Below are 72,089 nucleotides of genomic sequence, written 5' to 3'. Positions count from 1 at the left end.
GAAGGGTACAAATGTTACTACAACAGCAGTTTTAAGCTTTTTCTTTAACATAAAAATAATCACTATTATTTAATTATCTTCATTATCTTGTTATCTTAAAACAATAAATTTCATAATTTAAACTACATATTCTATAATAATATCACTAATAAATGAATAAAAACACTTTTCTAAATATTTTTCTATTACTTTCAAACACTATATGCATCTTAAGCTTATTGAACAATGAAACAGTATAGAAATCTTTTGTTTTATTCTGCAGATAGCACCAGGCCACAAAAAAAAATGTGCATTGTTTTTTTCTCGCTCTGATGATACTAACCTGTCTCAACTGTCTGTCAATATTCTATTTATAAAGTTGGCTTCTTTTAGTCTAAGCATGTTGAGAGAGTGTAAGCAAAATTCGTTTGCAACACCTGGCCTAGGATATTTAGCTCATGAGAAATCTTGTCCCCAAATTATAATAATTCAGAGTTTCATCTCATGGCCATGGTGTAAAAAGAAAGCCACCTGAGAGTGTTTTCATGGCAGTAGGTATACTAACTAAGAAAAAGTTTAGTGATTACATAAATATATGTAATTTTCCAGTGAGTGGTGTCATTTCTGTTTGCAAGTCCAATTCAGCAAAAGATTATTTGAAAAGTAAATTGTTGCCAAGAGCCCTTGTGTTCCAGATCTGCTTTACATAGGCTAGTTTTTAAAGTAATAGCTAAAATAACATCACTATCCTGTAGAAATCAGCTGGCTAAATTACCTAAAAAAAGGTTAAGAATTTAATCCATATAATATTGGTGTTGTTTCCTACTTTCAAATATAAAATTAAATATTTTGTTTCTCAGAAATCAAGTCCCAAGTTGTTTTTTATAAAATTTCAATGTTTCCCTAATGGTGGTGCATATAGTTATTTGTCAAAAGAGAAGATAATTTGAAGTTTTTGTACCATATTTTTAACAGCTTTGAACTTCTTTTAACATTTCTGTTAGTGCAGATATGCTAGAGACAAATTCTCTTAGTTTTTATTGTCAGAAAATGATTTTATTTGACTATATTCTTGAGGGATATTTTTGCTGAATATAGAACACTGGTGGGATAGTTGTTTTTATTCTATTTCAATGTTTTCAATATGTTTTTCATTGTTTTCTAGCAACCATTGTTTCCAAAGAGTATTCAGTAGTCATTTTAATCATTGTTCTGAATGAGATGTGCCTTTTATTTTTCCCTGACTGCTTTAAATTTTTCTATTTATATTTGGATTTTAGCCAAATGTGTCCAGGTGTCATTGTCTTTGTAATAATCCTGCTTGGTGTTTTCTGAACAAACACACCTCAAATAACAATTGAGTTCTGTTTCTGTTAGCCATTTGAAGACTACCCCATACACGCCCCACATGCATGGTTCAGGGGTTAGTTTATATACAGAATTTAGGGCTTCCTTTCTCTGGCTCTCTCCTTTCATAGATACTGTCCCTTATTTTCTATCATTTGTGAGTGCCATAAAAAATGTCCTATAGATCTTCAGAACATCAAGGTGATGGGTTTTCTTTCTATCAGAGATTTAACTGTCCAGCATGTTAAATTGCTCCGTTTAAAAAACTGGGGGGCTTCCCTGGTGGCGCAGTGGTTGAGAGTCCGCCTGCCAATGCAGGGGACACGGGTTCGTGCCCCGGTCTGGGAGGATCCCACATGCCGCGGAGCGGCTGGGCCCGTGAGCCATGGCCGCTGAGCCTGCGCGTCCGGAGCCTGTGCTCCGCAATGGGAGAGGCCACAACAGTGAGAGGCCCGCGTACCGCAAAAAAAAAAAAAAAAAAAAAAAAAAAAAAAAAAAAAAAAAAAAACTGGGGCCTGTTCTCAGGCTAGACACCATGAAAATGAGAAACTCACTCAGTACCTGTTCTCCTAAGTGTCATCTGCTGCTCACTTTTTCACTTTGTTCACTCTCCAATGCTTTCTGGTTGTTCCTCACACTGTCCAGATTTTATAGTTATTTTCCCTGGAAGGTTTAGTTCGATGGGACCAAAGTGGAGCTATCATGACTCCTGTTTAAATAGGGAAACAAAACTAAATATTTGGTGAGATGATTATTCATGCTTCTTACAGTAGCATAGCAAATACATATTAAAATATTTTCACCCCTCTGATTAATATTCGGGAAGTTTATCTTGTGGTGAGTGTGCATATGCTGGGAAGATTTGAAGGTGAGGAGAGGGAGAAAAGAGAACTAGAGTAGAAAAATGAGAGATTTGAGGGGAAGAAAGATATGATGTTATGTTATATCATTAAGATCTCTATCTATGCATGTGTTACATATTAAAATATGTATATATAATATATATAAAATATTACATCATTAAGAAAATCTAAGGTATCTAGCTTTAAATAAAACTATCATAAAAGTGATTTGGCTGAATAAAGGGATGGACTTATAGTTATTAATATGAAATACTCATAATGTATGCATGATTACCAAGTAGCACTCTAAAGATTACATATGTAATTTGTTATAAACCCTTAGTTAAAAACACTAAACAATACAGACTACATAAGGAATTAGAGTTGTTCAGACAAATGTCAATAATTCAGAAAGTAAAAAAGAAAAAAATAGAAAAATTTAATTTCCTTAACAGAAAAGTATAATCTATTCAAAATCTATATGACCCATTAGACTACATGAGTACCTAGACCTTGGTCCTAGACAATAAGTTGCAATTTACTTTATGGTTGTCTTTCCTGTCTCATTATTTGTGTTCTGCATACTTATGATTCAGTGCTGCAAGTAACTAGCTGGAAAGCCAAATGCCTATTCTACTCTATCACCAGTCCTTAAAAGCTGGGAGCAAGACTTTTGATTCTAGAGAAAGTGTCAATTCAAGGCAGACATCAGATGCAAACACATTTAGTAAAATTATGCTAGCATCTGTCATAAACTAAATTTGCCCATCATTTTCATATAAAGTAATCTAACACCTAGAGCAAAACCCTGTGTATGTTTAAATAATAAAAAAAAGTAAAACAAAATTCTAGTAGATAGAATTGCTCATTTTAAGCATCACACTTAAAATACATGTGTTTTCAGATAATAAGCTCAAATTAGTGCCCCTTCATCTAAATATGTGAAATAAAAAGCCATGTTGTAACTTGCTTATTTTAATTGTCTTTGTGCCACCAGCTGTGGTATTTTCTAATGGCTGTATCTGCCCCACTGAGTTCGTGATAGATGTGTGTCTGTTAGAATGAAAGCTAGAGAAAGAGCCAGAGAGGTAGTGAGAGAAAGAGGATGGAGTCATGTGCAGAGATAGCTGGGGGTGGTGCTTGCCCTTCTGTGAGCAGTGAACCTCTACCAACGTCTGTATTAAATTAAGTTTTTCAGGTTTTGACCATACCCTGAAATACAAGATTTCATGGCCCTGAGTTCCTGAAAGAGTTCAAATGTTGATTTCTGAGTGAAAATAAAAGTAAAACAAGGAAGGAATTACCCCAATACTGCCAATATTTTTACTTCTAGTGATTCAATTATTGCACCAAATATTCTGGTAATTAGCTATAATATTTATTATGATCCATTTAGAATAAAAGACAATGTCAAGAAGGGAACCAAGGTTAGGACTTGTGGACAAAGATGAAAACCTTGGTAAGAAAGTTGTCCTGTGATAGTTTTTTCTAATTCTCAAGCAATTATTTTTTACTCAGAACTTAGAAAATGACTGAAAACATCAAATTGTACATAGCAACCTACTAATAAAATCACATTGGCATTATAATAATATTTATTTGACATATCTTGGACATTGATAATAAAATAAAAGGAATGCATTTTAACACAACCCTACTATATTTGAAATGTTTACAGTTGAGATCATTCTGATCCATTCTGTATCTTTTAGCTTTTGCCCAATCAAGACAAGCAAAAATTAGTAAAACCACTTTGTTCTATAATATTCCAATATTACATTGAATTACAATGTTTCATTTTGCTTCAAGTATTTGCGCCACAAATTTTAAAATGACAGTGCATAAATAGCTGATGTTTTATATGATCAAATTTTGCTTTCCTATCTGAAACTTAGCTTGCTGTAATTTAAATCTTATGAATGGTCAGTATATCGGGTGTTAGAGCATTTTAGTACCATGTATATATCAATGACATTAAAATGTATAATTCTAGCACTATTTTCCCTCTCACATATAATTGCCTACTCAACATAGCTAGTTGAATTGTAATAACAGTCCCAACTTAATATGTCCAAAATCAAACTCTTATTTCACCTATAAAACATACTCCTCCCATAGTCATCCCTACTTCATTAAGTATCAAAGTTCACACATAATATCTTAGCAAATCATTCAGATTATTTCTCTAAAATGTGTCTAATGTGTGTTGAGTTTTCACCATCTTCATTGTTACTATCCTGATCCAAGCAACCATCATAATTTACCTGGACTTTTTCCATTCTAACTGATCTCCATGCTTCCTTTTACCCCTCTGCAGCAGCCAGAATGCTTCTTTTAACCATACATTGGATTATGTCATTCCTCTACTCTGTACCCCAATAGGCTTTTGACTTTATTGGATTTAACTTCAAACTTCTAACGATGTCCTACAGGACTTCTGTGATCGACGTCCTGTTACTTCCATGACCTCAACTCCTAGCACTCTTCTTCCTTGCTCTCAACCTGAGTAATTGATCTATCTCCTTGTTGTTCCTTGAACACACTAAACAATTGTTTACCCTCCATCCTCGAGTCATTGCAGATGCTGTTTTCTCTGAGCAGTACCTTCATTGGTTAGCATATAAATATATATATACTTCTTCATACCTTCCATCATTCCCTATATCTCTGACGTTCCTTTATTTTACTGTATAGAATTCACCATCACTTAATGAATTATAGATCTGCATATCGTATGCCTCTGCCCATTAGAACATAAGGTCCCAGAGAGGAGAGACCTTTTTTTTTTAAGTGTTTTATTCTAAGTGCTTGGAAAAGTGAGAAATACCACAAACTATGTGCTCAATAAATGATAACCTGAAAATGAATCTTTCTTATCAACATAAGAACATATTATGTATCTTCCAACTTTAAAAGTATCTATTTAACCTGATAATTCCTCTAATTACTACCTCATTTATCTTTACAAGTTGAAAATAAAATTTTTAAAATATTGGTTATATTCTCTGTTTCTATTTTCTAATATCCCATACTCTTCAGTCAGTGATAAGACTTTATCATACTGACATATAACCATTGTTTGACACCCTTGATTATGCACTCTTTTTTTTTTTTTTTCACTTTTTCTCTAGGACAGAACTACCTCTGAATTTGCTGCCTACCATACTGGCCAGTTCTCAGTCTCTTGCTGTTTGTTTCTTCTCTCTTGATATGTAAATACTGAAGTAAACTAGTGGGGTTTTTTTCATCCTTTCCATTCCCTCTCTCTCTCCTCTTTATCTCTCTCTCTATATATATGTGTGTGTGTGTGTGTGTGTGTGTATATATGTATATGTATATGTATATATACCTCTTCTTAAGTCATACCATCCTATCTCTCTTTAGAAATTATTTTACTAAAACTCTAAAATTTAAATCCTAACTTCTCTTTTGAACTGCCGGCTTACATATTTAACTGCCTACACTTCATCTCAACTTGTATGTCTAAGCATTAAATGGTTATTACATTTAAGTTTTAATTTTTTTCCCAAATGTGATATATAACAAGCAATTCCAATCTCATTAATGAGTATTATTGCCCTTTCAGCTACTCAGTTCATAACTTTAGTGCTATTGTTATCATGTTAAATATATCCCAAACCTAACCAATTCTTTTTTTTAAAAATAAATTTATTTATTTATTTTTGGATGTGTTGGTTCTTTGTTGCTGCATGCGGGCTTTCTCTAGTTGTGAAGAGTGGGGGCTACTTTTTGTTGCAGTGTGCGGGCTTCTCATTGCAGTGGCTTCCCTTGTTGTGGAGCATGGGCTTTAAGTGTGCAGGCTTCAGTAGTTGCAGCACACGGGCTCAGTAGTTGTGGTTCACGGGCTCTAGAGCACAGGCTCAGTAGTTGTGGCTCACAGGCTTAGTTGCTCCGTGGCATGTGGGATCTTCCAGGACCAGGGCTCGAACCCATGTCCCCTGCATTGGCAAGTAGATTCTTAACCACTGCACCACCAGGGAAGTCTCTAACCACTTCTTAACTCCACCACTAATACCAAACTAGCCAAGCCACCGTCATCTCTAATTTGTTCTAGATCATTAGCACACTACCTGAACTTTCTGTTTCTTCTCTTGCCCTCTACTAGGTAAATCTCCACGTAGTCCCAGAAGAATTCTTTTAAAGCAGAAATAAGATCATGTGACCTGTGACACCCGAGCTCTTAAACATTTCAATGACTCTGACTTAGCATCCTATCAGTTTCCAACGCGTTCAATGTATTTCTGCCCCACTGACCTTCTTTTCCTTCCTTGTGCATGGAAAGCATGTTTCCTATTTAGGATACAAGTTTTGCTTTTCCTGTTCACCCATTCTGTACTAATCCATATTTCCTTAGACTTCCCATGGCATACTCTTTCACTTCCTTTGTGCATCTGCTCATTTTTACAGAAGTCCATCCTCTTCGAATGATTTAATATGTGTTTCTTTCCCTCTCTAACCATTACTCTTGCTGCACAGATACTTATATACTTAGTAATTTCTTTTTTATTTCTGTAACTGGAATATCAGCCTCAGGACCACATAAGTTTGTGTAGCACACAGTAAACTCTCAATAACTATTTGTTAAATGAGTAAAAGAATGAAAAGGTGGATGATTCAAAAGCTACAACCTTGGCCAAAAACAAAGAACAAATGGTTAAATTACTTTCAAAACATCACATATCTCCTAGAAAATAGCGCACCCACTTTTAATATGATATATGTATTCCTTCCCAATAGTACGTATTTCTGTGTCTCTACATATACATGACTTCATGACTTCAGAAGCCATGCCAGAATAGTTGTGGTGGTGGGAAGTGAGAGAAAGAAATAGTACTAGACTATAATCAAATATGTTTTCCCCTTATTCTAACAAGAACCTTTCTTTTTAAAATATCTTATCCTCAAGTTTCTAATTAAAGACTATTTTTCTTACAGATCACTACTATTCTTAATTAAATATGAATTATACCAGCTAGATGAACAAACCATATTTTAATTAAGAAGATGTGACAAAGAGTGATAAGGTATAATACAGATCTAGAAAAAATTAATCTGTATATTAGAAAATTTCTTCTCTACAGATAATATAAAGGGAGTGTTTGAAAGATGACACAATTCATTATGGTTTATTGAGTATAGTTTGCAGAGAATGTAAGGAGCAAAGTAGTACATTAAGCTGTAAGTCAGAAAATAGTGACTAGTTCAAACTGAGTCACTAATTAGTTTTGTGACCTGTAGCAAGTCACTTAACATCTCTGGATCTCAGTTATCTTATCTATAATATAAAAGTGTTAGATTCAATTATCTCTAAAATCCAGTCTATGTCTGAGATTATATAAGAATTTGAAAAAAAATTCTCTGGGGACTCAAAGTGATAAATGCTATCCCTATCTATTAATAGGAAATATATGAATTTATCAAATTGGTTCAGTTAACTCTAGACCTTAGTCAAGCTAAAAGTTTGAATAAATTGATTTGAAAAGTCTGAACAAATTGAATAGACATACTGACTAAAAACCAATTAGTCTATGTGAGTTTCAGTACAATTTTGTTATATGATGCAGTGATAATATAATAATAATAAAAGAAAATCCAAATTTTATCCCTACTAAACAACTTCTTTATGAAATAGTTAAGAAGTTAATTTCTGGGCTAAATTGTCCTTGAATATAAAATATATGGATGATATTCCTATAACATTATTTCCTCTATCTGGTATTAAATAATATTATATAATCTTGAAAATGTGAATAGAGAATTACTTTTCTGTATTGTCCTCCAGTAACAGCCTCAACCCCACTCTTTCAAAATCTCCTACTTTCTCTCATCATATCCCCTTCCTAACAGAATAAACGTCTTATTCATTTTACTTTTATTGTCATTCTGAGGATATTTTTGTTGTATCAAGCTACTAAAATGTATCTGAATGATAAAGAAAAGTAAATGATAAAGCAGAAATTTAAGAAAGGAAAAATATTAGTACTGATAAAATTATTACTAAAAAAAAAGTAAATAAGGGGTTTTGGTTCTGCAGATTATCTGCTAGAACTAGATGATCTTTTATGGTAGCTACAGGTGACTACTGAGCTCCAGAAATGTGACTAGTCCAAACTGTGTGATGTAAATGTACAATGTTCACTGGATATCAAGACTTAGCCACCCCCACCAAATTATAAATATATCACTAATATTTAATATTGAATAAATATTAAAATGATAATATTTTAGATATTGGGTTAAAATAAAATATATTATTAAATTTAATTTACTTTTCTAATGCAGTTAGTAGAAAATCTAAATTAAAATGTGATTCACATTGTATTTCTATTGGAAAGCACTGACATAGAATGTTAAATCCTAGTATGTTCTTAGTACAGTCATTTGAATAGTTAGAGATAGTACTAAAGGTCATCAAAAAACTTAGTAAATTTTGTTTTCAACCAAAATATTTATCAGTAACCTGTTATGACACTTAATGCATAGGTTAACATAAAAAGATTTAAAATAATACACTGTCATATACTTCTTGCTATACATGTGTCACAAGTCTAGTATTTTCACTGTGTAGAATGGATTAACCCAACTGAGAACGACTGTCTTTAAAATATTCCTATATATTGGGTTTTTAATTTTTAAAGTTTCAGAAAATGCTTTAATGCACCCTTCCATGTAGGTTTCTGCCACATAGAATTTTAGTAAGTTATGGTACTCTAAAATAAGACACTATAATATATAGAATATTATATTACTTGCATAAAATAATCCAAAACAATAAAAAGAAGCAATTGCTAAAAATAAAATACATCCTATTCCTCCAAATTATGAGCACTGATGAAAATAAAATGTTTAACTTTGTAATTCCATTCAGTACCTTTCATTATTCACAGACTTATCAGATATCCTTTAATAGTTTAAAGTTATCATAAAGTGTGACTTTTTATTAGGTATATTTTAGACTTCATTATTTTATGAAAAAACATACTTTCATCATATATATGTATCCATTCTATTTCTTCATGAAAACTAACAAGATGTTTGAAAAAATATATCTTCAAATATCAAAATATTTTTGAAGAGATGTGTGACAACAAAAATGACTTTTTCCAACAATGAGTAGAGATGCTGAATGTTTCTCTGAAGAAAACAGATATTTGATCACAATCAAATGGATGTTTTAAAAGTGGAGCAATTGGGGTTTTGGATATTTACATAGATTCTTTTTTAGTTGACAAGCATGATGCTTGTTCAGGTTTACTTCTAAGTTGACATAAGTTTGCACAGTACCGCTAAGAGAAATCATTTTTGAAAAAAAAAAGAAAAGAAAAGAAAAGAAAACTAGAATGAAAGCACAGTCACTATGGAAGTTTCCTGAGTTTTGTTTTACAATTAATTGAATTCTTGAGAGCTATCACCCACCTATGAATTTATAAAAATTGTTACTCTGAAGTTTAATTCTTTATTCCATTACACTGATGGTTTCACCATCTGCAGATGGGTATTAATAACCTTACCTAGTGTTTCATTGAATTTCTGTGCGTGTTAAATGAGATAATGCCTATAAAGTACTTAGCATAATCTCCAGCACACATTTTAGCTTTCACAGTTTCAGCTTGCAACCTAACTCTTACAGTACAAAATACAAGTGTCTCTCATTTTATGAAGGCATTGATAGGCTAACTTTATTTTTAGAAAATATCGCATATCTACTTTTATGCATAGTTTGGTTTCATTGGAGTAACTATAGAGAAGTCATCCTAAAATCATTTATATATTCATGACTTGATTGTTATAGTAAGGCATATGAACAGTTGGTTTAATTTAGCATCTCATTCCAATATATCTTGAAAAGAAAGAATCTTTAGAATATAAAATAGAAGATTATGGATAGATGAATAAATCTGAATATTTGGTGAGGGGGATGTGCTTGACTCTCTTTTCTTGACATACTATCTGCCACTGCTTGCTGAATGGGAGATGACTCTCTAATTTACTGGGGAGCTCTAATATAAAAATTTTCAAAAAAATTGTATGTCCCTGGAGAAACAAGCTTTCTGAACACCATAAAGATGAAGTAATCTCACCCCTCAGAAAACCAAACCCTGCATTTTTCATTTCAAGCTGTTCACTGGTACAGCTGAGATTAAAAGCTTTTGACTCACAGGGAATGCTTCATCTTACTCAAGTAATTATTTGTTATCCACTGTGGGTGTTATACAATGTACATTAGAATATACATTTTGGCTGCTCAGACTTAGTTTTCTTTCAATTATAATTTTACCTGTATTCTAGTGAGCTGAGTTTTCAATTAGGTAATGTACTGTTATTTATTTATGTGCAAATTTTTCTTGGTATTTGTCTGCTTATTTGATAATTTTTTTTTCTTTTTAATAGATAGGGAAAGATAGCATTTATCACTTTGAGACCCCAGATAATTTTTTTTATCATAGTGTTTCAGACATGAAATGGACTTAATATACAATTGAATCCAACATTTTCATAGTATAGATGAGAAAACTAAGATCTGGAGAGGTTAACTGAATTGCCACAGGTCACAAAGTAATTAGTGGCTAAGTTTGATCCAGTTATTATTTTCTGACCTACATCATAAGTACAAAGTCCTATTAGTTTTGCTTCAATATATTTTTCAAATGGTTCTCCTCTTCATTGTCAATACTACTGCCACATATGAGACCATAATGTTCTCATATAAAGGTTTAATCAATTTCATCTCAAGAGGTTTTCCCACCTTCATTTGTGCTGTTTCACAGCTGTTGAATATATTGAGGATATAATCCTTTCTCCTTCTTATTCCCCAAATTATAATCTTAGATTAGGCAAAAGCTTTTATTAAACAGGACCAAAGCCAGAAACAATATATGAAAGTTAATATGTCTAGTTATATATTATTTTTAAATCCACTAAGGAAATCTTTGCCATAACAAAAGCAAAAGATGAATGACATAATGGGAAAAAATGAATGCAGCACAGGTAGTATGTGACTAATATCCTTCATTTACAAATAATTCAGTGAAAGAAATAAGAGGTGGTAGGAAAAAATGAGAAAAATATATTAAATAGATATCAAAGTGATGGGGATGTGAATGAAAGTCAATCCTTGTATTCTCTCCTTATCATATAAAGTTTATCTTGTTGGGTTCAGCTAATGTTTATAAAACCCAGTTTACATTTCAGTAAAATGAGTCTCAGAGAGGTTGAGTTGTTCAAAGTCAGCATGTTCCAGTTAGTTCATGCATGATCATCCAGGCCAGGCCAGGGTTCTTAGACATCTTTAGGTTAGAAGTGGTCAGTGAGCCTTAGATATTTTAGAGATGTTGGTGATATATATATATATATATTTTATGATACTAATCCTTGAAATTCATTGTCCCAAAGTGCATTATTGGAGAGGGAGGTGAAATTGGGTGGAGGAGGCACATCAATTTCTGGAAACCTCTAGGACTGCTTTTCCCTGTATTCTTGTTTCAAAGCATATGACAAAAAATTTTGCCCCTCTTTATAACCAGAAGCCACAGAAAGACTGATGATAGGTAGATATAGATTTTTTAATATGAAACAATTTATACATTTGGTGGGGAAATTCTCCTGGCTGGGATATATTGAATTGCTTTACTATATCTTATGATTCTTTTTGATATCAAAATATCTCTTCAAATTTTGAGAAACTAGTTCCTATGCTTTGGAAATTTCTAGCAGTCAGGAATTTAATGATTTATTGAAGTCTGCCATTATGGAATCATTATATACTGTGTGTTTTCTCACAACGATTTAAGTTAATGTTTCCAGATGACAACCATCAAAAAAAAAAAAACATAAATAAGCAAGTACATAAAAATTTGTCAAGAAGATTATTTGTTTTGGTATTGTACTCAGTCTTAATGCTGTCATAAGTGTTAACAGGTGACACTAACTTAATTTATATTATTTTAAAAAATTTTTTTGGAATTGAGGTTATTAATCCATACAACCAAGTGATTGCACTTCGTTTCCTACTAAATTTCATTCCCTTTCACATGGGCACAAAAACATTTGTAACATCTATTTTAGCTCAGAATCTGATAACAAATATCAGTTCTACTCTCTAATTACAGGGGCTTCATTCAGTGTTCATTACCCATATTCTGAATGCACTCATAAAATTAGTTTGGTGTATATGAAAAGAAAACAACTTCATTAAGAAAAATAAGAATTTAACTCTGAAGACAAATAGAAACATTTTTTTTTTACAATAATAATTATTTTGAGTAAACAAAATAACCAATACAAATTTTCTGACTTTTTGATGGATGGAGAGCTATAATTCTCTCAATGACATTCTTCAATAATTTATTTTAGCATTTTGTTCTTTGATTCTTCAAATAACCATTTCTCATTTAAAAAAAAGAATTTCTAAAAGGATGTAAATCATCCTTTTTTTTTTTTTGGCGTCACGTGGGCCTTTCTCTGTTGTGGCCTCTCACGTTGCGGAGCACAGACTCCGGATGGGCAGGCTCAGCGGCCATGGCTCACAGGCCAGCCGCTCCGCGGCACGTGGGATCTTCCCGGACTGGGGCACGAACCCGTGTCCCCTGCATCGGCAGGTGGCCTCTTAACAACTGTGCCACCAGGGAAGCCCAAATGATTCTTTGATATATACTTGATTTTTTTTTACAAAAAGAATTGAAAATTTTTGGACTATATTTCCTCTAAAATTATACATATTACCTTAAAAATTATTTCTAATCAATCCTAATTTCATTATATATAATAAAGCTAAAAACTTTAGAAACTTTTTCTAAAATTAAGTATCTTTAAGTAAGGCTTACAACTATTTTAGTCTTTAAAAGAAAAGTTCTTAGCTATTAAGCTATTATATCATATCTACTAGAGACCTGTAATTTATTCTAAAATTCCAACTAATAATCCAAAATGAAGAGAAAAATCAAAGTGTGATTTATTTTCTCTACATCATATATTTTAAAATTTAAACACATAATGAAGTAGCAGTTTCATTTTATCAAATAAAATGCACTTTCATTTTCATTACTAGATAGACCAGCCGCTAACTTAGTATTACCACTGGCTCAGGCACGCAGAGGAAGTTTAATTTTCTCTTTGTATTCTGGTTGACTTCTTCCCCTCCTCCTGGCACACCTGGAGTATTATAATCTTATAAATGCAAGATTGCATTACATTCCCTCTTCTGTAACTCTTTCTTAATCAAAGCAAGTACAATAGAAAGAGAGTAACTGTTTCCCACGGTAACGTCCCTCCAACAGTTTATCAGCTCACTGTGGTATCATACCTTCCAGTAATCTCAATGCAAGATATCTTTACAAATGGGCCCTGTATATTCTTTACACCATGAAAGTCATTAGCGAGGATAATTAACTGAGACTGTGGTGATGAATAGAGCTGCATTACTGATCAGTGTAATAAAGAACAGAAGCCACTAATTACAGATATAGAGCCTTGGAGCTACCGAGAAATGTAATTTAACATTGCTGCCCAGATTCCACACAGACTAATATAAGTGCACAATTAAAACAATAAGGTCTTCCCACAGATAATGCTTTTGGGATCATTCCAGGTGTAAGAAAATGTGCCCACCTGCATGAAGTGGCTTGTGATCTAGTAAGTACAATGCCTTAAGAAAAACTTCTAAAAAATTAAACATACCTAAATATTTTGCTAGGTACTCTCATCATAATCTTGGTCTTCTATCACATACTTTAGTAATTTCTTTGAATTTTCAAAAGGTTAAAAATAATTTCACCTTTATGTGAGTATACAAACAGCATAAATATAATAAATCTTTGCATCCATAGAGTTAGTTAGAATTGTCTGTTCCTTAGATGCAAAGAAGGCATTTTTCAACTGCACAGAAAGTAGTAAGTTGTAGAGCAGTGTTTACCAAAATTACTTGATGATAAGAATTATATGAGGCCCTTGTTAAAATTCAGATTATTGGAAAGTACCCTGGACAACGAGAATAGGATCTCGAAGGGGAAGGCTTAGGATAGTGATTTCAATGAGAGCTCTGGATGATTTTTATCATTGGGCAACTTTGGTGCAGTAGAAAGAAATTGGTTTGGGGACTTTAATACTGGTTCTTTGAATCCTGAATCTACCTTTTCATAGATGTGTACCCTAGTGAGAGCCATTTCTTCTCTCTTATTATCAGTACATATATTAGAAATGTATATAACTTGCCTATTAATGTGTTTGTACATTGTACACATGCAGCAAATATCAGTTCCCTCACACTTTCTTCTTACCTTTAAGGGTTCTTTTTATTTGGTAAATATATATATAGTCTCACTAAGAGTAAGGAAGCTATATATGTATGTTTCAAATCTATTATAAAGAAGAGGAAGTAAACTCAGGAAAACAGCCTTCTATTGGTCTTCCTGGCTTTTGTGTATGACAGCACAAAATGTACATATCTGCCTGGACAGTGCCCTTCTGTCATGTTTAGAATTTGGTAGCTGGTATATCCTCTAGTTTTAAGTCAAGAGAATTTTAACATAAAGCAAAGGTTTACATCCATTTATATAAAATCATTTGTGATAACATTCTACTGCTAGCAAAAAATTTTAATAACATCAAGTAACATATATAAATTTTTAAAAATTATCATTAAAAAGTTATCATACATAATATCAGCAACTATCCAAGTACTTAGAAACAACTTCTCATTATTATTACTTTCATGGAATGGAAGAAAAATGTTTTGGAGTCTAGTACCATAATTTGGAGGCAGACTCAAAGAGATAATAATTTAAAAATGTTTATCACTGAGCTATTTTGCTATGATTATCTTTTTGATTCTAATAAGATTATAACTGATATGGTAGCCTCTCAAAATTGTGTCAATAAGAAGGCTTGCTGGAAGAGTTTCCTCTCAGAAAGGGAAAATGCAGTCTTTTTCTCCGAAAGTATAATCCTTATCCTTGACTGGTAATTATACACCTGTTTACTTGACAGATATTTCTTGATGACACACATATAGGCCAATTGGAAAATAGAAAAATTATTTCTACACAGAAGAGGTCATAAGGATCTTCAGTTCTACAAGTTATGCACATACATTTTTACAAAATGGCTCAATGATTGACAAAGAAAGGTACAACTGTGAATTCAGAGGAAGGCTAGATTACATACAGCTTGGATGACCAGCTAGGCACTATAACATTTCATAATTTATTTAATGGTGTAAGTCAGTTCATAGCTAACTGAGCTAATAATTAATAACAATTGGGCTAAATAAGAGCCAATAATACCAAAAAAAGTGTTTCCTAGCTTTTGTTTTATATTTATGTAATTTCCTGATATATATATCCACTGGTCAAATTAAGTCATCTGCAAAATAAAGTTAAATAAAAAATTAAAAACAATATTTTGAGTTACTCGTTAGCTCTTTTGTTTTTACTATTTTGCAATTTCAACACCAAACCATTTAAATTTATTTGTATTTTGACAATAATAATTTCATATATACATGGAGTTGCTTTTCACTATTCATCATACTGTCTACCTTTTATCAAACTGGCTAGTTTAAACTCTCATGCAAAAAATATCTTCTTACCATAGACTTTACTATCCACATTGTTTTTAATCTCACTCCTCGTAAAGATGCATTAACTCAATGACAATGTCAGGCTAAGCTTTGCAATAAATTAATGAACAAAACAGCCCATGGAGTTTACTTCTTAATGGAGAGACATAATAAACAACAACAACAACAAAATATTACCTTAGAAAGTAATAAGAGTGATAGAAATGATAGAGCCACATAAAGCAGATGATGGCTGAGGGAGAGTAGAGTATTAATTAAAATAATCATGATAGGCCTCCATAGGATTGTCATACTTGAGGAAATTGTGGAAGAGGTGAGGGACAGAATAATCCAAGAGAGACAAGGACTAGCGCAAAGACCCTAAGGTAAGAGCATGTACAATGTATATTCAAAGGTGATATTTAATATCAAATAAGTTACTAATAGAGATAAAACCTCTAAGTCATGATGCATGCAAGGTATGGTTACTGGGGTTCTGCATTGAATTTATTACTTCAGTGCTTTAGGCTTCTAGTCAATCCATAGATGTTCATATCTCTTTTCAATTAACTCTATTAATCCTCTTCTACTCTGGAAAGGAATCCACAATTTTCAGCCATAGAAAAGCTATTCTGTCATGAACTCTTTTTGAAGATGGAAGACAAACAGAGAAACATGACAGAATAGTCAAGGCGTATCCTGAATGTTTGAAGCAACAAAAGTAACAGAGTTGGAAAACACAAGTTCCAATTTAACAGTAATGATATCCTTTACCCAGAGACATTGATATTCCCCATATCATTCTTTTTATGTAAATCCTAAAAATATAAATAAACAGCAAACAAAATGCAAATTTTATAATTATCTTGCCTCCCTCTCAGACTCAATGATTAGCACGGGTTCAATTTTTAAAGAGATGAAAAGAACAGAAAGAATACTAAAAGATTGGGGGTTGTAAATAATAGCAAAACTAGGTACCTGAGGCAAAATCATTGAATTAGACATAAAGCAAAGCTTTGAGTTTCCAAGAAGTCTGTAAATGGAAAGTTTTAGGCTCTATCATTCTCACAATAGAATAATAAGAGCATTTTCTGCTATTAGCTTCAGCTTTTTTCTAAAAGTACCACTTTATAGATCTTATTATGCTCTCACAGATAATTTCTATGTCTAGTAAAACAGAGAACATTACAGAGGGATGACAATATTTTATTGCTCTTCAAAGGCTAAGAAAAATATTTTTTTAAGTTCAATATTATAAATCAGTGACTGGCATAGAGTAAATATTCAATAAATGTCAGCACCTTCTCAACGCCTTAATTTCCTTCACTTGTTCTCATTTTATATGTGCAACTAATTATACAGTTATTTAGAGATTTCTAATGAGGCTTTCCCTTGTGCATTAAAAAATGGGTTGAAATAACATTTGATAGAAATATATTCCGTAAGTGGTTCGATGTTACTGTCAATAGTGTACTGCTTCTGCCCCTAGAAACAGAGATGCAACACCTCGCAGAGGCTCACTTATTACCATATCTAATTAGTTTGTTTACCTTAATTAAACTTTTGGCAGGTTTTATTCGAAACCTCACATTTTAACTACACGATAAGAAATTTATAGGTACTTATAGGAACATTGAAAAGCGTAGCTTGAGAAGAATATGAAGCCACTAAGATAAAGACACCCGTTAAGGAGTAAGGAGATTAAGAAGTCTTAAAGCTAAAGGGTCTAGTCAAGGCTTCAATAGTTCACCATCAGCACCCCACCCTCCTCTACCAAGTAGTCCTTCACCCTGTCTGTGATAGGAAAAAAAATGTTTAAATCAGTTATTTCAAGCAGTCATGAATTGTAGAGAAAGCACTGGAGTTTCAGTTATATGCCAAAAGATAAAACATCTTTTTAAATGCCCTTTCTTACTCACTAATTGCTTTATGTGTTTACTATTTAAAATGCCTACAATATAAAAAAAGTTTAGTAAAGAAGAAAGCAAATCATGAGAAAGGAAATAATATACTCAGGGTTAAGATTAGCAGTCAGAAATGCCCACTGTAAAGCCCTGTGTAGATGTAGAGATGTACTAAAATGTTGACTCTAAAATTCCTGGTGGTCAAAGCAATCAGCATAAAATTCAGAGATATAGGCTCTATAAGATTAGAAAGGCAGGGACAGAGGGGAGCCGGTGTTCAAAAGAGATATACCTTCTACTGATAACAGAGGCCTAATAGAAATGTCTCCTTCGGGATACTGTAAAGAGGAAGCTGTTCCATATATTGACTGATGTCCTCAATAACATTCACACAAAAGGAAAGCTAACAAGTTTCTTATGATTGTTTCTTTTAACATCCAGAACAAAAGCTGGTGGTAAATGCTTATGTGCAATTCAGAAAGCAATTCTATCAGGGGCTAAGACATTGCTATCCAAGTATATAGTTCCTTGGTCGTCTCAAGCCCAGGTTTAGTCCCTTGGGATCTAAGAGAGAATAACCTTTTTAGGTGTAGAGAGTGCATTCATCATGATGGGAAGAATGTCTTTATTTCACTCTTTCAAAAGTTACAGGATTAAAAAAAAATTTTAAGGTAATTCCCCAAATTAAGCTCCAATAGAAGTAATATCATACTTCTGTAAAGTATATCAAACAGTATGATGGTTTAATGGTCAGTGTTCCAAAAAGGGAATCACCATGGGAAATTGCTGTTTTGAATTTTTTCTTCCTGAGGCCAAAGCAGTAGTAGCATTTTTATCTGGCCATATTCTCTATCAAGGTTCACTTTGAAAACTCCAAAGGCCACATTTGAAAAAAGAAAATATCTCTCATTTTCATTCCTCTTCCTTTTGAGCCAGCATGTAAAAATGGCAATCCTTTTAATCCCAGGGAAAAATACTTTTAAACAAACTATGTAGGTGTTCTTTTTTTTCCTGGGAATATATAAAAAGTAATGTGGAAGAACTATTATAAGTAATGCATTGGCCCAGTAAGGCATTAAAAACAGAACAGGTAGAAATCATCATAGTTCTCTACCAATTTAGACTTCTTACATTTAAGACATGACACATTGATGGAAGCCTTTAGGGCAACAATAAATTTAAATAATATACTCAAAGGTAAAATGATCTGATTTTTCCTTTTAATAACAATTACTCTACATATTACTAGAGACTATAAAATAGTAATAAATTGATTTAGGATGCTGGCATCTTATATGAAATATATTCCCATTGTATATGAGTGCATTTTAGTTCCAATCTTTTATATTTTTTTTCTTTTTCCAGCATCAAGGGACTGCTGCTTTGGGAATAAATGGGAGACCAACATGAGGCCCATACAACACCTAGTTTTGGCAACCAAAATTTTCCATTCATCTTATGATTTCAGTGGTTTCATTCAACATTCTCCCACCTCACTGAAACGCAGGGCAATGGTGAGGAAACTACCAAGTGTTACCTTTGAACTAAGGAGTAACTTACTCTAAAGTGTCCTGCCATTAGTTACAGATAACCTAATATATGTCCCTGTATATTTTTATTATTTTTCTTCCTCTTACAAAATCTTCAGAGAAAGAATTTCTTAGAGTAAGTTTTTAATCTAAAATTCTCAATTTTGCTTTTTATTGCTACCAGTACCACCTTTCAGATAATTTTTAGTAGATCACTATGTGAAGTTTTACAAGTTTATATATTCTTATATAAGACAGAAATTTCCCAGGATGGTATTAGTATTATTGATATATCATGGCAAAACTGATTAGACAAGATAAATCTGAATGAACCTTTTATACATGAAGTAAATAGCCATGGATATAAAATTAATATTATTGGGCTTCCATAGTTATTATCTTAAATATTCTTTATGCTTTATTAACAGATTTTTCTGAATACTTAACTCTATATTCATTTTATATTAATATATAAACCAGATTAATCTAATTTCTCTAAATCCTAAGAAAATCTCCTAAGAATATTCAAATTTTAGATTTTACAACTAGCCTGAATTTCAGATTCTGCAATTCCCAAATCACTGAAAATCAAAATGTTTTCTAACTTATGGCAAAACCTGATATGAATGGACTCTGATGCTGTATATGCAGTCTTTATTAATCACACTCAGTTTGAATATTCATATATTTTGCTGCCAAAATATGTGCTCAACCAGATTCCTCAGTGGATATAACATGTGCAATTTATTACCTTTCTTAAATGCAAAAAATTCAGGCTTCTGTTCCCAGGGGATACTGGGCCTGGATAGATATATCACTGTGGGTAGACAGATACATTAAATGGGCAAGTTGAATGTAAAATAAATGTAGTAATCATTTTAACCCATTGAATAAAATAATAATTTATGAAACCATACTGATATAAACAAACGCGTAAAGAGAGAGCTCTCCTTACAATAGGAAGCTAGTTCATATATGTACATATACTATAATATAGTATCATATATTGTATTGTATATATAATGTGTAGTTATAATTATATATAATATATAAACAATATACATAATAATATATAATGAATATATGTATTATAAAAATATATACATATATAATTATAAAATCATCAATGGTTGATAATACTGGTGACTGAAAGTTTGATGAGCATCAAGATTTTTAAATAGTTTCAAAATATCTTCTTACGATTCCTAAATTGATCACATAGGAAAGTATAGTAAACTTATAGTGAAGAAACCTAGTAGACATCACCTTAACCATGTAACCAAATTTAACATCACCAATACTGAGACAAACCAGAATCATTTTCCCCTTGATTTCATTTATTGAGAATAAGAGACAAAAAAAAATCACTCAGAGTATTCTGCCACAAATGTATACAGTGAATTAGATTATGAAAAAAAAATCACATCAGAGAAACTCATATTGAGGAATAATCTGCAAAATAACTGATCTTTATTTCTCAAAAAAAAAAAAAAGAAAAATTCAAGTCAGGAAAGACAAAGGCTGAAGAAATGTGCCAGGTTACAGAAGAGACATGACAAGAAAATGCCATTCCAGCTCCTATAACTTTGATAAGATGTGTGGCAATGGAATTTATTCCAATCAAAAAGAAAGAAATAGTCCTGAATATTGTCAAGTATATGAAAATGGTGCTAATTTTGAAGCAAATGAAATGAACATTTAAGGGAAATAATTTAATAAGGGAAGTTAAAAAGTGCCTTTCTATGGCCACTAATGGCTGGAAATGGTAGAAGAAAAAGAAGCAAATATGTGAACATAATGGAAGAAAATGAGAGACAACAAAAGAAAATGAAATACAGGCAATTATGGTGAGGAAAATAAAACTCATCTAGAAATACTGAGTCCTAGATATCCAGGAAACAATTAAGTGAGTTACTATAGTATGGTATAAACATAATTGGTTTTAGCCAATAGAAAAAACAGTTTGAAATAGTTAACATTTAAGAAAATTTAAATGACTCATTAGGAAACAGAATATATAAAGTTTTGAAAGGTAAAACAACTTTAAGTAAAAAAAATGCATCTGTTGTGAGAAACAGATCAGATCCTTGAATAGATTAATGGCTCAAAGAGTCCACACTTGGGTCTCAAGCACATTTTCCTGAGAAGATACTTTAGTTGTGAAGGATTTTGCAATGTAACCGTCATGTCAGTTTTATATATTTAAATAAATATAAATAAATAAATAAGGCATGAAAGAATAAAGGAGAAATTTTCTTCTTCAATGAAATATACATATATGCAATTAGTTATTACTTCTGTATTTTTTGTCATTAATGATAATTACCATCCACCAAGCCAGAACTGGAGACTAACTCTTTTGTCTCCCAGAATCTCCTCATTAAATCAACCACTTGGACATGATTTTTCTTCTTTTCATTTATTGTTACGATAATAATTCAAAATTTTATAGTTTATCTAGTAGATTAATTCCTTATTTTCTAAATTTCTTTTCCAATCCCTACTTGATTCTTAGTAATTCATCATTTCATCATTCACATTCCAGAAAGTCTTGTTTTTTCTTTAAAAAAAAATGTACTGATGCCCTCCCATTGCAGAAATGTCTTTAGTGGCTTCTCATTGCACGTGGAATGAGGTTCAGTTCATTATCATTGCCTATAGTTTTGAATAAAAAAAAGTAAACACAGTTTTTAAAAAATTAAAATTCAGATGCTTGAAATTTTAGTTATCTTATAAGCCTTATATTTATACATGATCAGTGAACAGAGTTACATACTACTACAAATAATAATAATAATAACTATTATTATTATTATAGTTATTCATCTTGGCTTCAGTAGAGGGTGCCAGTTTTGTAAAAAAAAAAATGTAATTTGATTATAGATATTAAAATCACCAGATGGGGAACTGTGGTACTAGTAATGTTCTATCATTTTTTTAAACAGCTTTATTGGAGTATAATTGTTTTATAATTGTGTGTTAATTTCTGCTTTATAACAAAGTGAATCAGCTATACATATACATATATCCCCATATCTCCTCCCTCTTGTGTCTCCCTCCCACCCTCCCTATCCCACTCCTCTAGGTGGTCACAGAGCACCCAGCTGATCTCCCTGTGCTATGTGGCTGCTTTCCACTAGCTATCTATTTTACATTTGGTAGTATATATATATGTCCATGCCACTCTCTCACTTTGTCCCAGCTTACCCTTCCCTTTCCCTGTGTCCTCAAGTCCATTCTCTATGTCTGCATCCTTATTCCTGTCCTGTCCCTAGGTTCTTCATATTCTATCTTTTGATCGGAGTGCTGGCTATATAGGTCAGTTCAGTTAGGGAAAAGCCATCAAGTGTAAAATTACGGTTTTTGCAATTTTTGGTATTATATAATAATAGTAAAAATGTTAACAATTGTTTGGAGATTTAGGGTAAAAGGTACAATAAAGAGGAGGGAAAAGGGATAAAAGAAAATATATATTAATATATTCTCATTTTAATAAAGAATCCCATGAAAGATCTAAATTTTCCATGTATGATTGTTAATTTAAGGTTAATTTATCTTAATGATTATCATGAGGTTCTTATAGTAGCACTTAAATTACATATAAAATATATAATCCTAACATAGCTATTTATTTTCTAATCAAGAGCATAAACCTTCCAAAAATTCCCTTCTACATCTTTATAGCTGAATTTATTTTTCTGATTTTTTTTTGTTTTTTTTCAAATCGTGTCCTTCAATACAGAAACGGATACTGCATTTATCCATATTTATTTAGGTCTTTCCTCAGCCCTACTGCCAACCCATGTGTCTTATTCTTAGCTCAGTGAGCTGGCACTAGTTTTGTACCTCAGGATGTTTACTCTGGCTAATTTAGCTAGTGATCTTCTAATTTCTGGTGTTTGGCAATAAAGTTCCAGTTGGAGTTTTCAACCAACAGTAGTTTGTATTTAGTTTCTGAATCTCTGTTTTATAGTCTTAGTACCTTCCCTTCTACTGCATGAAGACAATTGCTCCTAGGGATACCTGAACCTGAAATGAACTGAAAATATTTTACTGCTTTCAACTTGCCAGCAGTAGAAGAAATATTCATACCAATCCCAGCACTCTGAACAGCTGTTGCTATAAGGTGATGTTGCTAAAGAATCCCAAAATAGAACAAGGCAAATACCATCACTGCAAGGTTTCCACTATGTTTTGGAGATATCCAGCTGGAAACTTAATTGTAATTTAAACAGAGAATGCAGAAACAGCTTTCTTGCATCTATTCACCATACTTTTATTGAATTGGATAATTTAATCAATAAGTCACAATTCTCTCTCGTGCTGTGCTATGTAAAATTCTGGGAGCAGAGAAATTTGATCTTTGCTGCCTATTTCTTCCATCTTCCTGTATTGCATTCCTCTAGGATTTAGGTAATATATCCCCCATTCTAATCAAGTCTTTAAACACATGCAATCTATTTTCTGTTCCTTGTGTCAGCACCCTACCTCCAAAGACCGCCAGGAACACTGCTGTGTTTATTCTTGTTTGCAGCATTAAAGGGCATACATATGGTGAAATGTGAGGTGTCTTGGTAAGAAGGTGTATTATAGTTCTCCAGAGAAAAGAGAACCAAAAGACTATATATATACGCAGGTATTCCTCGCTTTTTGAACGTTTGCTTTATGCCACTTTGCTTTTATGAAAGACCTGTATTAGTACCCATTTTCACTAACCAACAGAAATCTAAAGTGGTTTTTCACTTTTAGGAAAAAATTGCTTCTTTGCTTTAGGCAATTTCAACTTACAAACGTTTTCATAGGAACACTCTACTTTCAGAGAAAGAGAATGAGAGAGAGAGAGAGAAAGGGAGATATTTATTATAGGAGCTGGCTCATGCAATTTTTGAGGCCACGACGTCCTACAACCTACCATCTGCAAGCTGGAGAACCAGCAGAGCCAGTGGTGTAATTCAGTCCAAGTCCAAAGATCTGAGAACCAGGAGGTTTGATGACTGAGGACAGGAGAAGATGTCCCAGCTCAAGCAGAAAGAGAGCAAATTCATTCTTCCTCTGCCTTTGTGTTCTGTTCAGGGCCCTCAAAAGATTGGATAATGCCTTCCTACATTGGGGAGGGCCATCTGCTTTAGTCACTTCACCCATTCAAATGCTAATCTCTTCCAGAAACACCCTCACAGACACACCCAGAAGAATGCTTTACCAACTAACTGGGCGTCCCTTAGCCTAGTCAAATTGACATGTAAAATTAATACCATCATAGTGGGTATTAAAAGGAAGCCTATTATACAATTTAGGCTTTGGTTGAGTTGTTTGGAGGAGCCTTTAAGGAAGTACCTTGCACTGGATTGTATCCTATGAGGAGCAGGAAGCAATTCTATGATAGGGTATCTCAAAACATATTAACCAGGGAAGGGTCATACTTGTGAAGCTGTGTGTTGGGTAGTGCTTTGTCTATGCTCAGCCATGATTAAGGAATGGTCTTGGTTTTGTCTTTATCCATAAAGATCAAAGAATGGTCTTATCTGAGTTTGAGGTTCTGTGAAAAAGATTATTTTCATCAGGAGACGCGGAAATCTAGATGTGAGTGCCAGGACAACTTGAAGCAACACCAAGGCCTGGCTGAGAGTTATGAGGCCACAGCCTGCATGTCAGGGGCTTGCTCTTTCTCACTTGTTTCTATTAAAGAATGTTAATAGAATATTCCATTGTAAAGTATAAAATGTAAAAAGAAAATCATAAGAAAATGTAAGAATTCCTCATAAAGGTATTTATTCATGGATTCATTCATCTATTTATTTTTGGAAATTAAGGCAACACATTCAATTTCCTTGTAATCATATGATCTAAAGCATGTGTGGTGGTCATTGGCCAGAATATGATTTTTTTAAGGCCTTCTATAATTAAACTTCAGTTCAGAAATACATCATATTTAGTGCAAATTTGAGAAAACTTATTTCTGGCCTGAGCTCTTAACTCATGATAAATACATCTTTACCTCATCAACACTTGATCACACTCAATCACTGTTTCAGTGGCAGGGCATAGCCAGTTTTAGCAGCTGCTCTAAAGGTTCTAATGTGGCCTGACCAAGTAAAGTAACTGTGGGCCATGGTGGGCTCCTTTCTCTCCTCAGGCTGGGCTCTGAATGATGAGTGTCATACCTTGGCCAACTGCAATGCAAGCTTATGCCCCTGCACATTTTCCACCTCCACATCTTAATTCATGAACCATGTGTGCAATAATGCTTGATCCAGATCCTCCCAATGGCTGATCCCAAGTAATGGCTCTTCCATTTAAATTGGTTATAGCTGGGTCGAGATCCAAGCTCTTCTGAACTGACAAGTACTGGGGAGGAAAAGCTCCATTTACCTCTACCAAATCCACGTCCTTAAGACTCAGTCTCCTTTTCTTTTGTGCCCCATTGGAGGTAGGGACAAAACCAATATCTATGACAGAGACATCACATCTAGATACAAAATAGCTCAAAATTTTTGTCAGTGTAAAGTGATGCTTTTTAGCAGCATCTTTACTAGCTATGAAAGCATCAGATACTTCTGGTACATTCCTTACACTGATGGTCCCTTCTTCCTTGAAAATTGGAGGAAGTTTATTTAACTGCTCCAGGCTCATTGGGACCAAACAAGCTCATTACTTGCATTGTTTTCCTGTCCTTGTCTTTACCTCAACTGGTAGCATCTCATTATTAAAGTAGCCAGCATCTTTAGCAGCTTTCCATCTCTTCTCTGACTACAGGGTGTATTTGTTACATTCTTCTCTGCTAATTTTATGTTTTGCAGCAAGATTCTTTGTAGTAATTCCCATGGGGAGTTGGAGATGCTGCTCTGTTAATGCTGCTCGCAAAGAATCTTCCAGCTTGAGTCTGATCAAAACTTGGCTCTAAAACGCACGTTTCTGACACAGTAAGGAGCCGTATTTTTGGATCCTCCACACAAGACAACTTCAGCATCTTTAACACACATTTTCTGACATCCATTCACAATGGACGGGAAACCAGAGCCACAGAGCCTATTAACAGTGAGAGCTGAGGTCTCTTTAGGAACTCCCACATCAAACTGACCTGCCTTGCCAAGTATGCAGCATCTGAAGAGCTATTTGCCAGTTTATTATAAAGAATACAACTAAAGAACAGACAAATAGAAGAGATGCATAGGGCAAGATATGGGGAGGTGGGGTGTGGACCTTCCACACGCTCTGGACACCCACCTGTCCCAGCACTTTCATTTGTTCACCAACTTGAAGCTCTGATGGGTTTATTCTTCATTCATAACAGAAGGATTTGCAAAACAATGGAATTCATTTTTAATAGTAGAATTTTTGTTAATCAAATTCTGGAGAGGATAGTATCATTTGATGCAATGGGAGTTACAGGTAGAAGTTGTAATCTGCCTCTAAAAATTTGGCAAATATAAGGTTAATCTCCCCTGCCCTCCTAGTATTTGCACTTGAGTTTTCTTTATATTTAGGTTCTAAGTTAAAGGAATCCTGAATGAGAGGAATTGAAGACATATGTTTAAAATATAAAATTATAATTTTCAGTGCCATCACTATATTATATTTTAAAAGTTCTATGTTTTATGTTGCATTCATAATACTTCTATAGTATATAGTTTAAGAGCCATCTTATCTTACTCGATTGGAACAATTATTTGGTAAGTTAATTGAAAAGTACGTTAAAGTAGGAACCATATACAAACAAAAAATGTACACATACCTTAAAAATTTTATTTCAAGTTAAAACATATGCATGCACCCTATGATGTAGGGACAAAGCCTTTCTTTGAAACTTAGTTTACTGATTTATTTTCCACATTTTGCATAAAAGACATCCTAAGGCCTCACACAATATCTAGCAATGGTTTCATTAGGTAAAGTAAGAAGGGCAGAAGGTGTGGAGCAAAAGAGAGAGGCACTTATTAGACACAGTTATTCAGTTGGTATATTTTCAAAAGGGAATTGAAACCTTCAATTAATCTCAAAGATTATGTGAAGACATATTAAGAGAGTTTCTGTATGTTCTATAAATAAAGATACAGTCCACTTAATGAATAAGGCTTTTATATATTATCTGCAAGGACTTATAATTATTTTTAAGTATTTTATAGCCTTATGTCATAAATCTTCATGTCTATTCATTAGATAGGTGAGTTTCTGTTGTTGTTTGTTTATATATATGTGTGTGTATATATATCCCCTTTCCTTACTTAAGGTACTACTGCTAAGTATTTTGGGAAATTTAGAATAGAAAGCAGAATTCTCAACAGCAGGTCCATTTAGTTGGTTAAAATATGTTTATAACTAATCTTTTAAAATATATACTTGTAGAAATATAATTTTCAGGCAATGTTCATCTATTACATATATATATATATATATATTTCCCCCATAAACACCAATTATATGTTGACATCGATCCTACTTGTTAGCTATGCTGTCGGTCAAAACAGATCTGAGTGCTCTCTAATGGCATTTGGCAGAAGTAAATGGAGATTAGGGGATAGAGAGATCAGTTCAGGCCTCCAGGACAATCTGTAGCTTTCAATTCCAACCAATCAGTGACACCTGCATGTGGTAATCATTCTCCTTGGTTACAAGTGCTGGCAGAAACTAGAGACCTGTTTTTCAAGCTTAAGCAAAACGAGCTAAATATAAATGTGAAAATCCTCTTCATTGTAGAATTTTCATCTTCTTTTGAGGAAAAAAAAAGGACAAAAAACAGAGTTGTTTTATTCATATTTTCAATTATTTTGTAGTAAGGTCAATTAAGCTTAAACACACCAATGAAGGAGAAGCATGTTGGTGATAATATTTATCTTCCTGGGTCCATGACAAGAATTCAAACTGCAGTCCAGTATCCAACATGGGACTTTAAACTGCTGTGCTGGTGCCCACTACACCAGTCTCCTTTTTAGTTACTTGTTAGAGCTGTGTGAACCTTTCATCTTGCAAAACTTGCCAACTTCAGGAATATTTTATGAGTTACCAGCTTTGCAACTTTTGTAGAATACATTCAAACATCACTTTTATGGGCAGCAGAACTGTAAAATGTCTCTCCAAAGATTAAAGAAAAGTATATAAAAAGGAAACCATGGAAAGAAAACTAGTAGCATTCTCCCATCATTTCCCAGCAAACTCCTGTTTTCTCTAACTTTAAATGAAGTCAGACCTCTACTTAGGGGTCAGTAGACCATCCTTCTGAGGTTATCATTCTCAATTGAATCTGTCTCCAGGAAAGCAAAAACACTATAGGTAATAAGCTTCCATTTTTTTAAATTCAGGTATTTAACTGCCATTCTTGGGTAAAATAAGATATTACTTTATAATGTAGTATTTTTCATTTTCTTTTCTCCTCTTTTCCAACTAGTTATCCCTAATCTTTTAACAAATTCTCATATCAAAATGTAATATTTATTTAATAGATGATGAAATATGCCAAAGGTTTTTTTTTTAATAGAGTTCAAAGAGCTCGTAAGAAAGCCACACTATTCTTTTTCCAAATGTGAACAAAAGTGCGTTGTTATAATACCTGTGGAAACCCAGAAGGGCAGCTAGATGCTAGATCTGGTGAATAGGATAAGCCTCTATTTAGATCTTGAATTAAACCCTTTTGAAACTTTGACCTCAGAAAGATTAAAACTGATTTTGTCAGCAGATTTTTGGGAGCATACCTACACAGTTGGCCTTACTTATGGCAAAAAGAGGAAAACTAATAATTATAGAACACCTAGTACATTCCAGGGTCTCAGAGTCACAGATAGTTTTATTTGCTATCTTATATCCATTCTCCTTCTAGATATTATTTGAGGTCAGTTTTAGAGTCTCCATGGGAATTTGCCCTTGGATTCTTTCAGAAGAGGAGCATGCATGAGACAAATCAAGCAAATATTGAATGGTGAATATTCAGAACCTGTCTATTGAATGAATGTCAGAAAATTTGGAGAATTTATAAGCAGTAGTTCTTTTTTCTCTTGAACTAGAAATTTAGGAGCTACTGCCATCTTGCTACCAGAAAGAGAGTCTGAGGGTAGTTGTTCCTACTCACTGAAAACAAAGTCAAGATAAGATCAGAGAAAAACCAAGACCTAGAATATTGTTTAAGCAATTGCATCAAGCTTGATCAGAAGTCACTTCTATCCACGGACTTTTCAAAGGATCAAGCACTGGATATGAAAGCCACAGCACAGTCAACTGCACCATATTTGTAAACTACGTGGCCAGCAGAAGCAACAGCATCCAACACTTCCTACTCCCCACATAGCAGAGAAAGTTAGCTCTCCCAACTTGCCTCTGTTCGAGTACACAAGATTTTATCAGCATGTTGTTCTTGAAAGGGAAGTGTCAGTTGTTTTCTTTAGAAGAAGATGGAAACAGAGAAATGAGTAATTGCTGCTCATCTTTCAGATATAATAACCGGTTAACATGAGGACACGATTCACTGCAGTATGTCTTACACACTATGAGTGGCTCAAACTGGATAAAACCATGGCTTAAAGCAGGAAGACAAACTGAAGGCCCACCCAATCTATCCAATTTACTTTAAAGTAATTATTAATAATCCCTTTAAAAATGATAAATCTGTAAAAAGCCTAAGCCAGACAGGATGCCAAGATAATAAGAATAAACCAGCACTGTCCTGCAAAGGAAATTATCAACAAAACAAAAAAGACAACCTACTGAATGGGAGAAAATATTTGCTAATGATATGACCAATGAAGGGTTGATATCCAAAATATATGAACAACTCATACAAGTCAACATCAAGAGAACCCAGTCAACTCGATTAAAAAATGGGCAGAAGTCCTGAATTGACATTTTTTCAAAGAAAACATACAGATGGCCAACAGGCACATGAAAAGATGCTCTACACTGTTACTAATCAGAGAAATGAAAATTAAAACCACAATGAGATATCACCTCACACCTGTCAGAATGGCAATCATCAAAAAGACCACAAATAACAACTGTTGGAAAGGATGTGGAGAAAACACTTGTACATTGTTGGTGGGAATGTAAATTGGCGTAGCCACTGTGGAAAACACTATGGCAGTTTCTCAAAAAACTAAAAATAGAACTACCACATGACCCAGCAATTCCACTTCTGGGTATATATCTGAAAAATACAAAACCACTAATTTGAAAAGGTACATGCACCCCAGTGTTCATAGCAGAATTGTTTACAATCACCGAGGTATGAAAGCAACCTAAGTGTCCATCAACAGATAAATGGATAAATAAGATGTGGTATATATGTATACAATGAATACTACTTAGCCATAAAAAAAAGAATGAAATTTTGCCATTTGCAGCAACATGAATGGACTTGGAAGATATTAGGCTAAGTGAAATAAGTCAGACAGAGAAAGCCAAATACTGTATGATATCGCTTATATGCAGATTCTAAAAAAGTAGAATGAGTGAATATAACAAAAAGGAAACATACAGATATAGAGAACAAACTAGTGATTACCAGTGGGGAGAGGGAAGTGGGGAGGGAAAAGACAGGAGTAGGGGATTAAGGAGGTACAAACTATTATGTATAAAATAAGCCTCAAGGATATATTGTACAATACAGGGAACATAGCCAATATTTTATAATAATTACAAAAGGAGTATAACCTTTAAAAATTGTGAATCACTATGTTGTACACCTGTAACTTATGTAATATAATACATCAACTATATCTTAATTAAAAACAAAAAACACAGGACTGTCCTGGGAAACCCAAGATGTACAAATCATCTAGCTACAGGGAATAACAAAACTCATGGGTGAGGTATGTACAATGACCTGTGACCTTTGGCTAATATGTAACGAAAACATGACTTTATTAATTCACTTAGTAAACATCGTTGTAGACTATCATGCAGCACTATGATACATCATAAGAATAAAAAGATAACCAGAATAAAATTTCTTACCCTAAAATAAAACGTGTTTATCAATGGAGAAAGACATATTTGCAGATAGTTATGACACAAACATTGCAAGTAAGATATTGGCAGTGATAAAATAAGCACTCAGATTGAGTACTGAACTCTGTTTGGGGAGGTGGGAGAAAAAGTAACCAGAAAAGCTTAAAAAAAGAAGTGAAATTTGAGCTGTATAACAGTGGAATAATATATATTTGGCAAGTAACTAAGAAAAAAAAAAGAGTTTAGTCTTGAGTAAGGGAATAAAAGACATGGAATCATGGGGTCTAAAATGGCTTAATAACTTTAGGTTAATTTTGTCATGAAAATATTAAATCTTTCTAAGACTTATTTTCACCAAGATGAAATGACTAAGAATAATACTGAGAGGCATTTTAGTTAATAAACATATCACAACTTTTCAGAATCCATTCCTTGGTAGATTTTCAGAAAATTCATTGGCACTCTAGGATTTCTGAGATTGAAATAAATTTACAAAGGTCAGTTTTTATAAGTGAATTTAAGAAAATATTTCTTATCTTCAACATAAAAACTTTGATTTAAATCCTGGAAGCCAAAGGTGTTATATTTTATTGAAACTGGAAAAAAAAAAAAAAAGAATAGGAAAGCAATTCCCTTAGGAATTAAAGAACATTTTTATTCCCCTTTTATACAGTATGACAGTTTCTACTTTTAGTGTTTGTCTTTAAAGTATAGAAGTAACCTCACCATGAAAATTTTATGTGTAGAACCAAAGAATAAACAGCTTTCACTGATTCCCACCTGTATGCACACAGAGCCAAAAGAGTCCTTTCACTTAATTAAACCAAATTAAATTTTAGAATAACTTTAGAAACACGTACCTTCAAAATAACTGAGGTGTGCACTTCTCTCTAAACCCTCCGCTTGCCAAGTTTTTCCCATTAGACAAGCTTTTACATTATGTCATTAAAATCCTTCTTCTTTAGTTAGTATAAATTGTTCAACCCAGACGTTGTTATTTTTACCTAAGTCCAATATATTCTGTTTTCTCATAATGACCTACTGTTCTAATCTCTTATTTAGTTTATGATGTACTTTGTTTTTATTCTAATACATGGTATTAATGTTTGGTATTTTAAATGTCTGGACCATTAAGTACATAATGAATTACACAACTTTTTTTTTTTAACTTTCACAAATGAGTTAAATAGGAAGAGAAAAATTTAACACTATTTATGATCTATATAGAAATATAGCATAATGTAGAAATTTAATAACAACTTTCTTTTGTGATTCTATTAATTTGCTGGGCAGCCATAACAAAGCATCAAAAACTGTGTGGCTTAAACAACAGAAAGATATTGTTTCACAGTTCTGGAGACGAAAAGTCCAAGATCAAGGTGTCCACAGGTTTAGTTCCTACTGAGGCCTGTGAGGGAGAATCTGTTTCTGGTGATTTGAATGCACTCTTTGGTGTTTCCTGGCTTGTATGTGCATCAACCTGGCCTCTGCCTTCATCTTCTTATGGAGTTTGTGTGTGTGTGTGTGTGTGTGTGTGTGTGTGTGTGTGTGTGTGTATGTCTGTCTCCATGTCCAAATTGCCTCCTTATTTTCAGGATGCACTCATATAGGATTAGAACTCCCCCTATTGAACTCGTCTTAACTTGATCATCTTCAAGGACCCTATTTCTAAATAAGGCCACATTCACAAGCACTGGGATTTAGGACTCCAACATCTTTTTGTTATGAAACCCATAGGAGTGACTGGGTTTTGAAATGTTTTTCTTAAAGCAGACTGAGAAAATGCTTAACTATGGGTCATCATGCCTGGGTTTAAATCCATCCCCTATCATTCATGAAGAAATCATATAATTTCTTCATGTTCTAAGCTTTTGCAAATATACCCAGGTATATAGGCTCTGCTTTATCTTACCTGTATCAGGAATGAAGATAAGATGTCAAGGAAGAAAAAATTGGAATGAAAACTTTTAAAGGGTCTTAAAGAAAAGCAGGAATATTAAGAAGAGAATAGAAATAAAGTAAGTAAGTAAAAGGTGCCCAAGGAAAAGTGGTTGATATGGAAGAGTGACAAAGAAAATCCAATTTATAATTGGATTTGCTGAAGAAGATAAACAGTTCATGAGATCTTACTTCTGGTTCTGCCGTCTGAGAGGTGCTAGAAGACAAGGCAATCAAGTAACAGTCACAGACCCAGAGCCAGATCCTGGTTTCTAAATACTCTCTCTCCACTAATAGGAACTAGAATTATTTGGAGAAATGTCTGATTCCAGGCTGGAGCAGGAACAGTACAAGATGAACTTGGATGATCTTGTTTCTGAATGTAAGTACTCAAAATTGAGACACACAGAAAGGACACAGAAGCCAACTTGAAGAACTCCCATGGCTAAATATGATGCAATTCAGCATCAAATTAAATAATGATAGTAAAGGATTATAGCTTCTTAAATGAATTAACTTACTATTATGCCATATTTAATAGTTTATATATCTATATTTATATGGAAAGCCCTTTCTTATAGTAGAGGCTCAAATAATAAATAAGAAAGGAATGAAGAGATCCAAAAAATCACCATTTAACAACTATCAACATTAATGGAGGCAAGACTCATTGATGGATACTAAAATAAGTGAGTGATATTTTGAGGTGTCACAAAATATTTATACGATCTCAATATAACTCCTTACAAGATAGTGGAAAAAAATTGACAGGAACAACTTGATAAAGTGATCAAGTTAACATAATGAATCATGAAACATTTCAATAACATATGCTAACTGACATAAGCCATTGAGAATAGCACGATATTGCTTCTGTGGTGTTCCTGACAATAAAAAACATCTATAACCTGGACATATCAAACATTCCAAAGAGAGATGCATCTTATGCAAAATTACTGTTCTCAAAAAAAAAAAAAAGTCCCAAAATAAAAGAGACTCGAGACGTGACAACTGAATGCAAGGCATGATCCAGGATTTTCGGCATTTTCTGTCATATAAATTGCATTATTGGGAAAATTGTCAAAATCTGAATAATGTCTTCAAATTAGAGAATAATGCTGTATCAGTGTTAATTTCCTAATGTTGTTAAGTGTGCTATATTCAATAAAGTATTTACAGAGAAAGGGACATAATATCAGTAACTTATTCTCATGAGAAAGAGAGAGAGAGAGAGATGATGGAAGAATCTGGGTGAAGAGTATACGAGAATTTTTGTATTTATTCTTGCAACTTTCTGTATATCTGAAATGATATTAGAATTAAAAAATAAAAAGTTAAAAGGTACTCATATGACCTCTTACATGGTAGAGAGTAAGACTTGAAGAAAGAGCAAAAGTGTTACTCTTGAATTAAGAGAAGAAAGAAATAGGTTGTAGCTTGTAAGAGTGAAAAACTATGACACAAGGGGGATAAAGGAGAATTTCAGCACCACTTGGACTTAGAAGATTTGCAGAAATGGGCATACCAGGAAAGGGCAGCAGCAGATGCATTTGGGAAGTATTGCCTTTATGAAATTTTTCCAGGAGCAGAGAGCAAGAAACGTGAAGAGGTGTTTGCAAAGAAGAAAGTGAACATGTTAGAAAATACATGTAACCTGAAAATGTGGGCTGAGAAAAAGAGGGTTTTTCCAGTGGGCTGAAGTCTTGAATTATGCATACAAGGGCATGAACTAGTGACATTTTTCTTATTATTTTAAATATAAGCATGATAGAATGATAGAATTGGCAAAGGTTAGAGAAAATGGGGTTACAGAAAGTATACATGTGCCTAGAGGGCCAACATGTCCTAGACTCACAGTAGGCTCACGCTGGTATTTCTAATGGCTGTTGTGTTGTCTTAATGACAGCAGATCTTGAATTTCTGCTCCCTCATCGCTGTCACCTACTTGAGCCTTTTATTTCTTCTGACACCAAGCTTTCCAGATTTTCAGCTTGTTTCTAATTTTGGAAAACTGAAGTCATCTACTATCTTTCTGATGATCTAGGGTACAGAAAGACTTTGCAGGACTCAATTACCAGATTATAGGTCTTCACTTTGACTCTTGGAGCTTGAGTATCTACCTAAATTCCTGCCTCTGTAAATTGGATGGACTCTATATGTGACCACATTTGAAAAAATATTTACTCCAACTTAATTTCATGGCCTTCATTTCTGTTACATTTTAAAGAACTTCAGCGACTCTCTTATAGTATTTAGAGCTTCAGTTAAGATTATAGATAGAGGGCTTCCCTGGTGATGCAGTGGTTGAGAGTCCGCCTGACGATGCACGGGACACGGGTTCGGGCCCTGGTCTGGGAAGATCCCACATGCCGCAGAGCGGCTGGGCCTGTGAGCCATGGCTGCTGAACCTGAGCGTCCGGAGCCTGTGCGTCCGGAGCCTGTGCTCCGCAACAGGAGAGGCCACAACAGTGAAGGGCCCGTGTACCACACACACACACACAAAATTATAGATAGAAATAAAGACTTACAAAAGACATCTGCCTATTGTCACCATTACTTTTTTGGAGATCCCTTTTTTGTTCACCCCGAATTTATCAGGCCTAACTTCTTACATTTACTGACTTAGAGGCATAAACATTATTTTATTATCCAAGGGAGAAAACTCCTTTCACCTTATTTTTCTAAAGAATATGTCAAAATATGATCTTTTCATTCTTATAACAGAAAATAATGGAAGTATTTCTATTTTAATATATTTTCTGTGGTTCACTTAAGCTTAAATAGGTCAGTTATAATTTACATATTGTGTGAATATTTGTAAAATGCAGAATCTATGCATTTTATTATATAGGCTGTTTTAGAGCTAACAAGTCAATTTACATATCTAAATCAAAATTTACTAATGTTTTATTTAAATTCAATCATGCTTTAAAATGCTCAGAACCATGACAAGGGTTAGATGATCTTATACAAATTTCCCTTTGCACTAACTATTTTGCAATCTATTAATGATATCCTAATATTCTAATTGAATATTGGAAATATACATAGATTGAATCTTAAAATTGTTATTTTGAAGAGACACATTTAAATATCATCAAAAGATGACATCTGTTATAAGGAATCAATGAAAAGTTATTGAACAGGTACCAATTTGTCTAGATAATTGGTTTTTCATCAAGTTTCAATACAGAATGACACAAGTGTAGGGAATGACAGAATATTTGGAGCATTGGTCATCCAAAAGAACTTGAAAATAATTTTCAAAATCCACCAGGAGTTAAATCCACAGAGGTGGTAACGGTGAATGATTATGTAAACATTCATCAGGGTTACTATCTTTCAGGGTTTCACATCCCTTGAAACACTGAGAACACAATTCCTATTTCTAGTTGCATGACTATTTGCAGGGTTTTCAATTAATATGCTTCAAAAATGTGAATTTCAGATTCTGCCATAATTATGCATAACCCAAAAGCACCACATATGGATAAAAGATTTCAACTGATTTTTTAAATAAGAATTTATTTATGTCACACATGCACCCCAATGTTCATTGCAGCACTATTCACAGTAGCCAGGTCATGGAAGCAACCTAAATGTCCATCGACAGATGAATGGATAAAGAAGATGTGGCACATATATATAACGGAATATTACTCAGCCATAAGAATGAATGAAACTGGGTCATTTGTAGAGACATGGATGGACCTAGAGACTGTCATACAGCGTGAAGTAAGTCAGAAAGAGAAAAACAAATATCATATATTAACGCATACATGTGGAATCTAGGAAAATGGTACAGATGAACTGGCTTGCAAGGCAGAAATAGAGACACAGATGTAGAGAACAAACATATGAACACCAAGGGGGGAAAGTGAGGGTGGTGGTGGTGGTGGGATGAATTGGGAGATTGGGATTGACATATATACACTGATATGTATAAAATAGATAACTAATAAGAACCTGCTGTATAAATAAAATAAAATTCTAATAAAAAAAGATTTGTCATAGTTCTTTCTCAAAAATTACATTATTGAATTTTACCTATTTATACATGACATGCAGTTTAAATACACAAAAATTCCAAAATGAAATATAGACATGTTTTGAATATTCAGATTAAAAATGTAGGTGAATAGGTAGGTTGATGAATGGATAGATGAATGAATGGATATTAGATTAATGGAGATATACACAGATAGCTAGATTGCTAGCTCCAGAGAAAAGTCATAGTGAAATGGTAATCTCAAGCGTTCTGGAGTCCAAGCATTTGCATTCAAGTACTACATAAGTCGTTTACTACCAGTGTGTACTAGGGGGATTTACTTAACATTTCTGTCTTATTTTACTTATCTATATAATAGATAATTTTATCTGTGATTAATTTTAGTACATCCATTAATATGAATGCACGGAAGATTAAATCAATTAATCAAGATAAATGTACCTATAGGTATTATTGCATTAGTTTGCTAGGGCTGCCATATAAAATGCCACAGACTAGGAGGTTTAAACAACAGAAATTAATTTTCTCACAGTTCTGGAGGCTGAAAATTTAAGATCAAGATGTCAGCAGATTTGGTTTCTCCTGAGGCCTCTCTCCTTAGCTTGAAGATGTCATGTTCTCTCTGAGTACTCACACAGCCTTTTCTCTATGTGTGAGCATCCCTAGTGTTTCTCCCTCTTCTTCTAAGGACATCCTATGACTTCATTTAACTGTATTGAAAATTTTAAAGGTCCTATTTACAAATACAATCACATTGAGGGTAAGGGCTCCTGCATACACATTTTGGAGGAACATAATTCAGTCCATAACAGGTATTAAATATTATTAATGATTGGTATATGAATGATTATTTGGACCACAATTAAGCAATAATGGCCAAAATGGCAAAACTGAATTTATGTTTCAATGAATAAAAGTTCTATTTATTGTACAGCTAAAGGTCTGAGAATAAATACATAATGAATAATATGCAGTTCCTCTGCCTAGAACCTAACTTCATCATGGAGATGGCTCCTTCAAACTATAATCAAAACTTTGAAACGTGGCCCCCAGTATCATTCAAACTAATGCTGGGCTCAAGAATTCATATTGTGTCAATTGTGAAAAATCAAGTAAATATTGCCTCACCCACTTTTGTTTGGCTTCAAAATATAACATTATGTTTAAAGTTACCTGTGACGGCAAAAGAAATGATTGAACACTTTTTGCTGAATCTATACTATTCAGTCAATAACATTGTTATCTAATTGCAATTGATATCCTGATAGAAATAAATGCATTAAAATATTTTAAATGGGACATTTTTTATATTTATATAGTAATTTCTTAATAGAAAGATCATTTTGATAGAGATAGAATAAGATAGTTACACAGCTAGAAACCCCACGAGGGGGAGATAGATAGAGAGGGACTTCAGGAGATGGCCATAAGCTAGACACCAACCAGAAAATGCCCAGAACATCTGGCAGCTAAGCAACAATCAGAATACTCTGAAACTAAACACACTTACTTAGGCTACTACTGCAGAAAAAATAGATACAAGACCTGCATTTGGCCTTGGGAGGTCTATAAGATAACAGACCCTAAGAAAAACTGCATTCTTGCATGTAGCCAAAACAGGATAATAGGTAAAAGGGGAAAGAAACTAGGTGAAAGGGTCCATTATGCTGAAACTCCAGATAAATTATCATATTTTAGTATATGCTACCACATTTTACTAATACACAAATGATTTAAATAGTGCCATAACAGTCCCTATTAGACTAATAGAGTTAAAGGAGGAACTAATGATGTAAGCCTTGACGTCTACCTAAGAGGGAGGAAGAAGGTGGTCCTCTCCCATCCCCACTTTTTCTTTGATTATAAAAATGTAGTTCTCTTTGTTCTCAGGGCTTTGCTCCCTTGCCTGCCTGCTTGTATCTCTTACAAGCTTCCTATGCTAATGAACTCACTCTTTGCCTATCACTTTGCCTCACAGTGAATTCTTTTTGTGCTGAGACAAAAGAACTTGAGCTTCAGTAAGTCCTGACACCAGGTGAGCAGCTTTAATTAAAAGACAGTGGGTTCGAGTCCCTTCCTAAGTCAGGAATTGTGGGTTCAAGTCCAGTCTGAGGTGTGGCTGGGTTCAAGTTCTAGCTGAGGAGGAGTGAGGTTTCCATTTTAAAAGGAATTACATTACCAAAGTATTTTGATATCACTGTAGATTTAAAAAATTCAATAGTTTATTAAATTGCCAGGATATATAAAGAATTCTGCTCTTTCAAGTAAAATCAACGGTTAATAAAATTTGGGCAGAGATGAATGTGTGTACACATATATACTATATATATACACACACATACATATAATATGTATGTATATGTGTGTGTATGTGGGTGTGGGTGTGTGTGTATAGTCTTATGACAAAAAGAAAATTTAATCACAGAATTCTTTATTTTTCTCAATTGAATAAAAAGTTGGTGATTATGTTCCCTGTATATCAGGTTTGATATGTTTTAACCTTCTTAACTTTATCTTTAAATAATTCACAAGCAACCTTTTTATGCCTCACATATTAAAAGAGTACATTTACTTTTTTTGTTCTTTATGATTTTTATTGTGTTTCCCATTTAGCCTTATCGGTTTTGAATACTTGGTTCATTTCCATCTCTATCTTTTTCCATTCCAATTATTTTCAACAAAACTGACATGCGTTTTTTGTCTGCTTAGTTTGACCCTTAACATAGTTAAATATCATCTTTGAAAATTGATGGTAACACAGGAAAAACATAAAGCTTTGGGTTATTTTGGTGGGTTGAGTGTTTCAAAGAACGGTCACTGCTCCATTGTGGAATACAGACAAGACAATGATGAGAGGGCAAATGCCAATGACTGATAGTATGTAAAAGGCAATCCTCCAGGATTTCATATGAATCTTTGGAACCTATGCTTTGTCTTTAGTTCAGTTTTTCATAGAATGATCACGCTAAGATGCTTCTGTCTTCACAATGGTTTTCCTCATGTTTCCCTTTTATTTTTTTAAATATTCACCTTGGGTTTCAAGGGAGGTTACATATTGATGCTCTACTATTTTCCAATACATTTGGTTAAAAGGGAAATTTGATTTGCTATATTTTTCTGTGTGTCTGGGGGAATCTTGCTGATATTATGCATATTACACTCCAAATTAAATCTCATCAAAATGCCACAGACACTTTACTGATTAATATACTAAAATGATTACTTTCCAAAGCATGCTCTGTTTACAGAAAGACTGTTACAAAAACTCCCAGTAGATATTTGTTTGAAAGACATTTTACTGACTCAACATGTACACCTTTTTTTGAATATTTTATGGAAAAATAAAACACCTGTCATTGACATCTGTAGTTTTAGATGGTGTTTCTAGCAGTTTATTTGAACTAGATATATTCAGAAATTTTTGAGGAATATTTTATTGTATAAACACAAATTGAGTATGGCAATCTGATTTGGGTTATTTAGCTAACTCCTAATACTAATTATCATATTTTAAAATATTTTGATAATGGAAAATGCTCCAATTTTGAGTGATATTTTAATGGTAGATGTTTTGAAAAATCCATTCAAATAGAAAGTACGTCACACTTATTGTTGATGTTTTCCTTCATGCTGATGAAGCTAATTAATGAAACACTTCCAACCTCTTTCTGCCCCTTTTCTGAATTCTGTTTTAGGAAAGGTGTTATGGCTTGTCTCACTTGCAAATTTGGCAATAGAAGAACAAGCTTGCTCACTCTGCTCTATTCTTATGCCTCGTGGAGACTATCTACTCACAGAAAACCCACATTTTGCTCTCTTCCCTCCAGGAGCAGATTTGTTCTTTGGTAGAGGGACATCTTCCCTAGCCTGACACTGCTGTTCTGTAGAGCTCTGTAAACAGTATAATTTGGCTTTCTCATCAAGATCTACTCTTTCCTTAGCCCTTCAACAGTAATAAAAGCAGTGTATTATATGTACTAGCTTCATGTGGCTTGTCACATATTTCTAAACTGTTTTGTAATATTGCAAACATGAAGATTCTAATAATTTAGAATGAGCTTAATAGAATTTGCTAAAATTAACTATAATTATATGTCTAAATTTTAATATTCTTCTTCCAAATTTGGCAGAAAAAACAACAATAAAGAAAATATATGTACCCCACTCCCGGTACCAAAAATATATATATATATAGATAGATAGGTTAAATAATATAAACATCAAATTTTATAGATATTATGTATAACATAACAGATCATTTCCAAGAGATAACCTTATTTCTCTTTTGCCCAGGAAATAGTTTTAAAAATTAATGCACATTCAATAAAAACAGAAACAGAGAGGAATGTTGAAACCTCTGACTAAAGTTGTGAATGAGTCTATTTCTTCCTGTAGTCCTATCAGTTTTTGTTTCATGTATTGTGGATTCCTTTAATTTGGTGTAAAAACATTTAGGATTGTTATGCCACCATAAAGAATTGACATTTTATCAGCATACAATTTCCCTTTTTATCCCAGATAATGTGTTTTGGCTCTTTGTCTAATATTAATATATTCATTTTAGCATTTTATTTAGCGTTAGAATGCTGTATCATATTTATATTTATCCTTATGTATGTATCTTATTTGTATACTTATGTTTAAAGTGGATTATGTATAGGCAGTATATCATGGAGTCTTGCTTTTTTATGTATAATCTGAAAATCTTTGCCATTTAATTGGGGTGCTTATATAATTTACATTTAATAGAATTATGTAATTTTATATATCTCTTATATAATATATAAATGAGTTTAAATTTATCATTTATTATTTGTTTTCTCTTATTCCATCTGTTCTTTTCCATATGTTTCTGTCATCTTCCTTTGTTGGTTTTTAATTACTGAAAACAATAGTTGTTTTAGAGTTGACATTTATATGACTTTAACTTATCACACTCTGTTTTCAACTAATATATTACATAGGCTGTAAGAACCTTATGTTCTGTTCTTATAGAACATTTTTTTGCCCTAGTAGCCTTTTTGCTATTGTTGTCAGATGTTTTACTTCTACATATGTTATAAACCTCCCAATATATTGTTAATATTTGTTTTTTAATTGTTGACTTTGAAGATTGTTGTTTTTTTAATTTATTTATTTATTTTTGTTTTGGCTGCACCATGCAGCATTTGTGACCTTACTTCCCCAACCAGGGATTGAACCGCACTCATTGCAGTGGAAGCATGGAGTCTTAACCACTGGACTGTCAGGGAAGTTCCTGAAGATAATGTTCAAAATGACAAGTCATTTATATTTGTCCACATGTTTACCTTTTCTCAGTGAGCTTTACTCCTTTATGTAGATTCAGGCTTCCATCTGAGTGAGTTTTTCTTTCTACTGAGGACTTTCTTTAACATCTCTTGTAGTTCAGGTCTTCTGGTGATTAATTGTTTCACTTTATATATGTCTGAAAAAGTCTATTTTTCCATCACTTTTTAAAGGTATTTTTGCTAGCTATAGAATTTAACACTGATAGGGCTGTCCCTCTCTGTTTGTTTTTCCTTTTGGTAATTTAAATTTGTAACTGTCTTTTGCAGTTTTTAATGAAAAGTCTTCTGTAATTGTTCTTTGTTTTTCTTTGTGAAATGTTTAATTTAATTTAGCTCTTTCTTAAGATTTTCTCTAAATAATTTAAGAAATTAAATTATGATGTATTTTGTTGCAATATTCTTTTTATCACATACTTAAAATATACACATAAAAATAATCCAAAAAATAAAGAACAAAAACAAGAAAAAACCCACAAAAACAACAAAAAAGTAAAAGTAGAAAAATAAAAGTATATATATTTTTGGAATAGTGGAAAATATTTCCACTATTTTTGATGAGATTCTACTTATCTTTTTCTTTTTACCTAGAGTGCATTTGTGTCTATTTGTGATATCTAACAAAACTCTGTTATTGAAAAACCAGTATGATATATTCAAAATAATTATTCTAGATATGATATAGTTTGACTTTTAATTTTTAGGTCTATGATCAATTCTTTTAATTATTTTGTCAAGGTGTAATTTACATGAAATAAAATTCACCAGTTTTGTGTGTATAATTTGTTCAGTTGTAGCTAATATAAATAGTTGTACAACAACCAACAAAGTGACACAGAACATGTTCATCTCCCTACAAAATTCTCTTGTATCCCTATGAAGCTAATCCTCTCCCTCTCCTCTAGCTATTGGCAAACAGTGATCTGCTTTCCATATTACAAATTTCAAACCTGTGCTCCCTTTTAGGCAATGTATAAAATTAGTACTTTTTGTATATTTTGTCCATTTTTTAGTTGTTTTTGGTGGAAGGGCTAATCCAGTGTTAGTTTCTCTACCAGTATGGAAGCAGAAATGTTTATATGATTTTTACTTCAAGATCAAACACTGAAACATATAATAACTCCTTTACTTGACAATTAACTAGATTAATTAACTCACAGCAAATGAAATGGTCTCAAAGCCTGAATTCAGCTTGATATTTATTTCAGTAGTTTTCACTGAGATATAGGTTTTCTCCTACTCTGAAGTTTTATGATCAGAAAGTCAAATGTGGTTATCAAAATATAATTTAAAATTTTTCCAAAATGCTTTGTAATTATTTTTTTAGATTAAAATGTTCCCTTATATTGTACCACCTATTTATCATAACAGCAATTTTTATTGCAGATCCAAGCTCTTACATATATAGACACACAAATTAACATTGCCATTTTAAACTTTTCATTTAAAGTTACCAACTGATTCCCACATTGTGGAGAATATAGAAAAACAACAAAAGCGCCCAAGGAAAGAGTATGTATAAGAAAGACATCTTATGGTAAGCATGCATGGATATCAGCAACTTACTTTTTAACAACAGAGAAGAATCACCAGAGAAAGGTATGCATTTCTTTTCATAAAAATGGATGTTACTTTCCACAGTCCTACATATTCTCCTTGATTTATTTGTTCTTTTGCGCACTTTCACTGCACTTCTGATTCTACCTCCAAGAACAATTCATACAATTCTTCATGGAAATAATAACAACAATCTACAATATTTTATCCATTTTTGCAAGCTAGTATATAGAGTTACCCACTCATAAGTAAAAGCACATACTGTAGGAAAAAAATCCATTAAGGAAATTTTGAATCAGTATTTCTATTGAAATTCACAGCACAATAAAAAGCAAAGCTAAAAAAAAATTGTTACCACCATTATAGGATTGGACTTAATGGGAATCTAGGGTATTGCCCTGTCAATGCCAACAACAGAAATTGATTCACTTTGCATTCTTGTCCAGAAGAAAAATCAGTCTAATGTGACATTAAATTACACTTTATTTTGTGTTTTAAGAACTTAGAGAATTTTATTTTTAGGGTAGCATAAGTCGTGGACTCCAAGGGCAGATGCATACACCTAACAAACTATACATGGAAAGACGAAAGCACAAACAGCTCTCTGAATTCCAAAAGAAAGCATAGATAGATACAGTAAACCAGTGGCAACAATGCAATAAATTATATTAATCACAAAGTTCTAGGAAAATTGTCTAATTCTACATAAATATGTCTGTATGTTGAGAGAGCCACTGAAGGTTATTTAATTTAGAAATTCAGGATTTCTAAAGTTTTGTTGTTATCGTTATTGCTATATATTACTGGTCTTCAAACCTTAAATTAGGACTACTTTCCCTCAAATTCTCTTTGATGTTCATATAGATTTATAATTTATAAATTAAGCCAGAATTAAATGGTTTAATAATGGTTACAGAACTACTATTCATTTTGTACATATAATATGACATTCAGTTTGTGCCATGAAAACTGCTTCTAAGCAGGGGGAGGTGATATGTCTTGGTGGTTTTCATGGTGTGAATACTACTACCAAGTCTGCTTTCAAGCTGTCAATATGATGTCACTGAACGGGAGTTGAAAAAAGATGCATACGTGTGGTTTTTGCATGCCAGTGTGAGCTGGTTCCAGTACAAACTACGTTTGTTGGGAGGATGTTCTGCAATGCTTTGAAGTAACGATCACCATCCTTTTTTAAAGATGTGGAAATTGTGGTTTTCAGTATTGTTGAATTTACTTACCAAGTGCATGCAGCTAGAATGGGAGAGAAAGGATTCAAACTCCAGGTCTCTCTCCCTGCAAAACTTAATATCTGTATACATGCATGTTCAAACTCACACAGACACACACACACACACACATCTTAAGATTGGACTTTTACATAGATAGAGGAAGGCTCTAGTAATATTACCACAGTTATTATATATTTGTATTAGTTATTTGCCTTTCCACTCATTTAATCATATGGACTCCCTGAAAGCAAACAAGAAATAAATAATGAAACTTCACTGATTCTTACTTATGTTTACATCAGGTTTTGAATCTTTACTATATAAGGTTAAACAGGAGTTTTTAAATGATTAAGATGTATGATGCAGTGGTATGTGGCTAGAACTAAGTTGCTTTGCTGTTTCTCAAGCATAACAGTGCTGTGCAGTGCCTTGGCATATGAAACTCTCTCCTAGTTCTGTTTCTGTCAAATATTCAATTTATGTGACAATTACTTAGTCACCATTTGGGGTATATATTTATATATCTGTTTTTTTCTATAAAATCAATGGAACATGTATAACTTACTTCCATAACTTATTTGAATCTATGAAGGTCTAAATTTATATATAAGGACATATGTTACTGCCATTCATTTGATAAATAAATTAAGTCACAGAAAGTCATTTAATATTTGCATACAAAATAAGCCAACTTTGAAGAGTGCATCTTCTATATAACAGTTCACTGTATTAACACATAATTCTGCAAATGAATACTTACTAAAGCATTTTAGAGTCAGAATTAAGACTCTGAAATCTGTAGAGCAGTGGGCAAAAAGAGTGGTCTGACCAAATTGGAATTTCCATTTTCTTTTGATAATGTAATTGATATTCTTTCTAAAATCATGACTCTTGTTTTATCTCAAAGGAAATTTTACAGATTTCATAATGCTACCTTTTATTTTGGCTTTAAAATTCTGGTGGAAGCAAAGCAATCTAATGATGTGTTTCAGATCTACTCTATCCTCTATAATCAAGTTACTGAATGCAGTTGCTTTGATAACTTTGATTCATTGGAGAGACTCAGACCTTATATTATTCTTGATAAATTCCATCTTTGGAAACATTATACTGCAGTCATGAAAATGAATACCCCTTTAAAAAGTTGGCTTTTAGGTATGAAAGTGATTAATTTCTTCAAATTCTGAGTCTATGTTTCCTCATTAAAGAGGAAACATTTTACTGGGGAATGCATCTATGCTAAGCCCACTTAGGAAGGTTTTTTCCTATTCAAATCTTGTGCTAACAGTATTGTTCTCCTCAAAAAGCCTTTTATATTTCTTATCCCTTGAAAAGAGGTTACAATATGTCTGCAATTTCTTATTGACTTGGAATTTGCCTAATTGTTTCCCTAAGTGTACTTAATGGAACTGACCTGAAGCATTAAATGGATTTACGTAAAGAAAAATGATGGTCAAATAAATTGCAGAAATGTAGAGCTGAAGAGAAGTTAAATGTTTTATTAATCACATTTATTTACTCGCATAAAGAATTTTCAAAAACAATACAAAATAAAGCTAACCAAAAAAAGCACATTCTCTGAAAATGATTTTAGGAAACTCTGCCATATGTGAACATGTTAAGGAAGTGAATGCAAATTTTAACTCCCAGGAACAAAGCCCAAACACACTTTGGGTCTTCTTTTTCCTAAGAGGAGATGGATCACAATCAAGCTAGATAATATTTGAAAGTAAACATAGAATCAAATTCTTATTATACATGCTTTTGTTCATAACTGCTCCAATCCTGGTAAGCAAAGCATGGCTGATATCTTTAAAATATTTCTGTACCCAGCTTATTGCTCATAATTGAATCTAGACCCTAGACTAATTTTCCAAGCTAAACTTTCACCTCTCTCTGACCTGCTTATCCTGCTCTGGCCTATTTGCTTCTCTCTGCCTCCTGAAAATACCAGCCTAGTTTCTGCATCAGTGTTTGGTATTTCTAATACATGATTAATATGTATACTAAGGTTGAACCAATTAGTAAATATATTGCAAATAATGAAAACCAGTAATTTCATGAGTGGGAAAATAAGTTACAAATAAGGAAAGATGGAATGAAACTTGGGATGTTGGATTGGAATTGTAGAACTCATAATTTTTAAAAAAATCAGATGATAAAAATCCATTCTCCTCCTCCCCTCAAAAAAAAGCAACCACAAAGCAAAAAATAACCTTCCAAAATGAAAATATGACTTAGTATTTATTTTAAATACTGAAATATGAATTTAGTATTTATTAGTATAGTATCCTATGCAAAAATTTCCAAGTATGATACAAATGACTGAGTATCTTTTTTTATGTAACATTTTCTCTTGGATTATTTTTTCTTCTCTTTTTAAGATTTTTTGCTCTTTTGGTTCTTTCTCTCTTTCTCTCTACACACACACATGCACACATACACACACCCCTATATACAGACAGACATTTATGTATATTTTGGCATCTGTGAGAAATAAAATAAAATAAAACAGTGGAACAGAAAAGCATGTACACTATAATCTAAGAAGACATACTAAAAATAAAAAGTATAACTGAATCTGTATATTGAAAGAGCTTGTGTATCAGTGAACATTGACCTAGAAACTTCAACTTCAAGAGGGGTCCTATCAAAATTGTCAGGCAATAAAGATAAAAGAAAAAATGTTTAGGGCCTTCAGGCAAAAAGACCAAGTTTACTAATAAAGGACAAACAATCAGATTGGTGTCAGACTTCTTGATTTTTGACAGAACAGGGAATGTAAGTCAACAAAGAATTCAAAAAATAAAAGTGATCCAAAGATTTTACATCTAGCCAAGTTGCCGTTCAAGAATCAAGTCTATAGGAAGCCACTGAACATGCAAAAACACAAGGAGCCCTTAGAATCCTCCTGAGAAATCTACTAGAAAATGAGCTTCTTCCAACCAAGAAATGATAATAAACATTTTAATAAAATGTATGCATTGAATATATTTAATCATAGATCAAAGAGTAGAAGTTTGGAACAAAGGCTATAACCAATATAAAACTGAGAAACATATTGACAAGATGTAAATAATACAACTAAAGATGTGGAAGGAGAAGAGAGGGATGGCAAAAGTTAGAATAAGCTCATAGATTTTTATATAGTCATATGAGAATCTGTTTCTGTCAGCTCGGGCTGCCATAACAAAATACTATAGACAGGGTGGCTTAAGTAACAGAAATTCATTTTCTCATGGTTCCAGAGTCTGGAAATATGAGATTACAGTGCCATCATAGTCAGATTCTAGTGAGAGTTCTCTTCCTAGCTTGCAGATACATGCTTTCTTGCATGTCCTCACAGGGGAGAGAGAGAGAGAGAGCTCTCTGATGTCTCTTCTTATAAGAGTACTAATCCTATCGTGAAGACCCCACCATCATGACCTCATCCAAACCTAGTTATTTCCCAAAAGCTTCATCTCCAAATACCATTACACGGGGGTTTAGTATACGAGTTTGTGGAGGATGAAATTTAGTCCATAGCAGAGTCCAAAGGTTTTTTTGGTAGCTACAACACCCATATTAAAAGTTTAAGCAGGGAAAAAAAGGATAAGAGTACTACATATGTTATTAGTATAATCATAGCCATTAGAATAAAAACATGAGCTTCATAAGTGCCAGAGCAATAATACTGGACAAAGAAAAAAAAATGCATAGAGGAATGGAATACAGTATATATAACATAAACAAAAAAATATCATGATAGAATCAAAGCCAAGCATATTTGTTATATCAAATAAATGTGAATGCAATTGACACTGATTAAACATACAAAAAACTTTAATTGGCTCACAAAGTGAAACTAATTTTAATACTGTATTCAAGAGGCATACCCAAAGCAAAGTACTCTAAAGACTAAAACTTAAAGGATGAGAAAACTATACCATCCAAGAGAAAGTAAACAAAGAAATCAAGTATTGCTATTCTGATACTAGAGAAGGCAGAATTCAGACACCAAATATTAGATATAATCAATAAAGAACAACTTTAAATTCTAAGAGCCACACTCATAGTAAATATATAACAGTTATGACCATGTACACAACAGTGCAAGAAATGAGCACAATCAACTTTATAAATAAAATATTATATGAGAGCCAAAAAATAGAAAGAAATTTATTCATAGAATAAGAACTTAACACACCATTATCAGCTCAAGAAATGTTAAGTGGCAAAAGAGTAGGCCAAAATATAAAATACCTAAACAGTATTATAAAAGGATCATAGATCTTATAAAAATATACCAGCACTTAAAACCCCATATTAGAGAATATAATTTCCTCTCAAGTAAACATAGGACTCACATAAATAGATCACACATTAGAACATAAAGAAAGCATCAATAAATTCAGCAAAGAAATAATGCAAACAATATTTTTATCACAAGGCAATGAAACAAAAAATAAAGAAATTAATAACAAAAACAACAAATTTAATTATTTAAATAAAATGGGTGAATTTCATAAAAAATGCAACTGATCAAAACTGACAGAAGAAAAAATAGGAGACAACATATACCAAATAAAGAAATTTAATTTGTCATCAATCCCACCAAAAGGAAACCCCAGGTCCAAATGGTTTGGTGAATTCTGCCAAACCTGAAAGAAGAAATAGACCCAGTTTGCATAAACTATTTCAGTGTATAGAGGAGGAGAGAGCATTGCCTAACTTGTATTATGAAGTTAACATAATTAATAAAAATCTAGTAAAGACATTACAAAAAAAATTCTAGACCAATTTCCCTTATGAATATAGATACCATAAATCTAATTATAATATTAACATATTAAATCCAATAATATTTAAAAGTAAGCCAAGGCCAAGGTGGATTTATCCAATATTGCAAGATTGGATTAACATTTAACAACAACCAATAGAATTCACTATATTAACAGGATAGAGAAGGGATTGTATCATTATTTCAGTAGGTGCAGAGAAAGGATTTGAAAACTTTTAAAAACATTTAACACCTATTAAAGATAAAAAATTGTCAGTATAATACAAATAGTAGGAAACCTCCTCAATCTGGTAAAGGGCATCTGTGAAAATCCTAGGGCTAATAATACACTACATAGTGAAGGACTGAATTATTTCCCCCTGAGTTTAGGGACAAGTGATGACACCTGGTTTCACTACTACCATTCAGTATTGTACTGAATAAATAATACATCTACCTTTCATCATTGCTTCAATTTTCTCAATGAAGTAGAAACCCAGGTTATTATTTGAAACAGTGAAGACTGAGGATGTTTTATTTGGGGTTTGAAGAGAAAGGAGAAGAGTGAGAAAAAGTGAACTCTGCATGTGGATAAATGAATTTGCAATGGAAGTACAATATCATGTCTGGTTTCAGCAGGGCCTGTTTTTGTTGTACTCCTTGCATGATGTTCCCCATCGAGATAGATGAGGGTTTTTCTCCAGATGCCCAGTGATGAGAAACGGTTTATACTTCAAAGTTGTGCTTCCTTTAACACATTTTCCAAATATGCTAATCATGCTATTTTAGAAAGGACAATTATTTCTTTAAATGGTTATTAAATTTTGTAGTAAACTGCTTTAGAATCTCTCAAGTCAAAATTAATGAGAATGTAAATATTTTACAACTGATAGTTTTTTAAAAGGTAGACACCCAAATTGAGTAACACACATGGAATTAAGTATAAAGTCTAACTTTAACTGAAAGGAGACCATTAAACAGAATTGATTTTCTGTGAATTACATGGATAAATTTTTTTCACGTATATCTCTTTAAATTATTTAACTTCAATATATTTAAACAAAAAATTGTCATCAAAGAAATTACATCTTTTTTATAGAAATAGTAGATTAACACATGACTAGTTAGTATTTGGCATTTTAGACCTCAGGAATGAGTCATATTTTGGTGAGTCTAAAGATATTCTTAGGAATCCTTATTACTTGAACACAAATGGAGATGCTTTCATTATTATGACAACATTGTCAGCATATTGCTTTAAAACAGATTAATGTTATAGAGAAGAAATGCATTAGAAGACCTTTTTAATTCAGGCCTGTTTCCAAGAAGTAGCAGTAATGTTATTTATGGTTTAATAATTGTAAATAAATTTATATTTAATTTTTGCATGTGAAATCATAGTTTACCAAAAAGTTAGGCAATTACAGCATGAACCATCCTCAATAAAATACACAGATTGAGATTCTATGACACAGAATATCAAGCAAGAGTAACAGTATTAGAAGACAATGTACTTTAATAAAAAAAAATCTGATAGAATACGCTTTGCTTCCTATAAACTGCTGTCTCCAATTTCTCGGCAATGTAAATTAGTTCAGAAAATGTGTTCCACAGTGTGTGGTGTGACCTAGATCATAAAATAAAGGAACAAAGGGGAGAGTGTGCTTAAGTGGACTCATTATAATAGTTCAATAAAGTGTGCATGCTTTTCAAATAAGTGCTGTTCAGAAAATCAGTTATAATTTGTTAATAATTCAGGCCTTTTCTATATAAATAGTCTAGACTGATGCATTTCCTTCTTACTCTTTTTTTTTTTGGGGGGGGGGGGTAGGGAAAAAAAATCTTGTCAGCAGAACTCAAAATGAAAGCCAGTGTGGCTAAACATAGGATACTAGGATACAAATCATGGTTCTTAATGTTGCATTTAATAGAGCTTTGTGTTGAGTGGATTTTCCTCTCTGATACATTTTATTGTAACAAGTCCAAAGTTTCAGGGAGACCAAGTTAGAACAGATTTGAATGATAAAGCATGTGAGACAAGTGGCAAAGATCTCTCAAAACATGGAGGCTCAGGCTTGTCAAATGTCCCATACCTTGCCAAATAAAAGAAGAAATAAATAGTCGTACATAGATAAAATTAGGTGAAATAGAGATAAGGAAATGGAAAGGAGGAAGCCAAGACATAAGAAAGTAAAATAAGCTGAATCCCTGGATCCTTCATAAGCAGATAAAAACAGTTTTTAAACTTTCTTATTTCATGTTATCCTTAGTGTCTGGGTAAGATTTTTTTCCTAATGTTCCTAAAACAAAAGAAATACACAGCATCCATGTTGCATTATTAAGTAGTTAAATACAAACAACTTCATCAGGATTTATGTTCTAACAACTTAGTAGTCATTTGAGAAATGTTGAACACAGAATATAAAACAAAATTATGTCATTAAATAATCACAATTATTTACTAATAAAATGCGTGTTTTAGCAGCTGCTCAAACCTTCCCCATTTATCTGCACATAGACCCCTGAATGCCATGCTGCCTCTAAGTCTTCTTCCTCCTGCTCTATTCACTCATTATTCCTTTCCAAAAGTCCCATCCTGAGATGGGGAGCTGTCAGCTCACATAACCTTGAGGACAGTGTAGTATAATGTCAGTTCTGATTATAGGTTTTGCCTGAGTCTGATGAACAGCCTTACTAGAATTCTCATGCAAAACTCTGTAAATCCTTACACAGGCATGTAAACAGTAGACTGCAATAAAAAAAGTGATAAATTTTAAGGGAGAAACCACTGGAACCTACATGAATGCATAATAGAAGTACACAATGCATATTTTTGTCACGAATCGAGTAGAAATTCCCAGAGATGATATCACATAATTTGACACCTGAAAAATGAATGAGAGTATAGCAGATAAAAGAGGGGGGTGAGGAAATATAGTATGACTCTAGTATAAAGAGTGAGGTTTGATATGTAATCTGTGTCATATCATGAAGTGTTTATAAATCGTATTATCATAACATGCATGATGAGATTGGTATTAAAAGATGGTGGCTCTGGCTGCAGTATGGATTATGGTGTTCTAGCTAGGTTTTCTTGTTTGCAAGGAATAGGAAGTCCCTTAGACTAACTCAAGCAAGGGAAGGGAGTTATCTTGGTACCTGCAAAGCTAAATATCCAGCCGTAAAGGGAGAAAGTCTAATGAGTAACCCTGAATGAGAACCGTAATGAAGGAAGGTCTTATGGAGGCTGCAGAAGACGGGTAACTCTCAAAATCTCGGTAGAAAAAGAGTACAGATCTTCCCCAGTATACTAATTTTCTTTACCCTCTTGTTTCCTTTTTAATTTGCTGCATGATTGTTTTAATACCCTATGTCTTTTCTACACTATCATTTATTTTTGCACGTAGCTTCTGATTTTATGCCATTGCTTTAATCGGGATATTTTTGTGTCTCCTAGTGTATCTTATAGCTTCCTTCTATTTATGCATATTTCAGTTTCAGGTCCCAGGATTAACTGATCTAAGTATTTCCCAGATTAGATTCCACAGAGAGAGAGAGAGAGAGAAAGATAAACAGACGTTGAGAAAGAGAGATTGTTAAATCTAACTTTCCTTTTAACGACAACAAAAATTATAGCTTAATTGCTTTCAAATCAATGGTTACTCCTATTAGATAAACTATAACTATCTAGAGGGTAAACATTTATGGACACATATTTGCAACATGAATAAAGCCAAAGAGCGGGACAATTTCCCTTAGAAGAAGCTGTTAATATGACAGAAGCCAGGGAGAAAATTTAATGGTCTCTAATATAGAAAAGGGATGGCAGTGATCTAGAGTTAGGGCCAACAGAAAGAAAATCATTAGGTGGATTATAGAAAGGTTTGTTGGTCAATTAAACAATCTTGCTAACTGGCTAGGTATGAGGTTGAAGAGAGATAAAGGAGTTAAGCATCAGTGACCATGCAAACTGAGGAGATAGTGGTAACTTCTGGCGACATACTGCATACAATAGCAACAGCATGTAAAAGCACCAGTGTTAAGCTTCTATACACACTTATCAAAAATTACTCTCTATGTTACGTGATGATGACTGATGAGGATAATATGTTAATTGTATTATTAACAATTGGAACTGATATTGATCTATCATTGATTTAGGACATGCACTCATAACTTGAAAAAAAGCTATTTCTATAATAATTTATTGATGCTAAACTTGTATTACAGGTTTTTCTAAAAGGCCCTTGCAGCATACAGAGAATGTGATTACTCTGGGCAATTAATAGAATTCTCTCAATAGTGGGGTTAACTAGCCAAGACATCAGAATATAAATCTTTATAATCAAAAAAGGAGAAGAGTACAATCCCACTTTGAACATTTAATAAATTTATTTTTTACAATAAGATAACATATAGAAAACAGAAAAGGACTCTGAAAACATAATTTTGCCACAGCTTAGTTTTTGCCAGTGTAAGAGAATGCTATTCTGGGATATCTATTTTATTATAGACTGGAGAGAATTTGTTGATTTAGATATATTGCCTCCCTTTTTGTTATTGCCTAGAGGAAGCCTAGTTCTTTACTGTAGCAAATGTCACTGTGAGAATTTATAAAAATCTTGAAAAAATATATCCTTCTTCATGGTACAGTGCAGTACTAATGAGTCTTACCAAATCAAAACATTGTTTTTCTCTCCATAAAGCTTCATAACTAAGTATCAGAGATCATCTGTAACCCCATGCCTTTTAAAACTTGCTCTTGAATGTAGATTTTGGTTAGCCTAGGACAGCCCAAATTTATACCTGTTGCTCCAGCTCAATTATTACCAGTGCCTCCTTTCACTCAAATATTTCCTGATTTGGAGAATATAGTGCAGTCAGCCCTCAGTATATGCAGAGCATTCACAGATAAGGAAGGCTGACTCTCCTATACCATTTCATATGAGGGACCCGAGCATCCCCTGATTTTGATACTCATGGGAGCTCCTGGAACCAATCTCTCATGGATACTAAGGGACACTATATGAGTTTCCTGTTGATGACCATCACCTAGTGTTACATCAGTGCAGTTTTTAAATCTCTGGACTACAAATATATTCTTCAAAACACAAAAGGTTAATAGGACATCACAGAAATGTCAATTTAGAGTTTTCTGGAAAGCTGAGGAAAAGTCAAAGAAGCTAAGATCTAAATATCTAGTACTTTTTATTTTACAAACATATATTTTCAGTAATAAAATCATTTTACTTAATTAAAAACTTCTTAAAATATATATTGCACTTAAATATGTTTAACATTTGTGTAATAAGAAAAAATCATCAAAAATAAAATGTATATAAAATGTAGTTAAAATAAGTTTGCTTTGAAAATGAGAATTCAGACATATATTTGTTTCTATGCCTTCTTTAAACTTCAAACTTCCAACACCTCTTCCCCCATCTTTACTGATGGTCTTATGTGTATATTGCATTGATAAAAATGGAAGTAATCAGAAGTAAACTTATACAACTAGTTTCCTCTCCCCCTGTGCACACACATATCTTAACTACTTGCATCTGTGGCATGTCCTCTGCTTTGTACTTGTTCCTGTGCACAAGGTGTCCATGGTTCTGGAGAAAGCCACTCCCTCTATTTTGTAGTAGATCCTTTCCTCCTCTTACTTATTTAAGGATATCACTCCAGATTTCCTGCCTTTTAATGTTTGTAATTTCCCTCTTAACTGATTGGCCACTCCCTCCTATCATTCTTTAGCATTTCTTTCTGATCTCAAAGTATCCATTGGGGTGCCCAGGACCTCCTTGAGCCTTTTCTCTTTTCTATTAGGGCTCATAGCCTTACATAAAATATATGTGTAGGGTTGACAGGTAAAATGCAGGATTTCCAGTTAAATTGGAATTTCAGAAAAACAATCTTGTTTTAGTATAACTACGTCTTTTCAATATTATCTTAAATATTGTGTGAACATACCATACTAAAAATTATTCATTGTTTTTCTGTAATTTAAATTTAACTAGGTGATACATATACATACACACACACACACACGTGTGTGTATATATATACACACACACACACACACACACACACACACACATAGTCTCTCAGGCATGTATAATGTGTAACAATTCTCAATTTTTCTCAAATCTAGACATCTCTCTGAACCCAAGACTTGTATCTCCAACTTTCCACTAGATATATCCACTAAGATGTCTTAAATTTTGCATCTTCAAAATGGGTTACCTGACTGTTCTCCCCAGATCTCTTACTTATTGGTGACAAATTTATTCTTCATGTTGCCGGAGAAAAAAATATGGGTTTCCTTTCAAACTCTTATCTAAAGCCTAAAATTCTCTCTAACCCCTACATATATCCCTCTCTCACTGCAGTTAAGATGGACGTTATTGTCAAATTTGACCTTCTCGAGGAGCTGCTCACAACTATTCTTTTTAATATTATACTACCCTCACCTTAGGCAACTCCCTGACTCCTTCTCCTAGTTTATTTTCTTTTGTTATGTTTCACCATCTAACACAATATGTATTTTACTTATTAGTGTTGTATATTGTCATTCACTTCTTATTAGAGTGTAAGTTCCAAAGGGGTAGATTAGGGTTTTTCTTGTTGTTTCTAATGTTTTATCACGCTTGTATTCCCCAGAGCCTATAACAGTACCTGACATATGAAAAGTCCTCAATATATACTGGATAAAGTAACAAATTTATAAATATAAATCTATGATAGTGGTAAAAGCAAAGGCACAATATAACCTGGAACTACAAATAACCCAAGTTTCTATTAATGCAATGAAAATGTGTTTATTCAGTGAATACTTAGGCATATTTTTGAGGACTCTGAATGGACATAGCACTAAATAATAAAAATTTTCAATTATTGAAGCCTATTAGAACAATTATTGTTATTGTTTGTGAATGTGTACTCAATATCATTTTTATTAAGTATCAATATTTAGGTAATAATTTGAATTATTTCTTAAAATCTTTTGAAAATAGATCATACGCAATAATACACTCTAGAAATAAAATACCTCTTTAATTTTATAATAAATTATTTTGATGTGCTCTTTTAAAAATAGATTCAAGTTATATAAGTCAAAGTGAAAGAAATATCGTTAGGAATAAATTTGTAAGGTAATGGGATTTTACATTATTGAATTCCAAAATCCTTAATGGTTGTTATATGAGGGGTCTTTCTCGAATTACTATTTTTTTTGTGGTATGCGGGCCTCTCACTGCTGTGGCCTGTCTGTGGACGCCTGCTGTGCGTCCAGAGCGGAGCACAGGCTCTGGACGCACAGGCTTAGTGGCCATGGCTCACGGGCCCAGCTGCTCTGCGGCATGTGGGATCTTCCTGGGCTGGGGCATGAACCCGTGTCCCCTGCATCAGCAGGCGGACTCTCAACCACTGCACCACCAGGGAAGCCCAATAATATGTTTATTAATTAATCTCTTTGGTGCATTTACAACTCATTCTACACTAATGTCTAATCAATATAGCCTTTGCTAATATCCTATTTGATTGTCATTCTTAGAACCCATGATACATAATTGGTTTTATTGTAAGAAAGCCCAGTAGTTAGTCGAGTGCAGATAATTTACCATGAAGTTTCTATGCATATGAAAACAAATCACCAGTTACAACTGTGAATGAAAAGTAAACAAAAATATTTTATCATATTATTTTGTAAATATAGATAGGCCATCTTTTTATTGAAATTAAATATTTTGCATTATTCATATTTATCTAAATAACCATATATAATATACATCCAATAAAATTTCATGATTATGAGCATTCATAATTGAATTCATATTATTTACTGACCATATATTAGGGCACTGAACCAAGAGTTTGGGGGATGTGTAGAGTTCAATCCCATATGAATCTTGCAAGATGATTATAATTTATTAAGAAGACAAACTATATATGAACCTAAATGATTGTATCCTAAGACAGGAAATCATGCAATATGAATGGTAGAGATAAAATGGTTATAGGATGACGACACATAGTAGCACAGCTCTAAAGCATAAAATATAAATTGTCTTAAGTCCCCAAAATATTCCAAAACAGTTGTAACAGTATTTCTCCTCTGAGGCAAAAAAAAAAAAAAAAAAAGTGCTTCATATGCTTCTATATTATACGCAAATAGAAAACCTTTTACTATTTCCTAGGACAATATTTGAGTTATAATTTAGTTTACAATTCTTTTGATATGTTTGGAAATAACTAGGAAAATAATTGGCAAAATATATTTCTTTCTATAGCAGTGGCATAAAATACGTATGTTAATCACCAACAGATTTAAGAAACTACTCCAGAAAAGAATTTGAAACACAGGTCTCTCATACAGCTGGCAGTTATAGTGTGTTATCTCCCTAATGCAGTACCATCATAGGTAAATGAAGAAAATGTCTTTTTATATTTTAGATTAGCCACAAGAGGGAACTCACAGAGAACTGTTAATGTAAGTGAAACATATTAACAATGATGAAAAGTGTTACTCTGCAGAGTTCAAACACAGTTCATTCTCTCTTATTATGTTTTAGTCCTGTGATGCTTGAAAGGAAGTTTTGAAGATACTAATTACTTTTCTTACAATTCCTGAACTCATTTCACAAATTTTAAGGGTTTTTTGTGTGTCTTATTATAAGATTTGACTATTTGATTAATTTTTTTTAAGGTAAGTATTGGAGATCTTTAATAAACATAGTTTTGAACTGACTGAGCTACTTTCACTGCAGTGTCACTCTGGGATCTTGGAAGTCATCTAATCTCTTTGCACATGATCTTTTCACTGAGACTAGGGGAATAACAACATAAATACATTAATATTCACATCTCTTTTCAAAACGTGCTTCAATGTCTGTAATATAAATCCAGAAGTAAATAGTGTAGTAATTGTATTATAGTATTGGCATTTTAAGTTTCACACCATATTTGGCCCTGGGAAGATACTGAAAGAAATCTTATCCCCTCCAAATTTGGCTACAATAATTATGAAGACTGAATTTGAAGGTATCTTGCTTCTTGACACTTCTTTCTTCTAGGACAAGCATCAGTTCAAATATTAATCGAGGAAGGGAGGTGGATAGTGCAAGCCTTTAGCACCCACAGTGAAATACAAGATATGCTGATCAGAGAATCTGTAGGCAAAGTGAGTTTGCTGGCTTTCTTACTTATTCGGTGACATTTTTGTCTCTGTAACTCCTGGTAAATATCTAAATATGTAATCACCTGATTAGGTTAATGCTACCAAAATTTTTGTGCTAGTTTTGCAGTTTAACTTATTGCTACTCAGGATTTCTTTTTTCCTTTTGATTAAAATGTATTTGGGGTAGAAAAAACATTTTTTACATCTGTATATAATATATTTGGTCATAGGTTTTAATAACAGAAAATAGCAATTGGTGATACTATTATAAGTTTTAAGCAGATACATGGACACTGAATCAAAACTAAGCAAGTAAACAAACAACCTTTCCCTTATTACTCATTTAATGCAAGAAAGCTTTAAAGTAAAGAATTTCAATGTATGGTCCTGAAATTGAATGCCCTTAGATCTAAGATATTGACACCATAATTAAGTTGAGGTATTGTTATAGTTGAGAAAAGGGGATATTTAAAGCATAGTTTAAATATCTTTACCAAAATGCCAAAAAACTTAATAAAGATATGAAACAGTGTCTAGTTTATAAAAATCAGACTAAAAACCCTCTCAGCATCTTTCTGGACATGCTGGAAGATCTAAATAAACACCATGGCAATCATTTTTGAAAAAAAGTCCATGCTGTTAAATTTTGAACTTCGGTTGCTTAAAGATAGGAAAATATAATAATAAAAATTTAACACACTTAAGTTAACAAAACACTTCCAATATAGTTGTCTCATCATATTGTCAAAGATTCTCCACATCCCAGAAAGTAAAATTTATGTTAGAGAAATCAAGGTCCTATATAGACCTCTGATGGCAGAAAACAACTTGAAACCTAGGTATAATGAGTAATGCTCATATTATCTTTGCACACTTTTTCTTGCAACTGTTACAAGTTCTATGGAAGGATACATCACAATATATCTCAGAACAATTGAGACCTTGTTAAATTTTTTATTGCAAACTTGGCTGAAACATATTTTTTTAATACCAATTTGTTTGCCCTGCCCTAAAGTTACAGAATGGGAATCTCTGTGTTGGCATTTGAAAAATTTCTACATGTGATACCATTTTGCAGAAATGCCATGAGATATTTAGTAAGTGGATTTCCTACTTTTTTTAGTCAATATACCTTCAACTATAATGTCTACCTTAAACTTAATGTGGTAGGGAGAATAATAGCCTTTCACAGATGTCCATGTCCTGATTCCTGAAACCTGTGCATATGTTAGATTATACAGAAAAGGGGAATTAAGGTTGCAGATGAAATTATGGTTGCTAATCAAGTGACCTTAAAATGAGGGTGTTATCTTGGATTATCTAGGTGGATCCAGTGTAATCACAAAAGTCCTTAAAAGTATATGTGGGAGGTAGAAGAAGAGAATCAGAGGGAGATGTGATTGTGCAAGAATGGTCAGAGAAATACAACATTGCACACTTTGAAGATGGAGGAAGGGGGTCATGATCCAATAAATGCAGGTGGATTGTAGCAGCTTGACAAGATGAGGAAATGAATTCCCTTCCCTCACATAACCAGAGCCTTCAAAAGGCAATGAAGTCCTGTCAACACCTTGAATTTAATCCAGTGAGAACCAAATCAGACTTCTGACCTACAGAAATTTAAGATGATAAATTTGTGCTTGTTGAAGCCACTAAATTGTGGTAAATTGTTACAAGCTATAGAAAAATATTATAGATCAAAGAATTTCAAGGGTTTTGATAGAAAACATCTAGATTTCCTTGAATAAACTGTTAGTAGTAATATGGATGTTAACAGCTGTGCTAGGCAAGGCTCAAAACAAAGTCAGGGGCTTCCCTGGTGGTGCAGAGGTTAAGAATCCGCCTGCCAATGCAGGGGACAAGGGTTTGAGCCCTGGTCCGGGAAGATCCCACATGCTGCGGAGCAACTAAGCCCACGAGCCACAACTACTGAGCCTGTGCACCACAACTACTGAAGCCTGCACACCTAGAGCCTGTGTTCTGCAACAAGAGAAGCCACCACAATGAGAAGCCCTGTGCACCGCAACAAAGAGTAGCCCCCGCTCGCTGGAACTAGAGAAAGCCCGCTCAGAGCAATGAAGACCCAACACAGCCAAAAATAAAAATTAAATTAAATTAAAGAATTAAAACAAAAAACAAAAAAAAAACAAAGTCAGGAGCATGGTAGAGAAAACATGTATTGCCTTAGAGAATACCTACTGTTCTGAATAGACTATAGAAATATGAACACTAAAGGCACTGCTGGTAAAAGTTCAGAAGGAAATGGGGAAGTGCTATTGGAAATTTGGGAAAGAGGTTCCTTGCTGTACAGTGAAAGAAAGCTTAGCAGAATGATGTCCCACTATTATATGGAAAGTAGAACTTGTAAATGGAGAAAATGGACATTTATCTGAAAGAATTTCAATCATAGTGTTAAAGGTATGACCTGGTTTCTTCTTACTGCTCACAGTAGAATGAGAGAGGAAAGAGATGGATTAATGGAAGAACTATTAAACAAAAATGAAAGCGGAACTTGATGATTCAGAAAATTTTCAGCCTTCCTAGATAGCAAAGGACTCTACAATTAAGAGATTCACTCTTCCTAGAGAAAATGCTAAGGACTCAGGAGTTGAGGTAGTCAATTAGAACAACAAGCTAAACGGAAAATAGCAAATAAGCCTTCACTTACTTACAGCAACAGTGAACTCAAGGGGCAAAAAGAAGCACTTGCTCACTTATGTCCCATTTTTGCCCATGGAAGAGCACCAGGAAAGTCAAGTGGATACAGGGCAGACAAAAAGAATCATGTCACTGTAAAAGAGCCCTGATATATAAGCTTCTGTCTATTTATGACACCATGAACTAGGAAGTAGGGAGATAGCCAAAGCCTCCAATAATGAGGTTTTAGTGTAGGAGCCTGGGAATTTTCTCAACTGAGGCTTCTGATTAAAAGGTGTCAGAATAGAGGCCCCTGGGTTAGGAATGCAGCTATGCATATGAACATGGCTGACCTATGGAAGTGAGGGGTGCTAAGCCTTTGAATGAAAGTCTAGAAAACTGCAAGGCCTTGGATGTGCACCAAATCTGGTGTGTGGGGAACAGATTATTCTCATGAAGCCTGCCCTGTAATTGCCTATAGTTGGACCCAAAAGATCCCAATAGGTTTTTGGCTTGTAGCCAAATTCCTCACAATCTTTTTCAAATTTAGCACTTCAGAAAGAACAAAAGGTCAGAGTATTTAGTTGCAGAAAAAGCAATCGGAAGATATTAAGTATGTTATGAATAGATCCCTTGAGCCATCTCAGCAGAAGACAAAAATAGATATGAGGTTATTTAAGAAAAATCTGTGGAGGGATCTCTTCCCCAAGGGAGTGAATTTCTCTGACATACACGGGAGACCCAGAAAATTCTTGAGAATTTTAAACTAGAAGAAACTCTGCATTTTGGACCTGAAAGGACAGAGAGAGTATGTGAAAATAAAAAAGGCTGTTGAGGACTTCCCTGGTGGCACAGTGGTTAAGAATCCACCTGTCAATGCAGGGGACACGGGTTCAATCCCTGGTCCGGGAAGATCCCACATGCTGCGAAGCAACTAAGCCCGTGTGCCACAACTACTGAGCCTGTGCTCTAGAGCCTACGAGCCACAACTACTGAGCCTGCATGCTGCAACTACTGAAGCCTGCACGCCTAGAGCCTGTGCTCCGCAACAAGAGAAGCCACCGCAATGAGAAGCCTGCACACCACAATGAAGAGTAGCCCCCACTCACCACAACTAGAGAAAGCCCCTGTGCAGCAATGAAGACCCAACTCAGCCAACAATAAATAAATAAATACATTTATTTAAAAAAAAGAAAAAAAGGCTGTTGTACTTTCAAATGTCTAAAGGCAAGTCTGATAAAACTACTCAGCTGCAAACATGTGCTCTTTCATGAAAATAAAAGGATGACTCAGTGAGTGGAGTCATGGGCCTGGAGTGCAGAGTGGCACCACCTATTCACAGGCCTTAAAACCTAATGGAGTTCATCCACCTTGATTTTGATAATGCTTGGCACTAGTGTTTCCTTTTTTCCTTCCATTTTCACCTTTTTTTGAACAGAAATATCTTCCATTACTCCTATTTCTTTCTTACCATTGTATTCTAGGAATAGATAGCTTATTTTCTTGTTTTCCACAGATGGAAAAGAATTTTGCTCCAGAATGAATTACACACAAAGCCTCATCCAAATCTGTCTAATTCAGATGATTTAGATGATAAAATTGGGGACTTTTTTAACTGCTGTGATTAAATTGAGATTTTGCACTTCACGTTGAATTGATGCTCTAATGGGTTAAGACGTTTTGGAGATCTTGATGAGAGGTGAATGTATTTTTCGTGTAGGATAGACATGCATATTTGCAGCCTAGAGGGCACACTGTGATAGGTACAATAGTAACTACCTTTACAAAAAATGTTCACATACTAACCCATGGAACATATGAGTATGCTAAATTACACAGTAAAGAGGAATTAAGATTGAAGATGGACATAAGGTTGCTAATCAGCTGGCTTTAAATTAGAGACATTTTCTTGGATTATCTAGGAAGGTCCAATGTAATCACAGGATACTTAAAACTACAAGAGGGAAGCAGAAAAAGAGAGTCAGAGGGAGATGTGACTATAGAACAATCAGAGAGAAGTAAAGTTGCTGGCTTTGAAGATGGAGTTAGGGGGCATGATTCAACTAATTGGAACAATCTCTAGAAGCTGGAAAAAGCAAGGAAATGGATTCTTTCCTAGAGTTCCCAGGAAAGAACACAACTCCACCAATATTTTGATTTTAGCCCAGTGAGATCTGTGTGCAACATCTAATCTTCAGAACTGTAAGATAATAAATTTCTGTTATTTTCAAACCTTGTTTGTAGTGACTTGTTACTTCAGCCATAGGGAGAAAAACAAAAACAAAAACTAACACACCTGGGATGGTGAAATGCTTGATTTACTATTCTTAATCAAATAGCTTGAAATTTAGTAAAAAGAAAATTTAGTCAAAAATGCTACAACCTAACATTAACCCAACTTTTAATGTGTGACTTTTTTATGCATTAATTTATCCATTTTAAAAATCCCCCCAAGGAATATATATTCTTAATATAAAAATCAGCTGATACCTATTTTTTGAATAAAAGCCTAAAATAAATTGAAATTGCCATTTGCATTTTTACAATACAAAATAATTTTAGGGATTGTTATGTAGTATCATTTTGCTCTACTTAGTGTCTACAAAACTGCACAGGAGAAAAAAATAATATAGTCTCTGAATCTCAAGATTGAATAAGTCTTTAAAGGCCAATGTCTCTAACAATACCTTTAATGCTTTTATCCCTTTCTCAGCATCACTTTCAATTTGTTTCTAGACTTTCCTTTGTAATGCTCTCTACTTTCTGAAGCATCTTATGCCATCCCTGGATTTATCAAATCAATGCAATTTTTGTTATTGTGGTTATTCATAATTGCCATAATGTTGAAGGTGTGATTAACTGGTAATCTTAAATGCCACAAAACTTAACTGAAGTAGCAATGTTTTATTTTTAATAGCAGAATAGATGAATTTTAGAACATTTTCATTCTCTTGGCCTTCTAAGCAAGCCTTTTGTACATGATTCTGACACACTGAAAGTTGGCATTTACTGCTTTCGTCCATCTGTCAAAATGGAATTTTGCCCGTTTTAAAATGTGATGAGACAACTATACTTGAACATAAGTGCCAGCAAAACACAGACATAATTTTTAACTCTGCATAACATTTCTAGCATTATCCTTTGGGCATTACAATGTCTGTGGCAAATTTGATTTTCAATGAGAAAAAAAAGATCTGTTTTAAACTCCATATCCTGCTGGATTACATGTTTTGTTCACATCAAATTTTATTTTTATCTTATGCCATGTTCAGCCTTGAGAAGAAACTGAATCACTATTGTCTTTGTTAAAGAGCCATATGCCATTTAAAGATAATCAAATCAAATCAGATGATAACATGTGAAAGTGTAAAGCACTGCACAGGTATGAGAGGTTATTTCATAACTAAAAGTATTATTGAGCTTCAGTTAACAATATCCTAAAATAATTTCCCTGCATAATCATTGTGAATAATTGTTTTTGAGTTATTTAACATAGGAAGAAATAGTTTGCAGGCTAGAACACATTATTTAACATACGAAGACTAACCTGAGTATTTGGCACTTTTACCTTTCAAAAGCAATCTGATTACTACACAGATAAGCCATTTAACAGGAATAAAGCACTGGGTGTCTGCTGCTGAATAAACATGAACATGTTTAATATTTTTCTTAATTTTCTAAACTGTTAGAAAAGCGTTGAATGCTGAATGAATATTTGTGCTAAAGATTAGACAAAAATAGGTTAAACACAAGACTCATTAAACATAAAGAACAAAGCAGGTAGTTACTATAATATTTTATATAATAAGCACATTTTATATAGTAAAAATACTTTTGCCTAGTATTTTTATGCTTTTCAGGTAGTCTAACATATATTAAAAGTGAAAAATAGGCAATTTTCAGTTGACTATGGTTTTTACTAACAATCAGTCTTGATACTTTAATCCTAAGCCCAAATAAAAGGGACTAAATAGAGGAAATGAAAAAATATTTTTATAATCTAAAATGATTGAACTTTATTCAATGCTTACATATTTAAAAGATAATGTCTTACCTGCTAAGACATTTTACCTATGTGTTAAATTTCTTTTACTTGTGGTCTCTCTAAAGAATCAGGAAGGATAGAGAAGGCGACATTTTATTTGGCTTTCAACATCATTTATTTGTCTTTGCATTGGCTATACATTCCCATGGTTCATAACCAAAAGAATACACAAAGGTATACAAAAAATTATTTTTCTCATTCTTGGAAAATTCATTCAGTTCTTCTCCCCAGAGGCAACCAGCAACATCAGTTTCTCATGTATTCTTCCAAAGCTAATTTTGTCATTTATTTAAACTGTCTTTTACAAAAAAAAAATTGTGGTATTTTTAATATATTACCTCATATGATTTTAAATATCACTGTGGACTAATTATTCTCACTTTACACATAAGTATTTCAAGACTCATAAGTATTTTCCAAGCTCAATCTCACATGGATAGGTCAGAGATTAAAACCCATTTCTGTCCAATTTCTATCCCATTCAACTACCATTTCAACATAATATTGTGCCTTGCCTTTTTGAATTTTCATCAATATTTCCATAGTCATTTTATACTTTCTACAATTTTAGAGTAAAACTAGAGGTTGAGCCATACAGTAAAATGAAACTGGTTGAGCTATTGCAAATTTTAAAGTAAATAGTTTTTCCTCTATTGTACACTAAACTTTATGTAGCTATGCTGGGAAGGATATGGAGAAACTAATACTCTCAAACATTAGTGTCAAGAGTGTGTGAACAATTTCAGTTGAATAAACTTAAAAACAAAAAAAAACCTTCACATAGTTCTTCTAACTTATGAAATACATTTGATGTTGAACTTCTCATATTACCCTCTATGATCTAAATCTGCTTTCTCTCTTGTCTTTACAACAACAAGGTATACTAAAATATACAATCAATTCTTTTTTAACAATATTCACTTCCCTCAAATTTTTGATGTAATAAGATAATCTCAATTAATCCAAATAAATCGTGACTAGGCAATAAATGACTGATCTCCAAATTTTCCAGAATAAATATATATTAATAGAGAAATTGTTAAAATAATATCAAACTGAAAGATAAAGTATTTCATCACTAGAACATGAAAACTACTGTAAATACAGGAATTTTAGAAGTCCATTTATTTCTTATGATTAGCATTAAGTGGTAGTTGTCTCCTTAGTTTTCTGCTGAGCTCAAAATTTTCTCTCATCCTTGGGAATAGCAACAGTATATGAAACTGTATTATCAGTGACAGTGCCCATATTGTGTGACTGTGCCATGCTGGCTAGAGTGGTCTGATCCAGGTATAGTTACCTGATCTAAGGTTGAGCCAATCAGTTTCTCTCTAATAGGAATTTGAAATCTCAAGCAGGGAGAAAGAAGCCATCTTGTGGCCTCAGAAAGAGGAGGGCTGGAGAAAGGGGTCTGTGCATTTGCTGTCTAGTCTTTATTTCCTAAATCTGGATTATTTAACTTTTCTCTATGTTTATTTCCAAATAATTATCTTCTCCCCACATTTTTGGTATTATTATTTAATCTAAACATTGCTTTATCAATTTGTTCATTTATTCAACAAATATTTAATATGAATTTTGCACTTTGATATGCTCCATCCTATTCAAGGCACTGAAGAGCCTTCAGAAAAACTGACATAGTTCTACTCTTCTTTAATTTGTGTTCTAGCAAGAAAGATTGATAGTAATAAGAAAACAAGCATATGCTATAAGTTAACGTAGTTATAAGTTCTATGGAGGAAAAGATCAAAATAATAATACAGAAAGTGACGAAGTTGAGTTGTCATGCTAGTCCAGATAGGATGTTCAGAAAAGAGATGACATTTTCTCAGACTTAAATGAAATAAGAAATGAGAATAAGAAATTGTAAATATATATGCACCCAACATAGGAGCACCTCAATATATAAGGCAAATGTTAACAGACATAAAAGGAGAAACTGACAGTAACAAAATAATAGTGGGGGACTTTAACACCCTACTTTCACCAATGTTCAGATCATCCAAACAGAAAATTAATAAAGAAATAGAGGACTTAAATGACATATTAGAGCAGATGGATTTAACTGAAATTTTAGAGCATTCCATTTGAAAGCAGCAGAATACACATTCTTTTCTATTCTCCAGGATAGATCACATGCTGGGCCACAAAGCAAGCCTCAGTAACTTTAAGAAAATTGAAGTCTTATCAAGTATGCTTTCCAACCACAACACTATGAGATTAGAAATCAACTACAAGAAAAAAACTGCAAAAACACAAACACCTGGAGGCTAAACAATATGCTACTAAATAACCAATGGATCACTGAAGAAATCAAACAGGAAATTAAAAAATACTTAGAGACAAATGAAAACAAAAACACGATGACCCAAAACCTATGCGAAGCAGTAGAGTGGTTCTAAGAGCAAAGCTTATAGTGATAAAAGCTTACACCAGGAAACAAGAAAAATCTCAGATAAACAACCTAACTTTACACCTAAAGCAACTAGAGAAAGAAGAACAAACAAAACTCAAAGTTAGTAAAAGGAAAGAAATCATAAAAATCAGTGCAGAAATAAATGGAGACTAAAAAAAAAAAAAGAAAAGAAAAGAAAAAAAATCAATGAAAGTAAAAGTTGGTACAAAATTGATGTAAATTTTGTACATCAAAAATTTACAGGGCTTCTCTGGTTGAGTGGTTGATAGTCCACCTGCCGATGCAGGGGACATGGGTTTGTGCCCCAGTCTGGGAACATACCACATGTCGCGGAGCAGCTGGGCCTGTGAGCCATGGCCGCTGAGCCTGTGTGTCCAGAGCCTGTGCTCCACAACAGGAGAGGCCACAACAGTGAGAGGCCCGAGTACCGCAAAAAAAAAAAAAAAAAAAAAAAAATTATATCAATTTTGTACCAACTTTTACTTTCATTGATTTTTTTTCTATTCTCCAGGATAGATCACATGCTGGGCCACAAAGCAATCCTCAGTAACCAGACTCACCAAGAAAAAATAGAGAGGGCCCAAATCAATAACAACAGAAATGAAAAAGGAGAAGTTACAACTGACACCACAGAAATACAAAGGATTATGAGAGATTGCTATGAACAACTATATGCCAGTAAAATGGACAACTTAGAGGAAATGGCCAAATTCTTAGAAAAGTACAATCTCCCAAGACTGAACAGGAAGAAATAGAGAATATGAACAGACCAGTTACCAGTACTCAAATTGAATCAGTAATTTAAAAACTCCCAACAAACAAAAGTCCAGGACCAGATTGCTTCACAGGTGAATTCTACCAAATGTTTAGAGAAGAGTTAACGCCTATCCTTCTGAAACTATTCCAAAAAATTTCAGATGAAGGAACACTCCCAAACTCATTCTATGAGGTCACCATCAACCTGATACCAAAACTAAACAAAGATCACAAAAAAAGAAAACAACAGGCCAACATCACTGATGAACATAGATGCAAAAATCCTCAATAAAATATTATCAAACCCAATCCAACAATACATTAAAACAATCATACACCATGATCAAGAGGGATTTATCCAAGGGATGTGAGAACTTTTCAGTATCCATAAATCAATCAATGTGATACACCACATTAACAAATAGAAGAATAAAAACCACATGGTCATTTCAACAGATGCAAAAAAAGCTTTTGATAAAATTCAACATCCATTTATGATAAAAACTCTCCATAGAGTGGGCATAGAGGGAATACACCTCAACATAATAAAGGCCATAAATGACAAACCCAGAGCTAACATCATACTCAACCATGAAAAGCTTAAAGGATTTCCTCTAAGATCAGATACAAGACAAGGATGCCCACTATTGTTACTTTTATTCAGCATAGTTTTGGAAGTCCTAGCCATGGCAATCAGAGAAGAAAAAAAAAATAAAATAATTCAATTTGAAAAAGTAGTAAAACTGTCACTTTTTGCAGATGACATGATACTATACATAGAAAATCCTAAAGACACCACGAAAAAATGACTAGACCTCATCAATGAATTTGGTAAAGTTGCAGTATAAAAAATTAATATACAGAGATCTGTTGCATTTCTATACACTAACAATGAAATAGCAGAAAGAGAAATTAGTGAAACAATCCCATTTACCATAGCATCAAAAAGGATAAAATATTTCAGAATAAACCTACCTAAGGAGGCAAAAGACCTGTACTCTGAAAACTATAAGATGCTGATGAAAGAAATTGAAGATGACACAAACAGTTGGAAAACAACAATATTCTTGGATTGGAAGAATCAATATTCTCAAAATGACCTATACTATCCAAGGCAATCTACAGATTCAATGCAATCCCTATCAAATTACCAATGGCATTTTTCACAGAACTAGAACAAAAAATTTTTTAAATTTGTACGGAGACACAAATGACTCTGAAGAGCCAAAGCAATCTTGAAAAAGAAAAACTGAGCTGCAGGAATCAGTGTCCCTGACTTCAGACTATACTACAAAACTACAATAATGAAAACAATATGGTACTGGCACAAAAACAGAAATATAGATTAATGTAACAGGATAGAAAGCCCAGAAATAAACCCACACATTGATGGTCAATTAATCTTTGACAAAGGAGGCAAGAATATAAAATGAAGAAAAGACAGTCTCTTCAACAAGTGGTACTGGAAAAACTGGACAGCTATATGTAAAAGAATGAAATTACAACATTCTCAACAATATACACAAAAATAAACTCAAAATGGATTAAAGACTTAAATGTAAGAACGGATACTATAAAACTCCTAGAAGAAAACTTAGGCAGAACACATTTTGACATAAATTGCAGCAATATCTTTTAGGATCCATCCCCTAGAGTAACAGAAATAAAAGCAAAACTAAACAAATGGGATTTAATAACTTAAAAGCTTTTTCACAGCAAAGGGAGCCATAAACAAAATGAAAAGAAAACCTACAGACTGGGAAAAAATATTTGCAAAGGATGCAACTGACAGTGGATTAATTTCCAAAATATACAAACAGCTCATACAGCTCAATGTTAAAAACACAAACAACCCAATACGAAAATGGGCAGAAGATCTAAATAGACACTTCTCCAAAGAAGACATACAGATAGTCAACAAGTACATGAAAAGGTGCTCAACATGGCTAATTATTAGAGAAATGCAAATCAAAACTACAGTGAGGTATTACCTCACACTGGTCAGAATGGCCATCATCAAAAAGTCTACAAATAATACATTCTTGAGAGAATGTGAAGAAAAGGGAACCCTCCTACACTGTTGGTGGGAATGTAAATTGGTGCAGCCATTATGGAGAATAGTATAGAGGTTCCTTAAAAAACTAAAAATAGAGTTACCATATGATCCAGGGATCCCACTCCTGGGCATATGTCTGGAGAAAACTCTACTTCAAAAAGATACATGTACCCCAATGTTCATATCAGCACTATTATGCCAAGGCATGGAAGCAACCTAAGTGCCCATCGACAGATGAATGGATAAAGAAGATGTGGTATATGTACACAATGGAATATTACTCAGCCATAAAAAAGAATGAAATAATGCCATTTGCAGCAACATGGATAGACCTGGAGTTTATCGCACTAAGTGAAGTAAGTCAGACAGAGAAAAATAAATCTCATATGGTATGGCTTATATGTGGAATCTAGAAAAAATGATACAAATGAACTTATTTACAAAACAGAAATTGACTCACAGACATAGAAAACAAACTTATGGTAAGCAAATGGGAAAGGGGGGGAGGGACAAATTCAGAATTTTGAAGTAAAATATATACACTATTGTATATAAAATAGATAAAAAAATAAGGACCTACTATATAGCACAGGGAACTATACTCAACATCCTGTAATAACCTATAATGGAAAAGAATCTAAAAAAGAATAGTTATATATGTATATGTAAAACTGAATCATTCTGCTGTACACTTGAAACTAATACAACATTGTAAATCAACTATATTTTAATAAAATTTTTTAAAAAAGAAATGAAAGCATCAAACCTTAGGACGATCTGGAGAAAGACTGTTCTAATCTGAAGGAATAGTATGTTCAAAAACCCTCCTGAACCACTACATTTTGGAACTTAGTGGTGGACAAGCAACAGTACCTGAAATAGTAATAGTAAATTTGTGCAAATTACTTTATTTTTTGGTGGTTTAGTTTTTTGATTTAAAATAAAAACTCTTAATTAGTGAGTTTGCTGGCATGTTTATATGAAATAACATATTAAAACACACAGCATAGTGTTCCACGTAAAACATTTTCTTTGCTTTGCTTTGTTCATTATGTTCTCATTTAAACTTTAAAGTTGGGGAAAACTACTAGATTATGA

General features: G+C 33.2%; 1 pseudogene across 1 annotated transcript; it reads right to left on the bottom strand.

The window, feature by feature from the left end:
* Positions 1-25,360: 25,360 nt before the first annotated feature.
* LOC307057491 (3-ketoacyl-CoA thiolase, mitochondrial-like) lies at positions 25,361-56,201 on the bottom strand (annotated as a pseudogene). The gene is made up of 2 exons: positions 56,176-56,201; positions 25,361-26,316 (listed from the first exon to the last, which is right to left on the bottom strand). The product of its transcript is annotated as a 3-ketoacyl-CoA thiolase, mitochondrial-like (transcript).
* Positions 56,202-72,089: the final 15,888 nt, after the last annotated feature.

Source organism: Hyperoodon ampullatus, assembly GCF_949752795.1.
Source record: "Hyperoodon ampullatus genome assembly, chromosome: 8".
Classification (NCBI taxonomy): domain Eukaryota; kingdom Metazoa; phylum Chordata; class Mammalia; order Artiodactyla; family Ziphiidae; genus Hyperoodon; species Hyperoodon ampullatus.
This window is presented reverse-complemented; position numbering and strand designations above follow the sequence as displayed.